Source organism: Mytilus edulis, chromosome 4 (genome assembly GCF_963676685.1).
Source record: "Mytilus edulis chromosome 4, xbMytEdul2.2, whole genome shotgun sequence".
Classification (NCBI taxonomy): domain Eukaryota; kingdom Metazoa; phylum Mollusca; class Bivalvia; order Mytilida; family Mytilidae; genus Mytilus; species Mytilus edulis.
In genome coordinates this window covers 72,706,352-72,777,511 of record NC_092347.1, presented here as the reverse complement: position 1 = coordinate 72,777,511, position 71,160 = coordinate 72,706,352, and the positions used below count along the sequence as shown (strand labels likewise).

At 32.0% G+C, this 71,160-nt stretch overlaps 1 protein-coding gene across 1 annotated transcript; it reads left to right on the top strand.

The window, feature by feature from the left end:
• The first annotated feature begins 16,197 nt into the window (after positions 1 to 16,197).
• Positions 16,198 to 42,357, top strand: LOC139520416 (uncharacterized). Its single transcript, XM_071313010.1, has 13 exons — positions 16,198 to 16,321; positions 16,746 to 16,807; positions 22,949 to 23,060; positions 23,511 to 23,695; positions 28,823 to 29,011; positions 31,298 to 31,429; positions 33,092 to 33,197; positions 34,934 to 35,133; positions 35,776 to 35,934; positions 36,593 to 36,775; positions 37,345 to 37,453; positions 38,141 to 38,208; positions 40,692 to 42,357. The coding sequence occupies exons 1-13, from the start codon at positions 16,236 to 16,238 to the stop codon at positions 41,942 to 41,944; spliced, it is 2,844 nt and encodes a 947-aa protein (XP_071169111.1). The 5' UTR covers positions 16,198 to 16,235; the 3' UTR covers positions 41,945 to 42,357.
• The last annotated feature ends 28,803 nt before the right edge of the window (positions 42,358 to 71,160 follow it).

Genomic DNA, 71,160 nt, shown 5'->3' with positions numbered 1-71,160 from the left:
TATTAAAATTTGCTGTTACAAAATATTAGAAATTATTATAAATTAAGGAATGTATCTCCCTCATGCAAAGCTCTGATTCCTTTCACGGATTTGGCTATACTTTTTGGAACTTTTGGATTATAGCTCTTCATCTTTTATATAAGCTTTGGATTGCAAATATTTTGGCCACGAGCATCACTGAAGAGACATGTATTGTCGAAATGCGCATCTGGTGCAAGAAAATTGGTACCGTTAATTTTATTACTACCACTGGGTCGATGCCTCTGCTGGTGGACTATTAGTCCCCGAGGGTATCACCAGCCCAGTAGCCAGTACTTCGGTACTGGCATGAAAATACGCATTTATTGTGTTATTAAAATTATTAAAAATGATCACATACAAATGTTGTAAGAATAAGTGAAAAATTGAAGATATTACAAATAATCCAAGCTGGTATACAGACAAGATCCATATAAATAAAAAATGATGTACATTTATAGTTTCCAATGTTTTTGAGTTACAAATCTATTTCCAAAGTTGAAAGAATTTAGACTATGAGACATATTGTTCTTCGTCTAATATATTATATATATAATACAGTTCTTATAGTGTGTGGTGGCAATGTTATAAAATATCTAGTATACATGTACTAGTATTCAATAATAAGTGCACCTTCACTGCAATTTAATAAAAGAAGTTCTTGAAATATCCAGTATGATATACCCCAATCGGGGGATATACCCAAGTAATCGTAGTGCTAAACAAGAGTAACATTACAGCAACATGGGAATCAACCTAGCAATTCAAAAGCACTGCCTAATAGTATTCAACCATTTTTTCAATTATTGCAGCGCAAATATTTTCACACAGATTTGGATTTCACGGGAACCATGTATCAGGACTTAATTTACTGTCTCGTAATTATTAAGACGGACCTGTAACTCTGCCGTAGTTTGGCTTTGGGTGGGACGTTTTGGCTGTGAATAATAGAAATGAAGTTTCTATATTTTAATCTGCCGCAACACCGAAGTCATGTATTACAATTAACAATACATAATAATATATATACAAACATAACAAATATAGATAAAGAATAATTGAAGAAGTTTCCATAATATGAATATAAATAAGCGGTTGACCTTATGAGGTTAACATCCTAAATCATGTAAATAAGTTGTCCATTTAAACTTGATAATAGAAAGAGAAATAATGTTCTAGTTTATTTAATTAAATATTGCCTTAATTGTTTATCTGATATTGACACAACTTTGCATAAACATTCAAACCAAGTAATTTAATAATTTGAATTAACTTTGCTTTTGAATAAATAATAATATAAAAATAATTTATCTTTATCGAGTACTCAGTTTACTGCTTAAAACTTAACGAAAAATAGTTCAACTAACCTGTGAATAATAGAAATGAAGTTTCTATATTTTAATCTGCCGCAACACCGAAGTGCCTAGTGTTGGGCGAAACAGGTTTATATAGTACTGTACTTTCGCTAGCAATAAACTGAGGCCCATGTAAGTTATTTGTTTAATACTTTTGCTAATAGCTTACAATAATTTCTTAATAAATTTCCTTCTTTTCTCCTCACATTTTTGTTGTTGGAAACGCCCAACTGACCGCTATTTAATCTACATGGACATCACATATTTTGTTTGATTTATATTTAATAATTCGTAACTGGATAAGGTTCAATCCATATATCAATTGATTTATCTGTGTATTCGATTTGACCGAAGAAAAGTTGCATAACGAACTTGTAAAGTGTTTGACTTAGCTTGAGGCTTCACATGTAATATTGACATTTAACGTGACTAAACCGATAAATCTTGTTAAATGTCATTATAACATGTGAAGCCTCAAGCTAAGTCAAACACTTTACAAGTTCGTTATGCGGTTTAGTCACGTTTCTCCAACATTTGATAATTAGACTAAAACAACATAAGGGATTAGGGGGTCCTCACAAGGACTGGCATCGTGATAATTACCTGTAATTCACCTATATCAGGTCTTAACTAAAACATTGTAAAAAGGGATATTGTTAAAAAAAATATATCAAAACATTAACAAACCATATATGTTTGGTCGAGTATAACCCGAAACTGTTACATAATTATTTTCATCCGTATTTGATTTACAAAATTAAAAAGTTTGTTGAACAAAAAAAAATCTTGTATAGACAATGCAAATCTTAATCAAACTGAAAATTTCATAAAAAAATATCAAGAAATAATCTCGAATTTTTTTTTTTAAAAGATTTTTTTTATTAAAAGTAACATGAAAAATCGAAATGTTCACTGACTGTACCTCATTTTTGTAATTTATTCTATTACTTGATATATTTTTGTATTTGTGTTACATGAAAAAGTTAAAATCTAAACCAATGCAAAACAGCCAAGTTTTATTTATGTAAAAAGTCACCGAAAGCTATTGTCTTCTAGTGCGAAGAACCATACATCTACTTAGTCGTTCTGTCTGTATACCACAAGAGCCGAAGCCAGGTTTCATGGTATGCTTATGTATGTGCTTGTCCCAAGTCAGGAGCCTGTAATTCAGTGGTTGTCGTTTGTTTATGTGTTACACATTTGTTTTTCGTTCATTTTTTTTTACATAAATAAGGACGTTAGTTTTCTCGTTTGTATTGTTTTACATTGTCTTATCGGGACCTTTTATAGCTGACTATGCGGTATGGGCTTTGCTCATTGTTGAAGGCCGTACGGTGACCTATAGTTGTTAATGTTTGTGTCATTTTGGTCTTTTGTCGATAGTTATCTCATTGTCAATCATACCACATCTTCTTTTTTTTATATTAGCAGATGAAAGAGTCAGTCGTATATCTGTCCTCTTTTCCACGAAAACGGAGCTAATACAAATTGGGTACATCACTTCGCGTCGTGATCTATATAGTGTTTAACTGTGGGAACTGGCTTGGTGAATATTGTGCACTACTAGTATTTTCGATGTGTACAATTAGTGCAAGTTGACTGAGAATTTTAAATAAACTGTATCGGTGATAATAAGCTGCGTTTTGTACTTTTATATAAGCTTCATGACTCAAGATAAATAAATTGAAATCTATAATACATTACTACGAAAAATAAACAAAATTATAAAAAAAAAAGCAAAAACATTGCTTCCGGCCGTACGGTAACGGATACTGGATGTGTAGTGATTGATAATTTAGTCTTAAATTATTTGTTGCTTATTTATGTTTTTGTACAGTTCTTTTATTGTTCTGTTGCACCAATGTCTCAAGATAAGGGGGAGTGTTGGTGCCTGTAATTCAGTGGTTGTCGTTACTGTGTAATATATTCGTTTTTCGTTTATTATATTGTACATAAATTAGGCCGTTAGTTTTCTCGTTTGAGTTGTTAAACATTTGTCTTAAGCTTCTCGTGTCCTTTTATAGCTGACTATGCGGTATGACTTTGCTCAGTGTTGAAGGCCGTACGGTGACCTTTATTTGTTTTAATATCTGTGTCATTTGGTCTCTTGTGACTAATTTTCTCATTGGCAATCACTCCACATCTTCATTTTTTATGTATAATTGTTAACTTCAATGTCAGCTGGTCTCTTGTAGATAGTTGTCTTATTGTCTATCATACCATGCACATCTATTTTGATATAAAAGAAAAAAAAAATACATCATTGCCTTAGATTATATCGACTTTTACAATTTTGGGAGACTATGAAAAACATAATTATATATCTTTAAAAAAATATTTACCTTTTTAACAATATTTTGATTAAGAACAGGTGAATTACAGGTAGATATCTAGATCCAGTCCTTAAGAGGACCCCATAATCCCTAATGTTATTTTAGTCTAATTACCAAATGTTGGAGAAACGTGACCACACCGATTTATCTATAGTGACCGCTATAACGTAACTAACTTTATTAAGTATATTTGCAAAATGAATTTATTCAATTCTTTACAACTTTAATTTAAAGTCGCTTTAATGTAAAATATTCTCAAATTATGGATTGTCCATTTTACCAAAAATAAAGTAAAATTTATTTCCTCACAATTACCCTCTTCTTAATAATTTGCTTTGTCCTCAAAGCACACAACAACAATTCTGTAAAAAAAAATGCATGACACAAAATAAGTATATATACATGAGATATTGTTCACTTTCGGTAAAATTATTGTCCAAGTTTCACTATATAAATTGTTCACATATTTAAATGTCCACAATGGTTCGAAGTCACGGCTGAAATGAATATTAAATGTCCGCACATAGGATTATCTGGAATCCGATAATGAAATATCGTAAAATGTTATGTAACATCCTCTTGGCAACGATAACGGTATTTAAACACAAGCAATCAATATAAAACTAGTAGATATTAGACATATATAACAAAAATTTAAACAAACAAAAATATATACATAAGACATGAATAGATACTGTTTATTTTTAAACGTCATGCCTTGCTTGACTGCCTATAAATAAGGTTCTAAATTTGGATACAGATTGTTTTGAAATTCTTGATACTGTGGAATTTTGGGAATTAAAGGTTCTTGATTTTCTTGTAAAGGTGTAGCTTATCCTTGATGTACAATCAATATGTAAGCACAATATGGTTGGTTGATTATTCGCCTTATTTTGAAATAATTAAACAAACCAACTTTGAAACATGTTTTAACTGTTAAGCTTTGTTTTGTCAATTTATTTATAACTTTGAATCCTGGCCACTCAACTGAAAGTTTTCCAAATGGGAAATTACAAATCTGAACGTTTTGAATAGTGACCGGGGGTTGAATATCCCAATAAGAAGGACACAATGGAAATGGTGTAACTGGAATTGTAGCACATGATCCTCCGGAAGTAATTTCTAACATTATAGTTGTGTTATGAGATTTATGTTTGAAAAGGCAAACTAAAACACAGATTAAAAGTATTAAAATTAAAACTCCTACTATTAAAGATCCATGTACCCAAGTAAATTCTTTTAAGATAGCTGAATCTATGTATAAAATAGCGATAAATAATCATATAAATGTTACGTATGGGTTTTTCCATTGTTGAAGGCCAAAGCGAAACAGTTACCAATAACTGCTTAATCTTCGTCGTTTAAACTCTGGTGGATAGTTATTTCATTGACAATCATATAACATCTCTTAATTTTTAATAGTATAACTAACCAATTCCAGAGTTGTGATAACTTATTTTTTCTTTACACATATCACATGGATACATCCTGTGTATATTTCTTGATCTGTTGTCATCTAAAACTGAGAAATATGACCCTAATTTGCCACTGTTTGATATCCTTGGCATTGTCAGTCTTGAAAAAGGTGATTTGCCAGAATAACTGTCTCATATAATTCTTCATTAACATCATCATCTTCATCATTTACAAAGATCTTTTGTAAGCAACTTTCATGAAAATCTGTAATGAAAAAGATGCATCAACTAAAAAGAGTGTGTATTTCATCAGGATGTATACAAAGCGAATAATACTATTAAGATGGGCTCTATTAAGGTGGCTCGGGACTATTCGACTGCGCATAATTTCACGCATGAATTACAAAAGTATTTGTGGTAAATTTGATATACTTTTTTTTAAATATTTTGATTGATTAGAAATGTTAAATCATCATGATCATTGAAGTTATGTGACTGATAAAATATTTTCATTATTATCCGTATTTGTTAAAGGGTCAAATGACATTTTACCCATTTTCACCATTTTCCTACCAAAATTTGGGTTTTAAGGCAAAATTTTATTTCTCCTTATCGGTTACCTATGTTTTTTATTGACTCATTCTTTGAAGTTATATTCCAGCTTTTCATATTACAGTTTTGAACCAATGGTCATAGAAAGTTTTTTTGATATTCCGATAAAAATATGTCAACACCAGTATTTTCCCTATCATTTCATTAAAAAACGGTCCCTTTTACATACCTGTTTAAGGTAGCACTACAGTCAGAATTTTCTGACTCCAATCAACAGTATTTAAAGATCAATTTCTCCAAAATTACTCAATGGATTTTAAAATCTTTGACTCATTCTAAAGCTGAAATATAACTTTTTCTTAATTTGTATGTAAATTTATTTTTGGTTTGATTAGTCTCAAAATATAGTTCATTAATGGCCAAAGAAGTGGTCTTCCAACTTGGATGAAAATGGCACGTTCATGTCAAATGTCAAATGGCAGTTAAAAATTGTTTTCATCCCTGTAATCAACCATATACAATCTCCAAAACCATGTCTCAGATTTTTGATATATGCCTCCAGTAAGAAGATATATTAATTTCACTGCTGGGTTCCAAACCTGATTTCACCTTTCATCTTTGGAAACCCATAAATTCATTTAGAAACAAATTATCCAAAAACTGGGACACAGTATTGTAGAAAATACACCCTTCAATCATATATATCAAAGTCAAGCCAAAGGGGGTACCCATAAAGTTTCTATTGTCATTTTTTCCATACAAAATTGTTCTGAGAAATGACCTAAAAACTGAATTTTCCCCTTAGAACCCCTATAAAGTCAATATAAATACAGACGTTCCACTGGGAACACCCCAGGAGTGTTCTGATACCATTACTATATCAATAGAACCACACACTTTGTGTCTTTGATGCTCTAATGCTGTAAATTTTGCATTATATGTGAACTGTGCAACACTAACTTGGCATTTGGCGGGAGTTTGACGTCACAGATCTGACCAACATCCGTGATGAAGTAATTAAATATAGACAAAGCTCCGCCTCTTTCCAGACAGTCTCAGATAAGAGAAAAACATGATTGACCAGCTGCATTCATCAATGTTTAACATCATTATTCTCTATATACAAAGAATAATTTTCATTTGAATTTTAAAAAAGAAATAAAGTAAAACTATGTCTGAAATTAGCTAATACATTGAAAGTGTACATCAAAAAACATGTTGATAAAAAGATCAACCCACCCTTTTCTTGAAAATACATTTAATATAATGGGACTGAAAAAATACACATTAACTGAAAATAAGTTAAAATTCATAAAACTGTATTTAATAAATGAAGAAGACCAAAGAGAAGAAATTTATACATGCAGTCAGAGTCTTTCAAAACGACTTCCCGACTCTTTTCCATAGTACTTTTTTTCCTTTTTGGTAGATTTTTTCCCTTTAGTTTTTTTGTTCTTTTTTTTGTTCACTTCAATGTTATATAAATAATATTTGTTTCAAAACAATGAGATAAGACTACATTATTTATCTTGTGGTCAGGAAGTAACAGCTGGACACCGGTATCAACAGATGATTGACATATAAGCCCCTCCCAAATGCCTATATATTTAGATTAATTTCCATGTGCTATTATTTGCATTAATTCATTATCAATTTACTCCCTGTTGTGATATAATAATGACTTTGGGATTTTTACAAACTGTGCAGAATAATACTTACTTCAGAATTATGTGATAAAAAAAATATGACCAAAAAATCAATGTTAGACTGTAGTGCTACCTTAAAAGTAAAATTTGAGCTTAAATGGTCCGTGACCCCCTATTTTTTTTCCGACCAATTTGATTCATTTTCTTTAAAGAATAAAATAACCAAAAATACGGCACTTCTGGTAGAAACTTAGAATCGGCCCGAGCCACCTTAACTACATGTGTGATTCAAAATATATATTTATAATTTATTTATTACAAAAGTAAGTCAGTCAGGGGTACAATCTGTACAATTGATTTTGATTTACTTGAAGAAGTACAAAAAAATTACTTCGATAAGTAAATTTGCAGGATACTTATACAATTGATTTTATTTACTTGTATAGGTAAACAAAAAAAGACTTAGTTATGTCCCTTAGACATTCAGATTTTTTACTTATATAAATGAAAAAGTCATCTATAAAACAGAAGATGTGGTATGATTGCCAATGAGACAACTATCCACAAAAGAACAAAATATCACAACTATAGGTCACCCTACGGCCTTCAACAATGAGTAAAGCCCATACCGCACAGTCAGCTATAAATGGCCCCGATAAGACAATGTAAAACAATTCAAACGAGAAAACTAACGGCCTCATTTATGTAAAAATATGAACGAAAAACAAATATGTAACACATAAACAAACGACAACCACTGAATTACAGGCTCCTGACTTGGGACAGGCACATACATAAATAATGTGGCGGGGTTAAACATGTTAGTGGGATCTAGACTTTATTTCTTAAATTCTTAGGATTTCTTTGCTCTTATAGAATTTTAATTTGTCTGCCCATTGCATTTGTCTTTACTTATCATTTTTAGTGTAATTACATGGACAATGAAAATCCCATTTGTCTGTTATCCTCAGAACACTAGTCATTTACAAGCCCCAAAGGGGCAGTTGTTGAAGGCTTTGTGCAAATACTGTAGATCCTTGCACAATCAGTTTCTTTGTTGAATTAATGAAATGAAACATTGAACTCTAAAAAAAAAAATGAGCTAACCAAAAAGGTTATCATTGCTAATTAAAGGCATGATTTTACATCTCAAAACTTGAGAATTTGAATGGTGGGATTGTAAAATAAATTTACTTGTATGAGTAAATTTTTGAGAAAATGAATGGGAGATTATTTAAACATTATAATTTACTTATACATTTTGCTTTAAATAAAAATTACTTGCACAAGTAGTACCCTTGACTGTAAGTGTGTTCAGTATACTAGTATATTAAAAAATATTGACTCCCACTTGTGGTCTTTAACCTATATAAATTGTACAGGTATGGTATGTGTGGTGCTATTTAACCTTTATTCTTTTCAAAGCAATCTGGTGACAGTGGTTTATCTGGTCTGTTGTACTATCAAATTACAAAGTATTTGGTAATTCCTTTAATCTTTTTATGTATCATAAAGATATAATACATAGGTGGATTAAGGGAGGGCCCAGTCCCCCTCCTTTGTGGAAAAAGGGAGGGCTCATCCCCCTCCTTTGTGGAAAATTTTAGTTGATTATAAAGGGAATCACAGCATGACTGTAGCACCATCCCTCTTAAGCCCTCCCTTGTAAACAGTTTGTGATCCAACACTGAATAATTATTAAATGTATCAACAATATGTTATGCTTTATAGTGTGAATTGGTCGTGAAAATTAGGTCTTTCATTTCAAATGTAAAGCACACATGAATCAGTTTTACATTTCTAGAACAGATTAACATGTTGACAAATAAATGAACTGCTAGCATAGGCACTTGTCTTTGGACAAAAAAAATCCACAAACTTTAATATTTGTTATCTGCTTATATTAAGGTTACTATGTATAAAGGATTTTTCCCCCCGGAGACCAAGTGCCTGTGATCATCGTTGCTAGACATACATGTACATGTATAAGTCATCTTAGTAAATGAAAGAAAAATGACATCGTTGAAAAGGCTAATATGAACAAATATTTCAAAATCCTCATGTTTGTTATGGAACAGCTATTTGATACAAGGTAATTGCAACGATCTTTTGGAAAGAATTTATCACTTTTTTTTTATTCATGAATGACAAAATCTTATTTTTTATTAGATGATATGAAAAGTACATGTATTTCATGTATATATGTAACATGTCAATAAAGCACAATGTATTTTCAAAACCATGTGCAATTAAGAAAGTTTTTCTTTAACGCTGTAACTAGTCCAATTTTTTTTTTTAATCCCATGTGGATCCTACGTCAGTCTAACATGGCCGTATTTTCGCCTCAAAATTTACTCTGTGTGAAGACAAACCTGTGCAGCTGGAAAAGTTTCAAGGCATAGCATGCCCTAGATAAATAGAATTCAAAATGTATTGTATGATTAAGAAAATTCATAACTTAACTGGATTTTGGCATGCACTTTTTTTCGTCCCTGCAGAAGATGATGAAACTAACAAACAGTTGAGTTTCCCTTGATATGGTCCATTCAGTCTCATGTACACAGTTTAAATCACCAATTTATATTGTCAGGTATCTATTTTCCATCTAAGGTCCATGTCAATTAAAAACGCTCACTTTAATTATTAACTGTGAGGAAGTTCTCAGACCTGTTTCCCAACTTAGTTTATTTTGGCACCTTCTGAACGAATGAAAAAAGTGCACTGCAAATACTTAGTATTTATAATTATTTTTCTGAAACATAAACATTTTATTTATCTAGGGCATGCTATGCCTGAATTTATTTACAGATGCACAGGTTTGTCTGTACTCAGAGTAAATTTTGAAGTGAAAATACGGCCATTTTTTAAAGGTCCACATTAACCTTAATCATGTTAATATAAATCACCACAAATCACAGTATTCAAGTACATGTACAATTGTGTATTTTATGATTTACACCTAGATCTTGTCGAAATCCAGCTTTCATTGAGTTAAGTCTGCCAATTGATATTTTATCGTATGTTTTTATATGTTGTGATGTTATGCTATTGTTTCAGAAAAAGGGAGAAGGTTTGGGCCCATTAAAACGTTTAATCCCGCTGCAAATGTTTGCACCTGTCCTAAGTCAGGAATCTGATGTACAGTAGTTGTCGTTTGTTTATGTAATATATACGTGTTTCTCGTTTCTCGTTTTGTTTATATAGATTAGACCGTTGGTTTTCCCGTTTGAATGGTTTTACACTAGTAATTTTGGGGCCCTTTATAGCTTGTTGTTCGGTGTGAGCCAAGGCTCCGTGTTGAAGGCCGTACTTTAACCTATAATGGTTTAATTTTTAAATTGTTATTTGGATGGAGAGTTGTCTCATTGGCACTCACACCACATCTTCCTATATCTATTCATGGCTTGTAACACAAAATTAACATCAACATTGCTTGTCATTTTTCCGTCTGTTACATGCTTTTCAAGAGCATCAAACCCATCTCTGTAGATCAATTTCAAATCAATTATTTTAGAGAACACTTCAGTGATGTCACCAACAGTGGGTAGGTCTATCGTTTCACCATTTATATCTGTAATGACTTGCTCTATTTTGACATTGGCATTCGTAACGCTGGAACCTAATGTAAAGGTTTCCATGGGAAAAGGTTCAAACTGAATGTCTTTCATACTCTGCAAGAGATTTGCTGAGTCTTCCAATAACATCTTCTTCCGTCCGACGTCTCAACTTGCTGTATTGTTTTGACGATTCAATAGAAAAACATATAACCTTCTCGATTTTCAGCTGAAGTATGAATCGTGGTTGTACACACTTTGACAGCTGCGACAACATGACTAATTTTAACTTACATATTTTGGTTGTAAGAGGGACATGTAAGGTAGGGAACAGAAACTAATGTTTGACTGTTAAAAAGCTTCTACAATTAGGAGCACCACCAAATGATTGCTGGCTCAGAACATGATGCCTCAACCCAACTCCGCAGCATTGAAAACTGTACCAAAAACGATCGGGTAAAGATAAACAGCAAAAAAACTGAAATTCCAATGATTAACAAGAAGAATAAAGATATAAATCTTTAACTTTTTAATGAAAAAATAGACCAAAAAGCAAACATCAAACATTTAGGAATTGAAAGACAAGAGAAAAATAATCCAAATGTAGAGAAAAGAATCTCTGCTGCAAGAGCTACAATGTATTCACTATTAGGTGCTGGATTACATGGAATAAATGGTATAAATCCTCTATTATCGTATAAACTATGGCGGACTTACGTTATACCAAGAATGCTCTATGGAATTGAAATTCTCAACATTACTAAAACTGATATCCATAAATTAGAAGCTTTTAAAAAAAAAACATTTAAGCAAATTCTATCCTTACCACAAAGAACTGCAGATGCTGCTATCTATATCTTGCTCGGAGCCGAATCTATTGAGCAACTTGTACATAAAGCTGTCATTCCCTATTTCTAAGAATATCAAAAGATCACAACTCAATTGAGTGTAAAATTGGAATTAGACAGCTAGCTACAAAAGATGATAAATCAAATAGTTGGTACATAAATGTGGACAAAACTCTCAAGTCTTATGATCTTCCATCCGCACATGAGATTATATTAAATCAAGAGAAAAATTGGAAAAGATTGACTCATGATGTCATAGACAAAACCTGGAAAATAGATGGACCGAAACTGCTAGAAGCAAATCAACACTCAAATATATGGAAGTAAACAACTGGAACTTTAAAAACACAAACTTCTATTGGAGCAGTGTCAGAGATCATAAAAGAGATGTTAGCAAAGGGATAATAAAATCCAGGATACTTACAGGAACTTACAAAAACCATTGACGAAACAAAATCTGCAGAATGCAAATTGTGCATGGTAGGACCTGAGGATTATAAACATTTCCTAATCAAGCGTGAAAGTCTGAATGGTGTGAGAAAAATTCATCACAATAGACTAAAATCCCTACTAGAGGATAATCAAATCCCCTATTGCAGTATAATTAAATAAATTCTGATGAGGATCTTCTCGAATTCTGGGTTGACTGTTCTAGGAACGACCTTATAACTGTGTCTCAGCAGAGAGATTTCAGAACGAATCTTCAAAGACTGGATCTATGCATTGCATGCTAAAAGAACCCAACTTTTAGAAAGCAAATAACAATCAGTTGACGGTTCTGAGCTTAACTTGCAAGTGGCTGTCAGTCGTGGAAATGTAACATATAACAAGTATTATACTACTATGTCTATATACTTATTTAAATACTGGGTGATATAGCCAAGTACTTCATAGTTAAACCATAACTAGAACATATGAATATTAATTACCCCTGTAAATAATCTAGTAGACCCAAATTGTATTGACAAACTCTATTGATTTACTTTTTTGATTTTTTTTATTCGTATCCTTTACCATTTTAGATTTTAAGTACGTATATATAATTTAATTATGAAACCATACTAGTCCATAAATTTAACCACTTACTGATACGGATTAGTAGTTCCTTTCACTTACCTTTGTTAAGAAAAATTTAAACAACTGATTAGATATTATTTTTATCCATTTCAAAATTTTAAGATGTATAGTGTACATACAAGTTCCTGTTTTTAACTAATTTTTAGTGTTATCCTATTCTAACTCTGTTACTATCATTTTAAATTTTAACTAGTAGATAAGATTTTAAATAACGCAATTTTAAAAATAAACAAAATTTTTAAATGCGTTGACCCTGCAGATAGGGTGGACTTGAAGAAGAAGAAGAAGAAGAAGAAGAAGAAGAAGAAGAAGAAGAAGAAGAAGAAGAAGAAGAAGAAGAAGAAGAAGAAGAAGAAGAAGAAGAAGAAGAAGAAGAAGAAGAAGAAGAAGAAGAAGAAGAAGAAGAAGAAGAAGAAGAAGAAGAAGAAGAAGAAGAAGAAGATTGTCGCGTATAATGATAGACTATGTACAAACTAATCAGTGTGTGCGATTTCCCGTTGTGTAAACTGCTTTTCTCTTGCTTAATTGTGTATGTTTATCCAATGATTAATTTTGTCAATGTTTTCACATCTGAGTAGGCTTTTAATGTTCTTAAACTTGATAGATTTCTTTGATGTAACGTTGTAAAAACAAAAAGACTGTCCTCAATCTTAGATGTTTCAGCAGGTAATTTATACTTTTATATACATTACGTTTATCTAAATTTTTAAAGTTTGTATAATAACAGTTTTCTCGACCAATAATGTTTTTAGACTGTCATCCCAAAATTCATAAATATGTGACATAAAGAAACAACCCGTCCGACTTACATATTATAAGTACAAACGACATTGGTTTTGTAAGAATAAACTATAGATAAAAAAAAATATGCAGGAAAGAACAGCCTTTTTCAGCCGAATTAGTTGAATCGATATGATGGGACAGGAGCATGTCATCGAGCCTCCTGTGCCCAGAATATGCGACAGTCAACGAAAAGGCTGCAATGTTCATGGAGCAAGACATGATTTTTTTTAAAATGCTAGTTTGTTGTTTACTTATACATTCACCGTCTGTATTCCGTATATTGATGAACTGATCTCTGGCATAAATGATAGATTTTATTCTCTTTCTAAAACCTCTGTCATGGCTCTTTTTTCAATCCCGGAGATGACAATCCAGAAACAATTAACACGCTAATGTTATACTTGACATGCCAAGAGATTGCCTCAGTTGAAATTCTTCAAATATCCCATGCCATGGAGCAGAAATTACATGGATGATGGATATTGACCGTTTGGTATATTGTCGTATTTTAAACGACTGTAGCTATTTACCTGTTTACATCCCAGCAGTTCAAGATGAGTAAAAAAACATTTACGCTTCATAAAATCTAGTTCATCACGCCAAACAATCTTTATAATACAGTGGCGGATCCAAAAAGGTTAATAAGTGGGGTCCCACAAACTGGCTAAGAGGGAATCCGCTCATGTCTCATGCTTCAGTGGTTTCCTATATAACCAACCATTTTTTTTTCAGAAAAGGGGAGGGGCGGGCGCTCTGGCCCCTTCTAAATCCAACGACTCTGATATGGGATATCCTTAATGAGCCCGGACACAATGTTTATGTATATTAAATTAACGATGAGTTCGTATTCAGCCGTCCCAGGTTTATGTGTTAAAGTCGTAGATTGTCTTGGGTCCGAATCCAAGCATAGTTACTGGTCTTTTACATACATTTTGAAAGTTAGAATTTTCCGTGTAAATAATTAATAGTTCCAAGTTTTATTGTAGATTGGTCATTCCCGCCAAAATGTTCCAAAGGAAAGCATGCAAAACAAAGAAACTGAAGCTAGGGTGATACGTTAGGGATGATCCGTCTCAGATCACCCCATGTTAAACAAAGGAGATGTGATGTAAGTACTGGATTACGGTGTTGGTATATTCAGGGACAAATGTCTCTGGTACGATGTTGGTATATTCAGAGACAAATGTCTCTGGTACGATCTGGTATATTCGATAACCTCCTCTGGTTCGTGAATCAAGGGTTTGTAATATATAGATGTGTTAATGTCTACAAATCTGTTTTGTATCTTGTAGGCCATGGTTAGGTCGTCTTTGGAGCGACAATCTTAAAGAGGCTCCCATCTGTCTCTCCGTTGGAGAGCTATCCCAACCCGGTGATACACCATGGTATTCATTGTATACGATATGACCTGCTCTCCTGTGTATTGGTTTTAGTTATTTTCTAGTTATTTTTTGTCTTTTTTTGTCTTTGCATTATATCGTTTCGACATTAAACGTTATCATGTTATGTTATAACTCAATATGGAAAAGTCATTAATGAAGGATGTTTCGATATTACATGATATGATTTCGTATTGACTTGATATAGTTTTGCCATTACATAATAGTCTTTTGTCATTACTCGATGTTTTTTCACCATTATTAAATGTGGTTGTGTCATTAAGCACTGAGATTTTAATTTTATAATAACTTGATGTGTATGTGGATTGACGTATAAAATGCAGTTGTTTCGTTTCAAAATGTGACGATTTTACATGATGTGTTCGTTCCAGTTAATATAGATGTGGCACATTACCTGATGGAGTAAAACCACATGACCATTTTGGGGGAAATGATATCTTTGTTTAAATGTGGTCATCAATCCAGGAAAGCTTCAAATTTGAACTTGAGTAATCTTTTGAGGTTTTAATTAGTTCTAGTTAGACCGTTTTGAATTAGGTTTAAGATTTCGAGTTGAAACTCGAGTTATCTATGATATCATTTTTTTTCTGAGATCAAGATAATTCTGTTGGAGCTTGTCCTGGTTTCTTACTACAACCTGAAGCTACATGTGACATATTCTTTTCGTATCGGGTTCGACTAGGAACTTATTTTTGGTATTAATGATATGGAATACATTAAGGAACTAGGATGGTGAAATTGTGTTTCGGGCGTCCCACATCTAAAATAAAGTGTTTATCTGATTACTATTTGCGGGTTGATATACAGTTCATGCATGTACAATACTAGAAAAAGGGGGAAAAATCCCATACCACGAAATCTGCCTATTTTTTGAAATACAAATACAAATACACTAATTTTGGTTAACGATGCCATATTTATAGGGTAACGATTCGCTCCTCTCCTCTCCAGGCTAGCGAAGATAGAACATGTATTGATGATCAACTTTTTGAAAAACGGATGCATTTTGATTTGATGACATGTTTTAACAAATGTTGGGAATTTATTAGAATTCGTGATAATTCAATTCCGGTATGTTTCAACAAATAAGAGAAACAATTACAGGTTAAGTGGACTTTGTTCTATGTAATTATGATTAATACAATTATCATTAAAACCATGTGTCTGTCACCTGGAAATTATTCAATTAAAACTTATTAAAATAAGTAGAATAACTTTCACCTGCGATTTTCTCGATTTTCGATTAGTGTGAGGATGATGTGTGTAATAGTGCTAGCGATATATAGTTTTTTGCAGTTACCGACCAATTCTGGTTCAAATTTAGAGAATGATGAAGATGAGTATGTTTCTATTATCATTTTCTAATACTGCGATCGACTTTCTTAATATAACTTTAAACAAACAAAAATTCTCGCGGTCGATTTCAAGTTTGTAAATTTTATTAAGCAAGCTAAAACACATTTCGCTATAGCTGGTAACGCGACAATGCACCGTGACTATTGAATAATTTGGTTATCAATGTAGAAATTAGGAAATGTGGCACGCTTTCTAATGATACTTTACAGCTGATTTTACCGAACGATTAATAGAACTTAAAAACATAACACTTTTATTTGTTTTCAAGAGTAACCGAAAAAGAAGTAAATTATCTAAAGGATCATAGTGCGCTGCAAATCAACTCCGATAATTCTGAATTGAATTCTTCATTCAAACTTTATTTTGACCAAATTTACTTACCTTTTAATTTTGTCTTTTATGTTTTAGTCAAAGAAGAAACAGTTCATTGAGAGGAGAGACTAGTCCTCAAACCTGCAACAAAAACATACGTAAGTTCATATTATATACGATTCCATATTTAAAAAAAAAATACAATTTAGCCGTCAACAGCAACGTGTATCGATGAACAACTTTTTAAATTACGGAGGGTGCATTTTAATTGGATGAAATGTTGGTATATATTTAGTCTTTGTGGTAATTGAATTCACATGTTCAGATACATTTTTGTCATTAAGGGTTAGCATTATTTGGATAAGTAGATATAGGAATTACTGAGAAAATACTAGAGTTCCAAGTATTAAAAAGAGAAATTTGGTATTTTTAGATTTAAAACATGTTTGAAAGGAAAGCATATTTATTTCAAGTTGATATAAAAAAAAACACCTATATCAATTTTGAGCTAGTGCTCATCAGTTAGTTTTCGAGAAAAGTTGATATTAAAGAATCGATAAAGATTAAATATAATGTGGGCTGACATTTGAGCGGAATAAAGCGCATAGGGTCATTTTAGCGTCGACATGAAATGATATATACTTGTACATGGAACGCCACTATGCTTATGTGGTACTCTGGCATACTGTTATGTGGTCTTACTTTTTCTTGATTATATTTTGCATTACATGGTATGGTTTTGATATCACGTAATCATATTTTGATTTAACTCTATATAAATAGTAATTACTTAATAATATTTCGATATTACACTATATGACTTCGTATTGATATGATAAAAGTTTGTCATTGCTTAATATGATTTTTCACTATTATTTAATGTGGTTCTGTCATTAGTTTTGTGGTTTTATCTTTACTTTATGTGTATTTCGGTTAACGTAATGAATGTATACGTAGTTGTTTCTTTTCATGCTATATGTATTTTTTTATTTATTTTGTAATGATGTTTAGTTTAAACATATTTATCTAAAAGTTATTGCAACTTATTTTAATCCCTTTCAATTTTGCGGGTGCATGCGAGTGGTGACCTGTAGCGGCATTAGCCTGCTCTCTAAATCTTCAAGGTTGACTTTTACGTGTAAGAGATATGGCTCTCTCTTATACCACGGATGATTTGCAGTTTCCTTATATGGCTTTTACATTACAAAATAGTTTTTCACAATTAAACGATTTTAAACTCTATGCATGGTGTTTTCGTTCCAATTATTGATTTGGTTATGTGATTTTTTTTGTGTGGTCTTCACATTGGTCCTTACTTGATGAGGTAAAACTAAGTGACCATTTTGGAACAAAACTAGTTCTATTGTTAACACCAATATCCATGTCCTTTGTTTCATATGACTCGGATAAGAATGGCAATCGACCTTAAATAAAATTAAATTTGGAAATAGCATTGAGTTCGATCGATTTGAGTTTCAGAGTTTGTTTCACATTTTAAGGTAGATTTTGAGTTACAATTCAACTTCAACGTTACATTTGGGTGACCTTTTGAGGAGTTAGAGTTCGAGTTCAAATTACACTTTGAATTCGATTCTTATTTAGAATAAGATTTCGAGTTGAAAATCGAGTTTCTAATATGATATCGTATTAAATTCTTTTATACGGGGACTCGAAAAGAGGGCTGTTTTAAATATAGTAATATTGATCCAAGGATGAAATGACACGTAATCTTAATCCGAAATCTTTTTTTAACACATTTGTCTTTGAGTTGTGTTGTGTCCAGAATATCAGCAATTTTGGCATACTAAAAGCCTTCAAAGTAATATATGTTTTGATAATTGACGATTACGGTTATAGTTCATTTCTGTGTGTGCTACATTTTAATTTTGTGTTTCTGTTGTGTCGTTGTTCTCCTGCTATATTTGATGTGTTTCCCTCAGTTTAAGTTTGTAACCTGGGTTGTTTTTTTCTCAATCGATTTATGAATTCCGAACAGCGGTATACTATTGTTGCCTTTATTTTTTTTTATATCAATATAACTATATTTGAAACAGAATAAACATGATTATATAAGGAAAATAACTAATTTTAAAAACAGGAAATTAGAAATTTGATAAAAAACTAATATTATGTCATAACATTCTCAAAACAGGAAACCGATAAATTTTACAAATTAAGCTTTATTTTAAACATAACAAGCAGGATTTTGTTAATACAATGACAAAATATAATAACGATAATCAAACATTTTGTGTCAAAAACTGTGATTTCTTTTATCATGAAACCTGGAAAATTGTCGAATGTAATGTAAACTATTATTCATTATATTTGAAATTATGTACTGAATAATTTGATACATTTGAATCTCTATTGAAAAATTGTTAATATTACGATTCTGTCCAAGTATAACTATTATCAACTGGTATCGGCAGTTTGCATATTGTTTATTGATATATATCATTTTTATTAAATAAGTATGTAAATATAAATATATTACGATAAACAGTAAATGTAATACTGATTTTTTTATTTGTCTATACATATGTAAAAGTAGTGATAATCAATCATGCAGTTCATTTTTATGCTTTTATTATAAAGCTACTATGTGCACAGGATTTATTTGTTTTAACCCAATTTGATTTGGAAGAAAAAGTAAAATCGCAAAAATATTGAACTCCGAAGAAAATTCAAAACGGAAAGTCACTAATCAAGCGACAAAATCTCAAACGACAAAAAGCTCAACTACATAAAATGAATGGACAACAACTGTCATATTCCTGAGTAGCTGCTGTATGCTTTTGAATACCGAATAAGATAAGAAATCTATATCCCATTTGCAAGTGAAGCTTGTATATTGCTACTAAGGTGGGGGAAATTTATAATGTCAAAGTCAAAATCGTCTCGTTTGTCATATTTGATTTTTTGTACTGAGATGACCGTGTATGTTAAATTAGAGGTAAAAGTTTAAAAATGAGGCGGATGAAGCTCTGTCTGTTTATTTCTTTAATTTCTAGATTTGGGGGATATATTAATGGAACCCAATCAGAAAAGTTTGGATTGTTAATTGAAAGAACATCATCAATATATCTGAATGTGAAATTAAATAACCTGGCTTCTTTGATCTTCTTGTTTATGACATGGGTCTGAAGGAACTCCGATTCATATGAAAATAGTTTGTCCCAATAGGCAGACATAGTTAGATAGTGCAGTAAGTCGCACAATTACTAACACAATTCTCTTTTAATATTCTTGTAATTGTTATAAAATACATCAAATAACAAGATTACAAGCTAAATCTCGATTCATATTTAATTTTTAGAAATACACATGTGACGTCACCTTTGTTGACGTGGCTACATTAGTGACACCCAGTTTGTATTTTTATTATGCTTTTTTGTGTACTGTCCTAAATTGATTTAACATATCCGTTGTAACTCTTATGTCACGGTACTTGTCTATCCCAAATTCATGTATTTGGTTTTGATGTTATATATATATGTTATATTTGTTATTCTCGTGGGATTTTGTCTATATGTGTTACATTTTAGTGTTATGTCGTTGTTCTCCTCTTATATTTAATGCGTTTCCCTCGGTTTTAGTTTGTTATCCCGATTTTGTTTTTTGTCCATGGATTTATGAGTTTTGAACAGCGGTATACTACTGTTGCCTTTATTTATGTAACATTGCCATAAAGCGCGAGGTTTGGCTAGCCACAAAACGAGGTTCAACCCACTTTTTATCTTAAAATGTCCTGTACCAAGTCAGGAAAATGTAAGGTGTTATCTTATAGTTCGTTTCTCTCTGTGTTGCATTGTCGTTTGGTTTTTGTTGTTCTTTAGTGTTTCTGCTGTTTCGTTTCTTTCTTCTTATAGTTCATGTATTTCACTCGGTTTGAGTTTGTAACCCGAATTTGATTTCTCTCAATCGGTTTATGACTTTCGAATAGCGGTATACTACTGGTGCCTTTATTTTTCTATGTTTTGTGTAAAGTAGATGTATGTCGAATAAACGAATACTTCATTTCTCATAAAACTACAGTTACATAGTTATGTTATAGAGAACATACATACATATAACTATAAGGTACCATTTTTACAAGCATGTGTGAACAATACAATGAAATTAATTTGGAGGACTGACTTTCACATTTATAACTTTGATAAATTTAGATAGTTTTTCTAATATTACCATATTACATGAATTAAACAGTTGATCAAATTAATAGATATTAGGGTCAGACCAGCAGTATGTAGGTAAACATTTCTTTCTTTCAAACATAAAAGATCCACAATTATTCATAATATAATGGTACTCGTCACCAATGCCGTTTGGGTCACAGAGACGGCATATCCTGTCTTCTCTCGGCAAACCCTTACACCAGCCAGACTCAATCGGCAAGTAGTGACTATTAGCATAATGTATCAATGAATTTGTAAGGTAAAACAGAAAAACTATTTTTCTAATTGAAAATTATTTTTAAAAATACGATGGCATAAAGCTTTAGGTGATTCTGCAACAAATGCAAAGCATTCTTGTTGAAACTGATCTTTGAGTTTTTGCTCAATACATTTTGACACCCATTTATCAGCAAAATGTGCATTCCATATATTGAACATACCACAATTACCAAAAATATGTTTAATAGACGATATCCACTTAGTGTCTATTCCGTAACCATTATAATATAAAAAAAAAAGTTTATATAATACAGCACAAATTTTACTCTTTTTTTTGTCTTTTTCGGTTTTAGCCATTGCTTTGTCGGTTTATTTCAACCGAAATATTTTAAAAAATCTAAAAATGTCCTGTACCAATATAAAAAAGAAGATGTGGCATGATTGCCAATGAGACAACTATCTACAAAAGATCTAGACCAAAATGACTCGATAAGACAAAGTAAAACAATTCAAACGAGAAAACTAACGGCCTTATTTATATATAAAAAATGAACAAAAAAACAAAAATGTAACACATAAACAAACGACAACCACTAAATTACAGGCTTCTGACTTGGGACAGGCACAAACATAAATAATTTGGCGGGGTTAAACATGTAAGCGGGATCCTAACCCTCCCCCTAATCTGGGTCAGTGGTATAATAGTACAACGTAAAAACGTAATAATCAGTTGAAAAAGGCTTACATTGTAACTCATTAGATGGACAACAAATACAAGTGGACGTGGCAGGGTACTTACTAGTATACATCCCGAATCATCAAGTCAGGAATATGGCCGTTGATATTTATAGTTAGTTTCTATCTATGTATGTTGCATTGTCGTTATTTTTGTTGTACTGTAGTGTTTCTGTTGATTCGTTGTTGTTCTCTTATTGTTGATGTGGTATCCTCGGTTTTAGTTTGTAACTTGGATATATAACTTTTGAAAAGCGAGATACCACTGTTGCTCTTATTTAAACGTAAAGATTAAGGAACAGTTAATAGGGCGTGTCATAGATTTTGGTAAAGCATTGCTTACAATTCTGACTCGTTGACCCACCGCATTACACTTATTACCGTGTTTGTACTTACATGGAAAACCCGACGAGTGCCACACGTGGAGCATGATCTGCATACCCTTCCGGAGTTCCTGAGACCATCCCCAATTTTTTGTTGGGTTCGTGTTTCTTAGTCTTTGTTTTTCTGTGTTGTATCTTGTGGACTGTTGTTTGTCTGTCTTTTTCTTTTAATCATTCGTCCAACTTTTATTATTGGAAAACTAAAACAATAATTCATTTACCTCTTTTATTGTTCGAAATTTTACTGATTCAATTATTCATTGTTGGTAAACATTTGTACATAAAGTTAGCGAAAAACGTTTCTTCATTTGTCTTTAAATCAGCGAATCTGAAATTGGTCTATTTAATTTTGTTAATGGAATGATTGTTTGGTGTACATGTCCAACAGTCAGATTTTATTTGACTTTTGACATAATTTTCATGGTTCAGTGGTTAAGGTTAAGTTTTGGGTTTTTTGGTTACTGTATGCAATGGATGAACTATATTTGGTGTATAGACATATTTTACAATGAACATGTGATCACACGCTAGATTTTATTTGACCGGTACTTCACTTTAAGGTTCATTGCTCAATGTTTACTTTTTTGTGTTTTCGTCTGGTTTTTTTTTAGTCAATAATAAGCAATAAGTCAACTATATTTGATGTATTAATTATTGTAAGGTGTACATTACAGTCTGGCAAAGTTCATCTGAACTTGAACTGAATTTATGGTTAAAAGGTCAATACGAAGTTTTCATGGTTTGTTTTAATCCTTGTATACTATAAGGTATTCATTTATTTCAGATGAGGAGCCACCTCTGATGACAAGTCGTTTTGAAGAATCCTACTACATGAAAGAAGAGGATGATTTAACAAAAACCTTTCAATGTAGATCATCTGGTAATCCAGCACCAACGTAAGTTTGTTCTTACTGTTTTGTACAGTAACATTCAGTTGCCTTACAGTCACATTTAATAACTAATGGAGATGTTAAAAAGTATAATTATGTAATCAATTTGTGGATTTGTCATGTAATATACACAGCTACAAAAACATATAGTTTTTATCATAATAAACTCATCAACATAAATAAATGAACAAATGTATAACTTGATTGATAAATAAAAAAAATAATATGATTGCTGTTCAAAATGATATTCTTTTACACCAGAAAAACGCGTCCTCCAAAAAGGTGGTTCATAATTTTTTTGACTTTCATTATAGTCGTCTCGCATTGTCTTTAAGTATGATTAACGCCGTTTACAATGAAGGTAAATATATAAATGAAGAACAATATGGGCTGTCTATACAGGATAAATCTATGAACGCAAAACATTATATACACAGTCATACATTTATATTACAGATTTGAATGGACCCATGACGGTAGAGTATTATCTAATTATTATAGCCTACATATTTCATTGAATCAAAACACAGGAAAACTGACAATAACCAAACCGTCAATACGTGACTTCGGTACCTATCAGTGTTTTGCCAAAAACAAATATGGAACAGCAGCCTCTGCAGCGTTTAAGATAGAACGAGCAGGTATGTTAAATTTATATGTATATGGGCATTTTGTGAATTCTTTAGATATTTAATCGTTTTAGTTATAATCTTTTAATCTCTATATTTTTGAATGTTTGGTCAATCAACTATCTCATTTTTAAGACATGCCTATCTTATTTAAATCAAAAAAGTGATAAATAATACGTTTGATTATGCTTCAGATTAATTCGGTGGGATTATGTAGTGAACTGTCTGGAAGTGGAAGAGACCGTAAAAGGCAAAACATTTTAATACACATGTTTTTACATCTACATACATTCAACATCTACAAACCACTGATTAATTAGCCTGTACTTGCTTTGTACATGTTGAACATGGTTTATTTTTTATCATGTTTATTTTTTTTATATTTAGTAAAACTGTTTATTTAGTTGATTGATTTTTATTTTTAAACGAGTTGGTTTTTGGTATATTCGCATACGCAATAATTCTTGATCAGTTTCGTTTGGTCCCGTTTAGTTATTTTACGACGTACAGTATTCAAGTTTAAGTATTTATACTTCTTTGGCTTTCGAATGTTTAGATTGAGGCTTTGACTATTATTATATAGTCATAACGAAAGCACAACTTTTTGCGATACCATATATAGATGAAAGGAGACTGGCTTTTCTTCGTACTTTATTTAGCATTTTAAACTGTTTCAATTCTAAGGTTTTTGATCCTGTTGCACACCATTTAATGCGCGTCTGGTAATGGAGTACAAATTTGAAAACTGGCATCTTTTTGCTTAATTATTTCAAGCATATTCCGGACTAGAATCCGTTAAAATCATTTCATTATTATGTTGATTCCTAAAGAAAGGCAAATGGGGTGAAAGATGGGAAATGAAAACTTAGAAAACTAAAAAAGGGCATTTTGAAAATGGGAAAACATTCATCCTGTCAACAAACCACCGAATTCACCGTGTAGAACGCCACATGCGGGGTGTCGGCTATGTTTGACACGGGTTGGCAATTTTGAAGCGACAAAAAAGTAACAAGGTAAGTTCAAGCATCAAAATTCTTATTTAAGAACTCTCAGTAACATAAAATGTATTGCACGGAAGGAACCGCAACGTAATCTGTTTCCTGAAAGCAGAAGCAGTCGTTTTCAGTGCTCAGTTTTCTCAAACACCTCGCCCTAGTTTTCTGTGTTGCAGATTTTGAGGCTTTATATGCAAATTTCGGTATAAAAAACTACTTTACACAACTACCCTCCGTATTATTTATATAGAATTGTATTCCTCTCATGGACTTCTACCAAATACCAGTTTCTTAGTTAAAATATATGGTTTTAAAACTATTATTCATCAAAATGTAAAGTGTCGCTCGGGGTGTCAGATTTTGCATGTCAAGGGGTAGAGGCTTGTCATAAAAAAAAAAGATATGTTTGCATGTAAATTAGTCTTCATATGATACATTTTATTTCAAACACAATTTCTATACTATGAAAAAATAAGGGTACTTCATTTTGTCTGTTTTAGTCTTATAAAAAGTATGCTTTTGATTTCATTCATAGTACAAAATGGCTCAAAATATTTAATTTTAAAGTTGGTAAATGATTTCTTTTACTTTTCAGTTTACCATGGTCAGACAAAAGTCAATGCTATGGCTCAACAAACCCAAACCTGGTGAAAAATCACAAAATAGTCCTCAATATAAGATCTGCCCAAAACCTCCACCAGCGTAACTGCATCATACTTCATCACCAGGTCTATCTAAAAAGCACTCGTGCATGCCGCAAAAATGCATCACTCCAAAAAGAACTAGAATACTCTCTCCAAAGAAACAATAACCGGAAACTTTTTCATCGAATGAAAACACAACTTCAAGTAATCCTGAAGACAATGATACTACAATTTTTTTTTATTATAAATGATTTCAAAACATCGAATAAAAATTTAAAAAAAGTTCATTTGGCTACTGAATTTATCCATTTATCTTAATGGTAAAAGAAAATACATTTCCTCTAGACACTATTTCGCTTAACTTTTTCCTGGAAACAGTCAGCTGAATACTAAAATTTATGATAAAAGGGATGATTTTTCATTTCCTATCGTTATTTATACGTTTTTAGATGGTGACGTTCCCTTGTCACCACCTTACGGTGTTTATATATCTCAACTTATACGATTCGCTCGTGTATGTAACAATGTTTTAGATTTTAACGAGAGAAATTTATGTATTACTGAAAAATTATTACACCAGGGTTTTCGATATCACAAATTAAACTAGTCAAAACATTTACTAAATTTTATCATCGGTATAAAGACATCATTCGTAAATATAGCTCAACATGCAGACTTCTAATACGTTCAGGTATTTCACATCCAATTTTTTATGGAAATATTCTTTATAAAGCACAAAGGTGTCAGTATTCACCTCAGAAACTTACAAAACCTTTGAATAGACTTATTAAGAAGAGATATAATTACGATACTGTTATCAAGTCATTAAAGATTGCATATTTTGGCGTTAATAAAAAGTCACTGATAAGGTCTTTGCATCGGAACTAAACACATTTATTATAAAAACAGTTGTTGGCATGACACGGGTTATGTTCTTTTCATAAATGTTATGATGGTATGATACTAAACCCCTCACGGGAAGGATTGTGCCTGATGTTTATATGATGAAATCATAATCTTTCAGTCAGTTTAATTGAAGTCTGGAGCTGGCATGTCAGTTAACTGCTAGTAGTCTGTTGTTATTTATGTATTATTGTCATTTGTTTATTTTCTTTGGTTACATCTTCTGACATCAGACTCGGACTTCTCTTGAACTGAATTTTAATGTGCGTATTGTTATGCGTTTACTTTTCTACATTTGTTAGAGGTATAGGGGGAGGGTTGAGATCTCACAAACATGTTTAACCCCGCCGCATTTTTGCGCCTGTCTTAAGTCAGGAGCCTCTGGCCTTTGTTGGTCTTGTATTATTTTAATTTTAGTTTCTTGTGTACAATTTGGAAATTAGTATGGCGTTCATTATCACTGGACTAGTATATATTTGTTTAGGGGCCAGCTGAAGGACGCATCCGGGTGCGGGAATTTCTCGCTACATTGAAGACCTGTTGGTGACCTTCTGCTGTTGTTTTTTATTTGGTCGGGTTGTTGTCTCTTTGACACATTCCCCATTTCCATTCTCAATTTTAGATTCACGTTAAATAGAATAACATCAGATTGGTCTGTTCAAATCATTTAATTAATTGTATTCCTATGCAACTTAATTTAAATCAAAATGATTTGATAATAAATCGGGTACAGTCACCCTCCTTCATTCATACGTGTAATTTACATATTCTTACGTGCATTTGTCAATATTTTTATTATTTAAAGGTATAATATAAAACAAATTACATTTCACTTCTATTCATATACAATTATTTTTTCCACTTTGAGGCTCTATTTGCTATGTTTATCAATTAAAATGCACATTACTTAAAAGACTAAAATATGGACCAAATGACATACCTTGAGTTTGTTATTTGTCATCATAACAGTGTAGGTGTGTTTGAATTAAAAAGTAACAGACAGAGACCGATTTATAAGAAAATGTATTCCTTTTTAATGACAAGCCTCTACCCCTTGACATGCAAAATCTGACACCCCGAGCGACACCTCATATTTTGATGAATAATAGTTTTAAAACCAATTAATTTTAACTAAGAAACTGGTATTTGGTAGAAGTCCATGAGAGGAATACAATTCTATATAAATAATACGGAGGGTAGTTGTGTAAAGTAGTTTTTTATACCGAAATTTGCATATAAAGCCTTAAAATCTGCAACACAGAAAACTAGGGCAAGGTGTTTGAGAAAACTGAGCACTGGAAACGACTGCATCTGCTTTCAGAAAATAGATTACGTTGCGGTTCCTTTCGTGCAACACATTTTATAGTACTGAGAGTTCTTAAAATAAGAAATTTTGATGCTTGAACTTACCTTGTTACTTTTTTGTCGCTTCAAAATTGCCACCCCATGTCAAACATAGCCGACACCCCGCATGTGGCGTTCTACACGGTGGAATTACGAAAATAGTTGTTGCAAGTTCACGTGCAGAAAGCGAGACACCCGCCGAATACAAGGAATCGATTTATACACCCGATCCTCCAAATTAGACTTGACCAATTTATACATCTAACTTAGTTAAACATACGACCGACTTTATCTGACTTGTTACCCAAAGGCTTGAGTGCATGCCAAAGTCAGGATTTGAAGTTGCTATCAATAGCATTTCGTTTGAGGTGTTTCAGCTTTTGATTTTTCCGTTTGATAAGGGACTTTCGGTTTGAACTTCCCCGGAGTTCAGTATGTGATTTTACTTTTTCCCAAGGGGAACTGATATTAAGCCAGCTCTTCGTTGGTAAGTATTTACGGATGCATATGGCCTCATGTGAATTACCCTTTGAATAATCAATTAATACAAAAACGCGCTACGGGAATCCTTTTATATTAAGGTCAATCAGAGAAGTAGATCTCTCATTTGTTACCCCGATTTGTGTCCACGGATTTGTGAGATTTTAACAGCGGTATACTACTGTTGCCTTTATTTTACATATTGACTATGCGTGGTGTTGTTTTAAATACACATCTCTTCGCCAATGAAATCTCTAGAAAGAAAGGGTATCAACTTACTTATACTAACCGAATTTTATTTCTGTTGTAGGGAGAGAAATCAACGTATATGAAAGAAATATGTTTTTGAATAAGTCTAAAAGAAATCGATCTTCTTATATAACAAAGGTTATCATTAACACTGATGCTTATAGGGAATTTCTCTTTTCTAGTAAGAATCTCACGAAAAAAACCCGTTTGTATATAATTGTGACCAAATGGAATGTCACTTGTACAATGTAGCCTTCTAACACTTCTGGGAAAAAGTCAGCACTAACATTTATTATGACATTATACAAAGGGATATTCCCGAATCAAAGTGGTCAAATTCATGTAGCCCAGTCAACCATATTCTAAAAAAGATATCAACTCGCAGATTCCTTATCAATAAAACAAAAATTTGACATGCAGTTATATTTCATGTTATACTACAAAACTAAACCACAAGAAAAGCCTTGTTTCAATTTCTTTGATTTTAGCTTTGAACAACCATTTTTTTTTACCATTTTTTATAGTTATTTCAAGTTTTAGAAACTCAGTTGAAAGGACATTACCAATTGCTTACCAGTATAGGAGTTTGTCTATACCATGTGTGGGTAAACGGAGATGTCAACCTGCTGACGAGTGTAGAGTTGAATGGAAGTTAGGGGATGGAACCAGTAATACTATTCGTGAAACTAAACGAATAGCCATCGATAAAGATGGTAAATTCAATTTAGTCATCAGTCCATACAATAAATTCTTAATTTGTTAAACTACCTCGCAGAAATACTTTCATGTGTTTATTTTTCATGATAATATAAACCCTTAATTTAAGGACTTTTGCCACTAGTATAATAATTTTATACAACTCGTTTAAACATAAACCCAACAATGTTAGATTTGTAAATTTGCTTTCGCAAATGTTTTGTTGTTCCTTCGCCGGGATTCGAACCCATGCTTCTGAGATATCGTGACACCAAATCGCCTGCACTGTAGCCGTCCCGCTAGACAACACGACCACCTGGGCTTCTATATATATATATATATAGTTTAAGTAAAAAACACAAAACATCAGATCATAAATCGAACATTGTCTCTGTCTGTCTATATATATATATATCATATGTAGGACTCAAATATATGGTAGGTTCCAAATCTATTGCAGATTCCTAATCTATGGTAAATATGATGTCATGCCATTCCAAATCTATGGTAGATTTATTTAAACCCTAATCTAACCCTAATCTATGGCAAGTTTGGTAATTTTCTAATCTTTGGCGGATTTTTTTCGTTTCAAATCTATGGCAGATTTTGAGCAAATGTATAACAAGGCAGTTCATATACAAAATGTCAATCGCGGACTTGTCTTAAATAAGTTGATATGTACGACAACGGGAGCATGTCTATAAACATTTGTGAAATAAAAATTCCATAATGGTCAACCAAATGGTGATGCCAACAATACAAAAGTGTAGGAGTGATATACTATAATATAGAAATCAGGATTAAAACGATCACCTCTGAAAAAATAGCCACTTCTTAATCTGTGCATGTACCTGTTTAATCCATTAAAAACATATAACAACTAGAAAAAAAACCAAATCCATTAACTAACAAGAAATTGAACATATTTTTTAATGTAATATTTGTTTTAGCGTTAATCAATCTTTTTTTATAACTGGTGACGATTTGAGTCACTTTAATTTCACCTTCTCATCGTAAATTCTTTGCCAGCCGTAAACGCTAAAATATTTACTATAACTCCATTCCCAAAATACTGAGACGGAAAACGGAAAGTGTTTTCCTGAGTATTTTAAACACAGGACGTCATGCCAGAACTTGAAACCCAACAACTTTGCTGAAGTCGGCGACGACTTATATAGCTTGTTGTTCGATGTGAGCCAAGGCTCCGTGTTGAAGGCCGTACTTTAACCTATAATGGTTTACTTTTTAAATTGTTATTTGGATGGAGAGTTGTCTCATTGGCACTCACACCACATCTCCTATATCTATTATCATTATTGTGACTTTATATTATACTCTTTTTCCCCGGAAAATTGAGCAGTTCCTATTTCTGCCATAGATTTGGACACAAAAAAATTTGCCATAGATTTGATTTGTTTGACGTTTGTAACGTCATATTTACCATATATTAGGAATCTGGCATAGATTTCGAACCCGCCATAGATTTGAGTCCTACATATATATCAATTAGAAGATGTGGTATGATTGTCAATGAGACAACTTTCCACAAGAAACTAAATGACACAGACATTAGCTCATCGTACGGCATTCAACAAGGAGTAAAACCATTCCCGCTTAGTAAGTTAAAAAAAGGCTTCAAAATGAGAAATTTTAACCAATTCAAACCAGAAAACTAAATTTTATTTTATATTGATTGCAAAGTTTATTGCTCGTGTTGTGTAGATGTAGTAGAATGTGTCTCTGTGTTTGTGATGTAAGCCATTATATATTACAGGTTTATGATTTATTTTTTCTTGCGTCAGAACTGTTGACCTCTTATGGATTGTTCTCTCATTGGCGATCTTACCATCTCACCTTATTTTAAGCTCACTTGGCCCGAAGGTGAAACAATTATTGCGTCCATTTATTATTGCAATTTTATCAAAATGAAGAAAAATGCGGGATTGATCTTATCTATTTCAGAAAAATCTACATAAAAAAGAAGATGTGGTATGATTGCTAATGCATATTTCTGCATCAGACATTTCAAAGCGAGTTCATATGACTGTGATCATCGCTTAGTATAAAGCTATAAATCAAAACCATTTGATGTACTTTGTAATGATTGTAAAGTGTACATGTTCATATATCAAATTTCATATGACCTTGACCTCAATTTTATGGTTCATTGGACAATGTTTAGTGTTTATGTTGTGTCATCTACAGAGATAGTAATTGTTCACATCATTACCCTTTCCATTTTAAAACTTGAATCAAACTTAAAGGCTAAACAGTTTTTAATTAAAATGTTGTATGTTAATAAGGTACTCTACATTTTGTGTACGTTGACGTAAATGATGGATCTACAGCAGCTACCCCCTACGCATGCGGTATAAACAATGAACTAATGAGAGCATTTTACAAAGGCGGCAATGTAATTATGACAATATTGAGAGGTAATTATTAAAGCTAGACATACTTGTTCACAAGCAGATAAATTACAATTACAATTGCTGCAATGAAAGTAAACTCAATAACTGCACATCAGTTCCTTACACCAAAACAATTAAATTTTAATTGAAAAACCGCTGTCAATTTGCAGAGGGCCTGGTAAATGTTTCTTTACCACAGTGAAGAACCATGAAAATATATTTTATTGCCAAAGAAAACCTTAACAATCCTGAATAAGTGTATCATTTTTGAAAACCGTTTTCATTTCAATAAATACAAGTATGTCCTCTTTTTTCCAAATCCTTGCAACGACACTTGATTCGTTTTACTTTTCTCTTTGCTGCTGTTTGTGCTCTCTCCAAATGAAAACATCACTTTGAAATTTTGGAAAGGCAGACTGGTGAAGCCTGTATATGTTTAAGGGAAATAATTTCGCGACACATTATCAGCTGAGAAATGCATGTCGGTTTCGGCCATCTGAAGCGTTTATGCGCACGAAACACTTTTCTTGATGATTTACTTTTATTTGGAACCCTCAAACCCCAAAATTTGAATAAGGACGCAAAAACATATAAGTAACTAAATACCAAAAGAGTAATCTGACCGAAAAAGACTTTTAATATCCAAAGCAATATTAGATCAACTTTGCCTTATAGAGAGGGAGTCTTCTTTATGTATATTTGTTTGTTAATATACAGATATTTTAAGAAAAGGCAGCTTTAAAGAGTGTCAGTATCGAGTCACTGCATATTGAGCTGATAATACTTACTCTAAATAGGACCAATACTAAGCAAGACGGCGTATTCGCCTTTTAAAAACAGCAAGTTATTATTTTTTATTCAATTTCTATATTTGTATTGTGACAAAGAGTAACAAAACTGAAGAATATTTAAAACGGTTCCGACCCATATTCGTTCATAAACCAACTAAGTTCCTGATGGACATTTCATGACAAATTGATTAAAATATAGGGATCATCCGTACACACTGCCGTTTGAAAATGTACCAATATCGTGTAAATAAATAGGTCTTATACCTGTCTGTTACTTCAAAATTGTAACTCAGGGGGCTTTCTAAACCTTGTATTTGATAATGTTCAAATATCTCATAAATCATTAAGTTCCATTTCTGTGAAATATGCATTTCTTGCTTGATATTTCGATATGAATTAATTGATATATGAGTGAGTTTTGAAGACTTTGAACAAATACTCCGTTACAACCATATCTTGTTTGTAATTATATCTATTTTAGTATTTTGTAACGTTTAAATTAAAAAGTGTAATACTCTTAGTTGCATATCCTACGAATTGCATAGACTTTGAAATAACCATTTGATTATTTCCCCATCTCATAACTCCCGAATTAACTTGTTAGCGCTATAATTCGCCTTCTCTCTAACTGGTTTTTCAATAATCAACCAACAAAAGTTGATAACGCAATTGTTCAATGTGCCAAAGCGACAACAACTCGACCATAGGGCAGAAAACAGCAAATTACCACCATGGATTTTCAACGTAGCAAGAAATTTCCGCACACTGAGTACTAGCAGTGACTGAAAGCTTGTTCCAGATGAAATTAGTTCCATAATCAGTGATATTTTTTTTCTAACCTTTTAAATCTGAGTTGATACGCAAGCGCATACTTATATTAATTTTGTAAATCTAGTTTCAGATTTCAACCCTTCTCTTATTAAACCACAACTTCTTTTCTCACAAGATGTTAAGGGTTTACTTGGAGGAGATGCTGAACTACAGTGCATTTTTTCCGGATAGTAAGTTTTAATTATATACAAAGATGTTGCATAATTGTTAGTGAGATAATTTCTCGCATGAAACCATAGGATGGGAATTTACGTGTGTTATAAAATCTATGAACAGCGCTGACATAACTAATTTAAACGTTAAAAAGTCACCAGCCTATGAGAGGATAAGACAATAAACGATTAAAATAAACCATAAAAGACAGCTACCTACAAAACCCGCTTGATAAAAGGGGTTCTGAATTGGAACAGACACATTTATAAAGAACCGGGTTTCAAATATTGACATGTGCTTAAATCTCCACTTACATAAACGGTGTTGTAACAGCATATCATCAGATCAAAATGTGAAATTCAGTTATTAAAACTTAAAAGAAGTATGAGATCGATACGTACAAATACATATAACTTAAACCGGAAGAACACAAAGTATCAACTTACATGTAAGAGAAAGCTAGTTAAACATAGTAACAAGTAGTCATTGAATCAGGTTTTCAAATATTTTAATAACTGTAACTTCTAATCCAGCAATGTCAAACGCATTTACTGCATAGACAGATTAACAAAAATAACAAAGTTTTTAAAACCTTACCAAAGAAAACACCCTATTTTATCTACCCTTGACACGAATTTAAAACAACTGATATTCCTGACTTAGTTCAAGCACTTTTCTATCATTACTTAATCATAAATGGACTCTAAAAGAGGTCAATGTGTTATGTACGAATTTGTTCATATTATATTAATTGCAGACGAAGTTCAAGATTCAATAAGCTCTAACTTGTCTATATATAACGTATTAACTAATCGAAAGTCCTTAATTTATATATTGATTACGTATATAAAAACTCCATAAATATGAATATAGATAGATAGCGACTATGTGAAGTTAAAATTTTTAAAATCTTTTTGATATCATTTTATACCTTGAATAAAATGAATAAATCATCATTTTAACCAGTATAATAATTGTGTTGTGTAAATCTAATCAGTGAACGAAATGGTTCACCCTTGTTTAACTTTCGATGTTGACATTCTTTTCTTTTTAATAGTTGACCACACCTTATTGTAACCCGGAATTGTTTTTTTTTTCTCTCAATCGATTTATGAGTTACGAACAGCGGTATACTACTGTTGCCTTTGTCTAGTACACGCGCAACCCATATCCAACTAAAGGGTTACACTGCAGTTCTCATGAAAACCGATTCATATAAGGTCGAACTATTCTATTGCAAGCAAATAATACATCAGTGACTTTAATGACCGAATTTTGACAGATTTGAGCCTTACTTTCTGCTTTTAAAATAATATTTCACAATACAGCTTTTATCAATACTTTAAACTTTGATTTTTGTCTAAGTCGTAGCGTTTGCCCCTTTGAAAAAAGAAAAGAAAAAACCTTCAAACAAAGTGGACTAAACGAAAATTTTGAACGCATGTAATTGCTCTGTAAAGGTTCCTATTTTCCTGCCTTTAACATCCAATCAATGTTGATGAACATCAGTATTTACCTTACTGCAATTAAGCAGATTAAATACTAGTACACACATATCAGGCGGATTCTTTCAAAAATCTGAAATGTACATGTTTTACTTGTTTCAACAATTCTTGTTGCTCTCTTGAGTGTCAATAGGATTTGAGTTTTCCTTAGTTTTCTTTTTTCGGATATTTTGATCTATTACTTTGAACAAATGCTCTACATTTTAATTATTATACAGTGATTTACTTATCTGCTTTTTTCACGGTAGTCCCCTTCCAGATATTGAATGGTATTTGCCTGGCATCAATCAACCAATACAACCAAGTAGCAAATATCAATTCACTGATCCTAGTGTCAGGAGAAACCTGAAAATAACACATTTAGACTTAACCGATGAAGGAACTTATATGTGTAAGGGCTTCAACATTGGTGGTTATGTTGAAGCTCGCATGTATGTCAATGTAACATGTAAGTATCCATTAATTTATCAGTGATTGTATTGGGATCTAAATGAGTTCATGGTATTGAAAGTATATTACAGGTAGTTACCGAAAGACATCAGTTACAGAATGAAAAAATACCTGAGAAAAATTATTTACAAGTAAAGGAATACATGTAACAATATAGACAAACAACATTCTTTTACACAGAATTAACGCAAAATAAACCAAGAAAGACTAGTAAGTATCAATAGTAATATATTGGAATGTATCGTTATTGTATTAATCAAGTTGTATGTCGAAGTTGAACAACACACACTATTAAATGAAAGTATCCTTACTGGATTAAGTTTGTGCAAACAGCGTTTTTCATTATCTCAAAGTCGAGATGTAAACATTGAGGTAAATAAATATATGACCAACAGGTATCGCTCATATACTAATACGTACTCGACAAAAAAGTTTCATACGAAAACGACTTTGTTTTTTTAAATAAAAGAATGAAAATAACATGTTATAAATTGCATGTGTCCGAAGCGCTTTTCTGATTAACCTTTATCAGGAACGCTCAACACCGACTGGTTGAAAGACAACGACGTTAAAGAACCGACACCAAATTTCGATCTTGTATAATTCACCTCATTAAAAGAAAATCTTTTATATCAATTAGCCAAACCGATCTTTCAAGAAGGTGAGATACTTAAATCCCAAGTTATCCCGGATGGTCAAAATGCTGTGTTCAGGTGCAAAATGGAATCCCTTCCTGGTGAAAACACTCCTTCAGAACCTATTTGGAGGATAAATAGAAAAGAATTGTCTGATGAACAATGTGAGTTTTTCCTACCTTCTTCATGTATGGATACAAAACGACAAGAAAGGAACAATGCACATATTGCGTATGTAATAGATTCAATTGAATACATGGTCCACCAAAAAAAATGTTTACACTTCAAAATGTAATGGACAAAAATTAAGATACCATGATAAAGAGTGTGAATGTTTTGTATATATTTTAAGTTATGGATAAACATGTAACGATTCCTAATTGTCCTTGGTATTTCTTGGCTAAATTCTTTATTATCAGGGTATAAACTTGTTATTCTTTTTTTTCAAAATATTTTAACAGGAAGCAAAGTTTAATGCATTTTTTGTTTTGCCTAACATTGATGCTGTAAAGTAACAAATGCGAGTTAGATTAGGCAGCATCTTTTCAGTTTTATAATAAAAGAGGGACGAAAGATACCAAAGCGACGATCAAGCTCATAAATCTAAAACAAACTGACAACGCCATGGCTAAAAATGAAAAAGACAAACGAAAACAATAGTACACATGACGCAACATAGAAAACTAAAGAATAAACAACACGAACCCCACCAAAAAAAAGGGGTGATCTCAAGGGATCAGGAAGGGTAAGCAGATCCTGCTGTTGCGCATCTGATATTTTAAATATTAATATGATAATAATTATCAAACTATTTTCTTGCAGATGATAGCAATTTTTCACATAAATATCAGCTCAGCGCAGATAAAGAAATCCTTACAATTAAAAATGTAAAGTATCCAGAAGACTCGAGTAGTATAAGTTGTGAGACGGGAAATATAATATTTGACAGAAATGGTGAAGACAGTTATGCTAAAAGTTATGCCCACGCTTTCCTAAGAGTGATGGGTAGGTCAAATCTTCGTCCCTTTCCAATAACGAAGACGCAAATATCTACTTTATTCATTGCAAACTGTTTTGTAATTTTGATTGATATAATTTTCAAGTGTCACTATTCAAACTTTGAAACCGAGATGTCTTTTGTAGAGTATAGTCGAATACATTTTGCCATGGTTTTATTTCACAATCATTCCAAAACATCTATCCGTTTTTACTATATCAATTGAATCGTATTTATATCCATTTCAATTGTTGCTCATTTTTATCCTTTTTTTCAATGATGGAATTAAACATGGTTTTGATCGGAAGAGTTTTTAGGGAGCTTCATATTTTCTAATATTTTTTTTTTAGATTCAGTTTTATTTCAGAGGTTTAACTTATTCATATTTGTTGTGGAACCTTAGAAGTTTTTCTCCATTGAATAAAAAAAAATACGCTGTTGCATTTTAAAGTCGTGTATTTGCTAATGTATACGGCGATTAGTGATCATCTCTTGGGTTGTAAAATAATAAAGTATATGTGTACACTTTTTGTTATAGTATGAGAGTTTTCAAACAATTTTTAATAATATTTTTCAGCATGTCCATGTGGCTTTATATTGACTAACGGGTCTAACTGTGAGCCATGCACTAAAAACTGGTATGGGAATGATTGCCTTTGTTTTTGTGAATGTAATGATCGTCAAAGGTGATATTTTTAATCTTGATTTCAAATTGTTATCGTAGCATAATTTTAAAATGAAATTTAGAATGGAAATGGGGAATGTGTCAAAGAGACAACAACCCGACCATAGAAAAAACAAGGTCATCAACAGGTCTTCTATGTAGCGAGAAATTCCCGCACCCGGAGGTGTCCTTCAGATGGCCCCTAAACAAATATCTACTAGTTCAGTGATAATGAACGCCATACTAATTTCCAAATTGTACACAAGAAACCAAAATAAAATATTACAAGACTAACAAAGACCAGAGGCTCCTGATTTAGGACAGGCTCAAAAATGCGGCTAGATTAAATATGTTTGTGAGATCTCAACCCTCCCCTATACCTCTAGCAAATGTAGAAAAGTAAAAGTTTTGTGGTTGGTATCTTGTACTTATTAACAGTTACCAAATGTCTCTGGTATTTTATAATCAATTATTATGGGAGACACCCATTCTACTTAAAGGGAACCTGTATTGAATCGGAATATTTTCTTTGTAGTATATCATGCTTGTAGTTTTCGGTTAAAACACTTTCAAAATAAAAGACTACTAATAACCAGAATTATTGGTTTATGTTGTAACTTCGCCATGCATTATCTCATTCTTTAATTAGGCGCGTTAAATTAAACAAATTATTAATAAAAAGTGTATAATGTTTATTGGTTATTTTTAGATGTGATAATGTACATGGTTGCGTTGATTCGTCTTCAAGAGTGACAACTACCCAATCAACGATTCCGAGTAAGTTAATGTAAATATATTCATGGCAAATTAAAAACGGGGGAGTCCATATAATCTAAGATTATGTTATAGATAATGCATATTTTAAGGTTTTTCTTGTCGTAGAACACACCGAGGGGTGTCAGGATTGATCAAATGAAAGACCGACCGGAGGAAGGTCTTTCTTTGAACAATCCTGACATCCCGAGGTGTGTTCTACGACAACAAAAACCTTAAAATATGCATTATCTGACTTATATACCGTAAAAAATTTTTAATTTTATAAAGATTTGTAAAATTTAGTATCCTTTTTTACCGACAACACTAAAGTGGGATATTCCTTTCTAATGCGTTCAGGTTTTAATACGCCCTGCGGCTCATTTAAAATGTGAAATAAAACTCACTAAATAATTAAGATATAAACCTTTTAAAAATTGTTATCCATACACAATAAAGATATTACTGTAACTGCATGAAGTAAGACACAAATGTATTGTTACCATCCGATAACGGTGTATGACAAATACAAGACACATTGTAATGTATTTATTGTATAACTTATCTTATGGAAAAGGGAGAGGGGTATGTTTTTTCGTTTTGTTTTGTTATGTTATTTCTATCGCGGAAAAGTTGTTATTTATTTAACCATTTTACTTGAATCGAATGAAAAATTCAGAAACATCGAATAGCAATACATTTTATTAAAAAATAATCAGGATAAAATTATATCCCCTCCGCACCCGACCCTTTCGTGAGTTATGTTAATGTTATTCAATAGAATATAAGATTATTTTATTAGTTGATCATTTGATAGAGTAAAAGGTATACATAAATTTTTAAAAGTTACGAACTGACACGAAGACGAATATAAATACATGTAGGTCACAGTATGATTTCCTATTCAGTGTGTATCGTTCTGAACATGCATGAAATATTTGCCACTGGACGTTAAGTAATCAACCTATTTAGATTTTCAAAATCTTACACATGTTAAATCTGGATTTATTTATGAAAGTGTACATTAAAATTCATCTGACCTATATGATAATGTTTCTTTATTATAGCGGTAAATCAACAAAACTTCTATTTATTTGTTTCTAAAATTAAATTGCGGGTCTACAATGACGGTTTCTTTTACATCTATCATCGGTTGTACTTTAGAAAATAAATTTCCAAATCGGCAACAAAAAACTATTAGACGAATAAAATTTTGAAGTAAATCATAGATTGCATGTTTATCAAGGAAAATAATGACCCTACACAGGTAACTATTTTATGCCTTGGAGCATATACCATTGAAACATGGTATCGTCCGGGTTGATTCTGGAAAAGAATGACCTGACGTTCTGAAAGAAAATAACTCCATATAGGTATATACCAAAGGAAAGTATTTTTTTTTTTAAAAGATGCCACTTAAACACCGTTATATAAACCAAAAGAATGTGAAAGATTTCCATTCTCAATTCTATATTCGTATTTATGTTTATGATCCTACTTCCTGTCGATAAGTTTACTTCTGATATTGAAGATTTATGACGTATTTACACTGAACCTGTTGGATATGTAAAGATTGATTCACTAATCTGGAATATTCAAATTTATTGATAAGTTGAAAGTGGGTCTGAGATAGCTTTCAGTACCTGTGGGTATCTTGTTTTGGCGATTTGTGACTTACTTGACTTAATCCACTTCGTCCCATGGGGGACATAGGGCGACTTCAGTTGTTTTCCATCTTTTCCTGTCCTTGGCTAGTTTCTTTGCTTCACCCCATGTTTTCCCAATTTTCTGGAGATCAGATGTTAAATCTCTGTGCCAGGTGGATTTTGGTTGCCCCCTTTAACGATGGCCTTGGGGTTTCCAATCTAGTGCATGTTTTGTTATATTTGTGTTGCTTTTACGTAAAGTGTGTCCAATCCATTTCCATCTTCTTGTTGTTATCGTTCTTTCTATTGGTTCTTGTCTTGTCCTTTTGGTGATTTGTGGCTATTGTTTGTTTTTTTTGTGTGACTTGTATCAAATCCACATCATCATTCAGATGTACAGTCTAAACTAAACAGACTAAAAGATCAGTAAAACAAAATAAAAGAAAATATAGAGTTTTTAAAATGAGATCATTTCTTGTATACATTTTTTGTGAGTGTGTTCTGCTTTGCTCAAATAACCTGTTGAGCGACACACGCTCTTTATGGCTTCTAGTTATTTTGTATTGTACTACCAATTTGTATGATTAGATGCGGTTTAAGTTTTTAATAACACAATAAATCGAAGTCCGGGTTCTATAGTTTAGATGATGTCTTGTTTCATGTAATGTTTGTATTAAATTGTATTCTCTCCCCTTAATAAAACTAAAATAATCTTTAACATAAAAACCAGAAAAACAACAAAATAAACCATAGAAAAGCAAACAAAAACCCATTAAACAAAATGAAAAAAGATACGAAGAAATTTTTTTCTTGATTTATCTCATGATCAAATGATGATAACAAATATCTTCATGATTTCAGGATTTGTTGATCGGAACTTAGTCGTATACATTCTGGGAATTGTCTGTGGTATGATATTGGTGCTAGGTCTTTGCGGTTGCAAGAACATATGGAAAACGAGGGATAGCAGACAAATTCAATCTATCAAGGAAGATAATAGAAATATGCGAGTCACTTCATATAACGGTATATATGATGAAGTTGAAGCGTTGGAACTGGTAGACAATTCTAATATAAACCCCATTCAGATGAAGAATATAACTAATGCAAAGGAACAAGCAGGAAGTTCAGACGATACTTATCCCGCCTGTCATTTAGCTTTAGAAGATAATATCCGTATCTCCGAGCACTATACTTGCATCTGTCCTTTATATTCAGAAAATAATGACAGAACCACTGTCGCCACTTCATTTGCTCTCCATGAAAGTTGTCGTTGCATTCATACATCTGATCAAAGTAATTTTGCTTTCGAAAATAATGATGACACGCATAACAGTAATGTGTATGAGCAAATATATGATTTGACGAATGAACCATGCGGGTATACAAACGATTCACCGCAATTCATTAAAAAAGACAACGCGAAGGTTGAATATCTAAAGCCATATCAACCTCTGCAAGGAAATTGTAACCAAGCACCGCAAACTGATGCGGACACTTTTCCTCTTCAAACCTGGACTATGAAATCAAAATCTTCTTCGGAAAAAATAGAAGAAAACGATGAACAAGAACATTATATAAACGGGAACATAAAGTTTTCTTATGTAGATGAACAACATTATGAAAATCAGGACGACATTACCCATTCTAGGACTGTGAAATCAACATCTTCGACGGACAAGGAGGAAAGTAACAATGATCAAGAAAATGATATACACGCGAATACGAAGTTTGTATGTGCAGATGAACATCTGTATAAAAATCAGGACAAGATCACCCATTCTTGGACTTCGAAAAAAGCATCTTCGTCACACGGACAGGAAGAAACAAATGACCAAGAAATATATATAAATGGGAACATAAAATTCTCATGTACAGATGAACATCAATATCAAAATGAGGACAGCACCCCTAATTCTTGGACTGTGAAAACCGCATCTTCATTGGACAATAAGGAAGAAAATAATGATCAAGAAATTTATATAAACGAGAACATGAATTTCTTTGATGAAGACGAACGACTTTATGAAAATCCGAACAACATCACACATTTTCATATGCAACTCTTATCAGCTGAAGAAAATTCTACAAATAAAGATGAAACAATCTGCTAACAGAAAATCTAATAAAGGTGCTGAAAAAAAAAGAAATTAAAGGTGGAAACGTTACCATTGACTTCATGATCATCCATACTCATCATAACGTTGCTTTCATTCAAATATTTATACTAGTTCTGACGTAGAAATCTTTTTTATTATGTATACATATATATACATGCTTACTGTTGATATGATGGTTATGGTTTTTCGTTGTAATGACATTTTTCATACACTTTTTGTTTATTCACACTCATTCAGTCTTGTTTTTGTCACGTTTTTACATTTCAAAGCTGAAGACTTTTGGACATTTATTATTGAGACATTTGGTGGTTCTTTGTGTGTATTTTTACAGTACTATTTTTTAAATATTTTTAAATTAATTGTACAGAATTGATTTTTTGATATTAAAGTATACAATTTGATATGTATGTTTTTGTTTTGTTCATTCTTCTCTGATGGATTCTGATTTTGTTACCATAAAGATGCTTTATCTCTTTTTTGTATTTGTATTCTGACTCAATTTATATTTTTGTGAATTTCTCGATTCTTAATTGACCTGCATTTTTTTTAAATTTCATGTAATCTATCGTCTCATTCTAGCTTAACCGTTTCCAAAAAAAATGCAATCGTTTCTAGAGTCTATTCATCCGTTTGTCATCAAAGCATCGACCAGTGCCCTTTATTACCTTTTACCATTTTCATCTAAGTTGATGTCATTTAAGGTGGTACCTAACACTTTAACTAAAATTAATTTGACTTGTTTAATTTTTTTAAAATTGTGACAAAGTATTTACTTTGACCCTTTGACAAAGATATAAAAATTTCAAAAAATTTGAACCAACCGTTTTATCAGAAAAATTAGACTGGTTATATAGCAGTTTGACAAATACTTATTTTGTTCATTGAGAAGCTTAGTAATCCCTTATGAACACAACGTCATTAAAACATTCTGCTGATTTTACAGAGTTATCTCCCTGTAGTCTTAAGTACCACCTTTAGTTAAGAATAAATTTGGCTAAGATTTAAAAGACAAGCGAAAGATAACAAAGCTATATTTAAACGTCAAAAACAATTTCACAACGTCGTTGAAAAAAACGAAATATAAACTAACGACACACAATAGTTCACTAACTCAAAATAAATAAACCAACTTATAAGCAGCTATAATCCCATATAAACTGGTTTTGTTTGGTACATAAACTTTCAAATAAAGCATGCGAGTTAAACCGAAATCCGTATTAACCTCAAACTGTCGACTGTTTCAGTTCAAGTTATGTATCTTGGAGTGACTGTTCTAATGACATGACTTGTGCGTTGTTTTTAAGAATTTAGCCCCAACCATATATCATGTGAACACATCACACCTGTTCTCTTCAAAAAGTATCCATTCAGTTCTCTAATGGTAGTAGCAGCAGTAAGGACACAATAGGTCATAAAGAATATCAAGTAGTAATATTATTTATGTATTCAATAAGGGTTTCCGCTGGCGAAAAATAATAATTATGGCGATTAAAATACGTCATTGACGAAAGAATTTGGCGAAAGAAATAAACATAACGATTAATTTTCAGCCATCTTGTTTATCTTCTTTTGTTCGGGTTTCTCTGACTTTACCAGTACTCGGAATTCACCTTAAACTCGTTAAGATTTTGACAGAAAATCAACTAATCAATAATCAACTGTTTGCATTTATGGCTATCGACATCAAAGGACTAATTAGTAGAGGTGTTGATTACATTGTATTATACAAAATGATATGGTTAAATGGCGTCCGTCACATGTCACAAAAGAGATCTATTAACCACCTTGCGACAAATGTGTTTGAAGCATAATTTTTACCCTCCCTCTCCTTTTTAGCTCACCTGGCCTAAAAGGCCAAGTGAGTTTTTCTCATCACTTGGCGTTCGTCGCCCGTTGTCCGTCGTCTGTCGTCGTCCGTCTTCCGTCGTCGTCCGTCGTCTGTCGTCCGTCGTCGTTAACTTTTACAAAACTCTGAAACTACTGGGCCAAATTAAACCAAACTTGGCCACAATCATCATTGATGTATCTAGTTAAAAATTTGTGTTTTTTGACCCGGCCAACCAACCAAGATGGTCGCCATGGCTAAAGATAGAACATAGGTGTAAAATGCAGTTTTTGGCTTATAACTCAAAAACCGAAGCATTTAGAGCAAATCTAATAGGGGGTTGATATTGTTTATCAGGTCAAGATCTATCTGGCCTGAAATTTTCAGATGAATCAGACAACCCATTGTTGGGTTGCTGCCCCTAAATTGGTAATTTTAAGGAAATTTTACTGTTTTTGGTTATTATCTTGAATATTATTATAGATGGAGATAAACTGTAAACAGCAATAATGTTCCGCAAAGTAAGATTTACAAATAAGTCAACAGGACCAAAATGGTCAGTAGACCTCTTTAGGAGTTATTGCCCTTTATAGTCAATTTTTAACCATTTTTCGTATATCTCCATAATCTTTTACAAAAATCTTCTCCTCTGAAACTACTGGGCCAAATTAAACCAAACTTGGCCATAATCATCATTTATGTATCTTGTTTGAAATTTGTGGTTTTTGACCTAGCCAACCAACCAAGATGGCCGCCATTGCTAAAAATAGAACATAGGGGTAAAATGCAGTTTTTGGCTTATAACTCAAAAACCAAAGCATTTAGAGCAAATCTGACTAGGTAAAATTGTTTATCAGGTCAAGATCTATCTGCCCTGAAATTTTAAGATGAATGGGACAACCCGTTATTGGGTTGCTACCCCTGAATTGGTAATTTTAAGGAAATTTTGCTGTTTTTTGATATTATCTTGAATATTATTATAGATAGAGATAAACTGTAAACAGCAAAAATGTTCAACAAAGTAAGATTTACAAATAAGTCAACAGGACCAAAATAATCAGTTGACCCCTTTAGGAGTTATTGCCCTTTATAGTCAATTTTTAACCATTTTTCGTAAATCTCCATGATCTTTTACCAAAAACTTCTCCTCTGAAACTACTGGGCTAAATTAAATCAAACTTGGCCATAATCATCATTTATGTATCTAGTTTGAAATTTGTGGTTTTTGACCTAGCCAACCAACCAAGATGGCCGCCATTTCTAAAAATAGAACATAGGGGTAAAATGCAGTTTTTGGCTTATTACTCAAAATCAAAGCATTTAGAGCAAATCTGACTAGGTAAAATTGTTTATCAGGTCAAGATCTATCTGCCTTGAAATTTTAAGATGAATGGGACAATCCGTTGTTGGGTTGCAGCCCCTGAATTTGTAATTTTAAGGAAATTTTGCTGTTTTTGGATATTATCTTGAATATTATTATAGATAGAGAAAAACTGTAAACAGCAAAAATGTTCAGCAAAGTAAGATTTACAAATAAGTCAACAGGACCAAAATGATCAGTTGATCCCTTTAGGAGTTATTGCGCTTCATAGTAAATTTTTAACCATTTTTCGTAAATCTTAGTTAACTTTTACAAAAATCTTCTCCTCTGAAACAACTGGGCCAAATTTTACCAAACATAGCCAGAATCATTATTAGGCTATCTAGTTTAAAAATTGTGTTTTGTGACTGGGCAAACCAACCAAGATGGCTGCTACGGCTAAAAATAGAACAAAGGGGTAAAATGCAGTTTTTGGCTTATAACTCAGAAACCAAAGCATTTAGAGCAAATCTGACAAGGGGTAAAATTGTTTATCTGGTCAAGATCTATCTGCCCTGAAATTTGTAGATGAATCGGACAACTGATTGTTAGATTGCTGCCCCTAAATTGGTAATTTTAAGGATATTTTGCTGTTTTGGGTTATTATCTTGAATATTATTATAGATAGAGATAAACTGTAAACAGCAATAATGAACAGCAATTTAAGACTCAAAAATAAGTCAAAATGACCAAAATGGTCAATTGACCTCCTAAGAAGTTATTGTCCTTTATAATCAATTTTAAAAAATTTTCATAAAATTTGTAAATTTTTACTAACATTTTCCACTGAAACTACTTGGACAAGTTCATTATAGATAGAGATAATTGTAAGCAGCAAGAATGTTCAGTAAAGTAAGATGAACAAACACACCACAATCACCTAAACACAATTTTGTCATGAACTGTCTGCCTCCTTTGTTTAATTCACATATACCAAGGTGAGCGACACAGGCTCTTTAGAGCCTCTAGCTTTATTGATAGCCCCGAAAAGAAAACTGTTCTTAAGACGAAAAATGTTAAAAAGCAAAAAAGGTCTCTAAATTGAAAACCTTATTATTAAATTAACTTGGATATAGATAATTGATTTGAGTGGGTACTTTAAAGTCGTTTTAGTAACACACGTGTTTCAAGCATTATCAAAGTTTTACTTATTAACGATGATGTAGAAAAGAAAACTGTCGTTATGAAGAAATCTATTCAAAGGGTTATTGTTTTGGCGAAAGAGGTGGCGAAAAAAATTATTGACTCAGGGGAAACCCTGACCAATGATAATCGATTAAATAGTTATCAAAGGTACCGGAATTATACTACTGTATAATGATTCGCCAGACGCGCGTTTCGTCTACATAAGACTTGGTGTTGACATGAATATAAAAAATGTGGTCATTTTTATAAATTTCCTGTTTACTAAACTTTGAATTTTTCGAAAAACTAAAGATTTTCTTATTTCAGGCATAGATTACCTTAGCCGTATTTGGCACAATTTTTGGAATTTTGGATCCCCAATGCTCTTCAATTTTGTACTTTTTGGTTTTGGTTTGGCTCTATAAATCTTTTGATATGAGCGTCACTGATGAGTCATATTTAGACGAAACGCGCGTCTGTCGTACTAAATTATAATCCTGGTACCTGATAACTATCACCAGTGACGCTGAGAATAAAATAGTTATAAAGCCAAACAAAAGCTTGTGCCAAATACGGCTTAGGTAATCTAGTCCTGGGATACGAAAATCCTTATTTTTACAAATTGATTAAAGTTTTGACAACAGGAACATTTATCAAAATGATCATATGATTGATATTCATGTCAACACCGAAGTGCTGACTACTGGGCTGGTGATACCCCGGGGACGCAACGCCCACCAGCAGTAACATTAACCCTATGGTGTAAATAGTTATCACAGGTAACAGGATTATAATTGGATACGCCATATGCGCGTTTTATCTACTTAAGACTCATAAGTGACGTTCAGATAAAAAAACAAGTTGTACAGCCAAACAAATACATGGTTAAAGAGCATTGAGGACCTAAATTAGTTTTTTGACAAAAACCCAGTTTCGACAACAAGAAATATATCAAAATGACCATATAATTGATATTTATGTCAAAAACGAAGTGAATCAATGGACAACTGAACACAGGGATAGAAATTAAAATATTACACACATACAAATACGATACATTCAATATTTATTCTTTCTAGATTTGATTTTAACTTATCCATACAGTATGAAATGGAAAACGAACGATAAATAAAGCCAACAGTAGTATTCCGGTAATCAAAAGAATCATATCAACTGAAAAAAAATCCAAATCCGGGTTATAAACCAAAACCGAGGGAACCAACACTAACTGTAAGAGAAAACCACAGGAACAAAAGGAACACCGAAATGCAACAAAAATACTACTTATAATTGGTGTAAAACTAACAAAATGGAAGACACTCAATTTGGTTGATTTACACTTTAAAAATGAAAAGAATAAATATCCCCAAAACAACTCATAGCAGTTTGTTTTAAAAATCATATATTGCTAAAAAATACATTTCTTTTTAAATTTTAATTCATCCCAATCTAACTTATAGATACAGTTCCATCAAAACTGGAGTCGAACCAAACACAACAGAGCAAACAGTTGGGACTTTTCCTTCTTTACTAGGCTGATATTTCCGTGAGGGACTGATTCCAAAATTAATAATAACGAAAACGGAATCGTTAAAAATGCAACAGTATTGAACGAGTGCAGCTGACTAGGAAACATACTCCAGTGTCATGGATGCGTGTTCTTTTATGTATTATTTATGATATGTTCTGTTCCAACTGTTGTGACCGCAATTTCTCCCTCCTTTTCTTCGAACGAACCCACCGTGTACTTACTTTAACATCTATACAGGTGCCATATGCAAAATTTGCTTACTCCGGAACATCTGAGTTCAACCTCGCTGTTTGTTGGGGTCATTAGTTTTCTTTGTTGCGTTTAGTATTTTGTTGCTGTCTTTTTTTTAGCCGCGGTGTTGTCAGTTTATTATCTACTTTAAAGTTTAAAAATCTAATTGGTGTATTTCGTCTATTTTTTCCTATCAATGTTTCAATAAGTCATCTGTGAATTTTTTGGCGTTGACTGGTTTTCTGTGAAAGGAGTAGGTCCGGTAAGGACCGATTTTGGCCTCAATTTTCAAGTTCATCTTACGAAAGATTTTAGACACTTTTTAAACACCAAAGTGTCTATTTCAACTGATTAGATTTGTTGATGTGATATATTTTAACTGATTAAGTCATTTAAAACGACCCGATTCAAGCTTAAATATGAAAAATCTATCAAACATGCCAAAAAACGTCACTTTTCAGATGGTTTTTGTCAAAAATGAAAGTGGTCGCATCCGTGTTCATCCTCAACCTTTATATATATTATGTATTATCATCAAATACAAATTACATTTCAATATTATGAATGAACACGAAACCGTCTAAAATTTAACTAAAATGCTAAAATTTTGAAGATTTCAGTAATTTAGCATGACTTGTTGATACTACCCGATATATGTGCATTGTATTGTCGAAAAACAGCCCATATTTGTGAAGCAGAAACATTTTTCTTTCCAATAAATAGCTTAAAGATTACGTTTCACAATTTTGTAAAACTGTCATATTTTGGGGCCAAAAAGGGGTCTTATTGAACCTACTCCTTTTGTATTTTATTTTAGCTAAAATAGTATTTGTCAGTTCATGTTCTATTTTGATCACACAGTGTATTGTTTTTTTGTTTAAAAATTTGGAAATTTTTCTACTATGACTGTTTTTTTGTATCTGTTTCTGGTTAGACTAATTATAGTTGCTAGTGCTAGAAATACTTGTATCATCAAAACTAGTTTATAAAAGAACTTGCAGGCATGTCATGTTACCAGTGAGTTTAAAAGAAAGAGGACGAAAATATAATCCAATACTTGGTATCCCAGACACTCTCAGGTAAGAATTGAGGATTTTAACCCTCCTCGCTATACATGCTATACAAACTAAAGATTGTGAATTTTGATACCTAGGACTAAATGAGATATCGAGATCCTGCTCTTTTATCGATGATGATAACTTTCTCCATTTGAAGGAAACACCGTCTTCAATTTAAAGCTCTTTCCTTTTCCATTTCAATGTGGGTTTTTTCTGAGAACACATTTTTTTTTTATAATATGCCAAGCAAGCAGGGGAATAGAACAAAGTTAAATCACAAAAATACTGAACTTAGAGGAAAATCCATTATGAAAGTCCATAATCATATGGCAAAATCATATAACAATACGCATCAAAAACGAATGGACAAGAACTGTCATATTCCTGACTTGGTACAGGCATTTTCATATGTAGAAAATGGTGGATTAAACCTAAATGTTTTAAGAATAAAAGAGTTCAGAAGTAACTGAAATGTACAGACTCTTTGCATTATTAATTAAAAACTTTATAATTATTTGGCAGTTGTTCAGTTATTTTCTTTGAGTTGGCATTCGATTTTTCTTTGATTTTATTCAAACACTTTACAAAATATGAACTATCAGAAAATATGACTTTGACGTGTTACCAATTGACCTTATTATCATGACAAGACACATACAATTTGTACCCACCGCTTTATCACTTGGGTGCAAAAAAAATCACTGCAGTCCGTTTATCTGACCATTCGTTCGTATCCGGTCCCATTTAGAAGTGAAAGTGATAAGAGTATCATTGCAGAGATTGGCGTCCTGTATCTCTAGTTCATTTTATATTGAATCTCTTAAAAAGATTTGTGTTCAATTAACCATTTAGTGAAAATTACTGACAACACAAAACTAAGGAAATCTAAAGATATTACAATCAATCTTCATCAGTGGATGGATGATTGATTGATGGTATTTTAAGGACCATTGACTACTATTATGTAATTGTCACATTTAATTACTGAAGAAAGCTTGAATACCATGTGAGAAATTCAACAGGAAAACTATCAAGCCTTTGCACTTCAGATCGGAGTCGTGCAAGGTCTGGGTTCAAACGATCACATGCTAGTGAGAACTTTAGACCACCTAGGTCTTCAATCCATACGAAAAACAGTGGGAAATTACTCTCTTTATTATAGATTCGAAAATCAATCATGAAATAGTGCCGGTGACGATACTGATAAGAAATTATTACCAAATATCAATTGTACATTTTAATGAAATTATTTTTAAAATGTGTTATTAGAAATGTTCATGGAAACACACTATGTTTTATGTTCGATATTCATCGATATAATTGTTTAATCTCCTAAACTGAAATTAAAAAGAAAAAATGATTTTTTTGGCATATTGAAGGTACGTAGTGTTCCAAAAAGTCCGTATCAAGTATTCTAAAATTTCCCAAAATATATGTATATTCACATCAAACCTTTGTGGGTGCATGGTTATGCTCTTGTCAAATGAATATTCAATACAAATCATTTCGTAAATATAACAGTTTAAAAACTGATTGCGGAGATTAAAAATTTATTAAAAGAGTCTTTTTACCGTTTTTCACACACTTTTGAGAAGATGTCGTCTCGAATAGAACATGTATGTGCGGCCTTTTCGAATAAAACACATTCAATGTTAACATGGTAATAAGGTCCGCTTAAATTTGCTCAGTAACTTAATTTCAAAAGTCCTACTCATTGATTTATATAATTTGATTCTTTTGGAATATTTTCCCTGACCTTCTCTGGTCAAAATGCAAATATATACTGATGATTAGTGTTTATAAGAGACACCCAGGTAAAAAATAAATTGATGTCAGTTCTCCAGGAATTTTGTTTGCATAGTCACATATCAAAACAATTTCTATCAAGATCCTATAGCCCTGTGCACTTGTCGTTATTTGCTATTAGTATAGGGAAATTATAATTGATTGAAAGATTTGTTTTTATTTCATCATATTTCCATTTAAAACACTTAAGAAGTCAAGACTTCGAAGTTGACATGAATATCAATAATGTGGTCATTTTTATAAATTTCCTATTCACAAAACTAAGAATTGTTAAATCCCAGGCAAAGATTACCTTAGCCATAATTGGCACAACTTTTTGGAATTTTGAAACCTCAATGCTCTCCAACTTTGTACTTGTTTGGCTTTATAAATATTTTGATATGAGCGTCACTGATGAGTATTATGTAGACAAAACGCGCGTCTGTCGTACGTACTAAATTATAATAATCCTGGTATCTTTGATAATTATTCACACCGCTGGGTCGATGCCACTGCTGGTGGACGTTTCGTCCCCGAGCTTACTAAACTATAATCCTGGTACCTTTTCAAGATAACTATTTACACCATTGGATCGATGCCACTGCCTGTGGACGTTTTGTCCCCAGGCCTACTTAATTATAATCTTGGTACCTTTGATAACTATTTACACCACTGGGTCGATGCCACAGCTGGTGGACGTTTCGTTCCCAAGCGTACCAAATTATAACCCTGGTACCTTTGATTTATTATTTACCAGAACGCTTTCCCCTGAAAGTTTAATTAAGAGCGTCCTTGATGAAACGGAAAAAAACATGGAAAAGATCTTGTTTTCAGTGATTACAGGAAGTTAATATTTTTGTCAAAATAGTAAAAATCAAAATTGCATTTAAGTCTTAAATGACAAATCGAGATAATAAACGCACGCAATAATTTCTGAGCAACAAGATTTTCCATGGCATGCATGTTGATTGGCGTAATAAATCAAACGGGCGGATTTGCTAAAAAAAATCGAATACAATTTTTACAATGAAGTTTGAAGAAATTGTATGAACAGCGTGTTTTAAAAATCTAACATCGAGTAGTGACGAGGAAGGGGCCTATTTGTTTTTGTTTATGACTGTTATCTAAAAAGGCATAAGAAAAGAAAAGAAAGCTAATCTGAAAGCTATACATTTAATACTAACTAATTTAAAGTGTATATTAAAATAACTAATTGTTTACAGAGATAACAAGAAATAAAATCACAAAATTTTGAACTCCGAGGAAAATTCGAAACGGAAAGTCCCTAACCAAATGGCATAATCAAAAGCATTAACAATATACTAACTTAAAATATGACTGTTTAAAACAAGGCATTATCCCTTAACTTCACCTTCCGCTACATAGAAGATGTCCTATCACGGTTTAATTCAAAGTGTTGTGACTACTACTATATTGAAGGTATTCATCCGTCCGAACTTGAAATTAAGGATATTACAGATAAGTTAATAGATGCATGTAAAGGAAGAAATTAAGTCATAAAAATACTGAACTCCGAGGAAAAATCAAAACGGAAAGTTCTTAATCGAATGGCAAATCAAATGATAAAACACATCAAAAGAATGGACAATAACTGTCATATTCCTGACTTGGTAAAGGCATTTTCAAATGCAGAAGATGTGGTATGAGTGTCAACGAGACTGCATCTTAATAAGTCTGCCTCCTATTTTGACTTGCATAAAGAGATTAACGATAAAGGTCAATTGAGAAAAAACTACGACAAAAGATAGCTTTTCAATTGGGAACTTTTTTTTTGTAAAAAAAATCTTAGCGGCGCCTGCATATGGAGTATTTGATATTTGATACATTTAATATTTAAGGGCTTGCAATTTCTTGCGCGATTTCCCTTATTGGGATGCTGCTTACAAAGACGCTTAATAATCTAGAATACCAAGTTATGAAGTTGAGAGTATCCATTCGGAAATATTGCAGACACATTACGAGATTTTTGACAGTTTTTGAATATCTGTTACACAAATTACAAAAGGAAAAGGAAATGTTGAAACTTTTGTAACCACAATCCCGTACTCTTTTATGAATATGACTAACCGAGTTAACCGGGTTGGTACTTACACAAACAGTATGTTAGGTAGCAGGATCATCTTCCCCTTTCGGAGCACCTGTTTTCATAGGGTTCGTGCTGCTCAGTTTTTAGATTATGTTGTGTTTTGTATCCTGTTGTTTGTCGTTTGGTCCTTTGTATTTGTCATGGCGAGGTTTGTTTGTTTCGAATTATGAGATTGTTTTGTCCCTTTTTGAGCTTTTGCTTTCTTTTATTTCTAAGAAAAAACTTATTCTCAACCCCTATATACACAAACAAAAGAATGAGGGAATTGATAGGAGCTTATAACGGATATGTAGACTTAAAAAAAGCTTACATTTTCTAAAGAAACAGTTACACTGGAATGAAAAGAAAGGTTGAATAAAAAAATAAAGCATACAATATGAATATAACGAAATGACAAAAAACATCAAAATACAATATTCAAATATAACACTTATTGTTAACACAATTTGAATAGATGCGATAAAATTCACGGTGGGTATGGTTGTCCTACGAGAGAACGTTCTCTGCTGGTGATTTGGTCCTGACGGGTGCTGGTGATCAATGAAAAAATGTAAACAAAGACGAAAATTATGATTTTTTTGACGTTTTCACTCATAAAAATGGAAGAAAACAGTTGAGATTTTTCAATTTTGTTTCTTATGGGTTCATATGTAAACCATTAAAAGTTGACCCTCTAAACTGTTTCAGTAAGCGTAACACAAAAATGCTCATTTTCAGAAAATTTCGAACTGAAAAAATAAAACAAAAATGCTCATAGAGTCCGCTTTCTATACCGCAATCCACACGACAAAACTATTTTGTGAAAAAATCAGTGCAATTTATTAAAATTTAGCATTTTCTCAATTTATGCATGTCCTGATACTGTGCTGGTAGGTCCTGTCATTGTGCTGGTGTGTCCTGATACGGTGCTGGTGATTTTGGATAAGAAGTTTGTCATATTTGAAACAAATGTTACAAAATGAATAAAATTGGGCAGATAATTGTTGTCAATAGGATCTATGACTTCTATTTTTGCTCTTGTGCATCCATTTGGCTGTTTAATATGTGTTTTCAAATGATTGTAAGTTGTATTACATAATTACATAAAAGGGCAACATCTTTCGTCCAATATCAGATAACAAGATATAGTATCTAAAATAAGAATAGTTTTATTAAGATATTAAATGTCCCTTACATTGACGCTTCAACAATGATCAAAGCCCATGCCGCAAAGACATGTTTGTTAGCGCTCCGCATACCCCTCCCCACTTCCATCCAACCAATCCTCCTCATTTCCTCCTTCATTGTTACAGTGGTGTACCAACACAACAATTTATCACATAAAATAATAACACAAAGACACACATTATTGAATAACGAATGCTCGCAGGTACTGAAAGCTAGTTCAAAGACGCATTTTCAACTAATAGATAAACCATGTTCTCATATACAAAAATCCCAATCGTGTCGATTAAAAAAGTCTCAAAACTTAATTCACATTTTAATGTTTGATGAAGCAGAACTTTAAAAGTGTGCAGTCAATATTGTGCTCACAACAGTTATTGTCATAATTGTGTTTACATAAGACTTATAAAGGAATTAAGACGGTACCAAGAAATATTCTACAGATCAATTTAATGATCTGAATGGAAGAAAATGGTACGGAAGTTTACATAGGACAAAAAGAAATTGATGTTATTTTTTGGCGAAAGACTTAAACGCTTCTTTGCATTATATAGTACAGCTCTTCTATAAAAACATGCAAAACAAAAACTTTGATTGACTTGCTTGCTATGTTTGCTTGGATGATTGTCAACAATAGGTAGGCGGAGCTTCAATACATCTTTCTGTCTGCAGGACCAGGCTTCTTCGAAAGGAGGGAAGTATACCTTACCTAACAATGACTTTACGGTATAGCTAAAAAGCAAGCTAAACAAATATATTACCTTTGCCTACATACTCAATGGAATCGGCTGTAACTCAAAACTCGAATACTTTTTATCAGACGGTGGTCATGTTTGTTGATGAATATTGTTTTTCCTAGATTCACCCTTGAAAAATCATTTGGTAACATTTGGACAAGTAATTTCAGAAAAAATCTTTTTTGTAATTGCGGACGCCAAGACAATTAATGAACCTCACACGACCCCTCGACACAGGTGAGCTTATATATGATCTTATAGCGATTCGGGTTAATAACCAGTTGAAATTAAGCCAGTTTTTTGTGTGTGTAAATTTGTATTGTTTTAAAGTGTTATGAACTTTTAAAGTAAAATGTAGGTGTTTAATCTAAGAATTTCTTTTTTAAACTTATATACTTGTTTTATACTCAATTGGTAGTATGAAGCTACGAGATATTTTAATTTTTGAAATTGAAGGCACAATTAACAAAGCAAACGTTAGTTTCAAATACTTTTAAATAAATAGATTTTTAAGGATAATGTACCCTTGTGTTGATCCCATGCTAAACATAACAAAAATCTCTGTACAAAGGTCTGTGAATTATCTACAAAAATAGAGATTTTATTTTCATCAAATTCCCTTTTTCTACTAAATACAATAATGAACTTTAAATCATAATGCTTCGCAAGAAGTTTCCCCTTGATACATGTATATGCACAAAATTATATCTCTATTATTCATTGTCTGCTGTTTTGATACTGTTGCAGTTTGCACATTTCGTAATTCACAGGCCACAGGAGGGGGTCATAAACCATACACGAAAAGATAAAATATTGATCTAAGTATGTAATTTGCATCTCTGAACCCCCATTCCGGCTTGTTTTTTTAGGAGGTGTCTAAAAATGGTCGATTACAGACAGCCGAGTACGCATTTTACTTTCCAGGCGTGTTTACGTTGATTGTTAAAGTTCTGAAAACGGATAGATGGAAACAAAAATGGATGAAGTGAAATATCTTAGTAAGGAGTCATGACTACAGAGATGGTGTGTTTGACACACAAAACTTAAAAGCTTAGTGATATTACCAATATTAAAATAAAAGTGTATTCTAGTTGGGTATTTTTTCCATTTACTCATTTTCAATTATAATTAAGGCACATCTGATTTTTATTCATAAAAACATTTAAATATAGAAAAGTAGGACACATTGTTCACTTCCTCCCCCGTAATTCTTTATCAAAAATATTTATTGATTTTGGAATTTTGAAATGAAAAAGTAAGAAATCTTAGTTTTGTTAGTGTTCTCTAGGTTATCTCGTCTTCATTCTCTGACATATTCTAGTCTGCCCTTTCATAAAATAGTGAATTGTTTTTTTAGTGTTCTATCGAACTTTCGAAAAAAAAAATCCTGATAACGGTTCAGACAAAAAAATTATGTTGAAAAAATCTTACAGATACAGCAAGTGATTCTAAATAGCTATAAGATACATTTTTCTTTTAAAATACAACTTTTAAATCTTACGGGAAACTAGTTCAAGCTTAAAACTTTCACTGTAACCTCTCTCTAACTTACCCCTCCCCCCCCAAAAAAAAAACCCCAAACAAACAAACCCGCAATACTATTGTCATTCTTATAGTCAGCACTCAATTATTCACAAACAAATGAGTTTTAAGCTGCTAAAGACATATAATTCAAACGCTCCGAAAGTCCTTTGTTCTATATTTTTGCTCTCCATTTTTATGCAAAACCTTTTACATTTTTATTTTATGGGTTATTGTTGAAGGTCGTACAATGACGTATGGTTGTTAACACATACTTCCTTTGGTTTATTATGGAAATTTGTCCATTGACAACAAACATACCATATCATCTACTTTATAAAAAGTATTGTACAAATTACAACGTATTTTGGTGATCTTGCAAAATAATCGTTATCCCGAAAATCGTAAACATATTTTCTTATCTTAAAAGGGGACAAGAAGGGTTCCATTAACAGGCCAATAAATAAGATTACAGTTAATTTAAAAAAAAAATTAAAGATTGGGGTACTTTTTCTCTCATAATAACAGTAAAACAGATTCACAACAATGTCAATTTCAAGAAAGCAGACAACAGTTAATTGCTAGTAGTCAATAACAGTACAGCATCAATGATCTTGAATATATGCCACTTTTAACTAAAATATAAAGGCACAGAACCAGGTCATAGGAGCACAGAACCAGGACCTTTTTTTCTTATCACCAGCACAGCGTCGAACTTGAACGACTTTTGCAATATAATATTGTTGTAATATACTTTGCATGGTACTTATGACGCATCAGAGAAAAGTTAAGCAACAAAACAGTCGTTTTATTGCCGTTCTGATACAATGTAAACAAACCCACCAGCACAGAATTAGGACCCTCCAGTACCTGACAGGACCAAATCACCAGCACAGAACGTTCTCTCGCAGGACAACCATACCCACCGTGAAATTTTTGAATACAAAACAAAAATTAGAAATAAATTTGAAGTAACAATTGTATAGTTCACTATCGATTCAGTACCATAATTCTAAAAAAATATCAATAAAAAAAGGCATGTCAAAATATTAGCATAGACAAACAATATCTAAATTACAAATATACAAATATTTAACTTTAGAAACATAAAAAAAATGAACTAAATTGTGGGCTTAAAAATGTTAAATATAAAGAGAAAAAACAAATCTAAATGAATGTGAATAAACTAAAAGCAGCATCAAGGGAACGAATATATTATAATTTCCAGTCATAACGAAGAAAACACATGAACAAAATATTATCAATAAAAAAGTGTAAAAAAATCTAGATAAATTCTATTTAGTTTACTGCATAAGATTGGTTTTGTGGATTTATCGTCTGGGGAAAAGGTGTACCAGCTGAAATGTTCTGTACAAATAAAGTTAAACAGCGATTTACAACGGCGATAAATTCTAACGTTGAAATAACATGCATGAGTTGGTTTCACCAAAATACTTAGGACTAAGATTGGTCGTAAGCATACTAAATTGCTTAGGATTGAAGATGAATCTTAGTCGTTATTTTTTTTGTGTGAAACTGACTCCATGTGTATTCAACCAAAACAGGTAAATAAAAATACTTTAACTGCATCAAATTGACACAGAAAACTTGACATTCAATCACTAGCATTTTAAATTGTGCTTGTTTTGCTTTGTACAACAAAGGATGGATACGAACTGTCATAGTCATGACTTGGTACCTGGTTTCAAAGCTAGATAAAACTACCAACTTGTATGAGAGTTGTTTAGGTCCGTAATATTAACAAACTGGACGAGTAACCTAAACAGAAATAAATAGTTAATGTGACATGAATGGGTTCCAGCTGTCAAAACTGTGTGAACATAAATCACAGACAAACAACACAACTGAATAAAGAAAAGTTCAAACAAAGATATAAATAAATCTGACAATGATGTTTTAAGTTGATTGTACATACAGTAAAATAAAATGTATTGTGCTGGCCTTATAAACAAACGCGATGCAGCAGTGTAATAGTTTATTCAATCAAAATGTTTTATGATATGAATTCTTTGAATGTGATTATACTGTAATCTGAAATTACAAATGAAATGGATAAGTTTAACAATGTCAATCAAATTTATGTTTCAAGATTGTCTTTGATGTTTAATACCAAAATATTATATCAGTTTTGACCTTTCATTATGCCATACAGTCCCTTGGTTATTATTAAAGACCCTATTTTAATTATGTGTATATAACTGTTAAGTTATAATCCTTTGGAAATTATAAAAATCCCATAGAGTTCTACAGTTAGCCACGCCTTTCTTTTGGTCACTCATAGTATCCCTTCATAAACACCACTTCACAAAACAAAACCATGCACCACTGGACCTGTTATTATTGCATATTGTGGAATCCTAATCTAGCAAACTAGTTGTTTCTGAAAACGGATGCGGGCAGGTTCAAATTTTAAAGTTTCGGATTTGAAAGAGGAGTAAGAGGACTGCTTTTGCAAGCAAATCGGATGTCAGCCTTATTTAGAAAAATATTAATTTTACTGCATTACTATACTATAAGCAATCGATTAACATATAAACTTTGAAAGATAGAAAACATAATTAATTTTAATAATCAAATTAACGGTACCAATTTTCTTGCACCAGATGCGCATTTCGACAATACATGTCTTTTCAGTGATGCTCGTGGCCAAAATATTTGAAATCCAATGCTCATATAAAAGATGAAGAGCTATTATCCAAACGGTCCACTTGACTTAGATATATAGCGATTTCGATCAGTCTAAAATATTATTTGAACATGAATTGGCATTATGTTATGAAGTCATGTTATCTTATGTATGTTTTATTGTGTGTTTATATCTATTTCATTGCTTACTGCTATAAGTATGCATATGACGTTCAATCAATAATGTCATTGCTAAATAAATATTTCGGGTTGAAAATTCCTTTCAGAAATGTAGTGTGAACAAAAAGTTTAAATTTTATTTGAGTCTAGTTCCTTGTCATAAGCAATAAAGAAAGTTTTAAATGAAGCTTTTAACCTGGTGATGCATTATAACTCTACTTTGATCAAACTTAAATCTTCGAATGACGCATACTAATCTAATTCAATAGTTATTATCGAATTTTGTGATTTTAATTGATGTTTAAAGTCGCCATGAATTTGTTTGTATTTGTCTATCTATTTCTTTTACGTTTAGTATCAAATATGCCATCAGATCAAAAGAAGACCAGGCTTTACTCTTTGAAGAGGGTACACGCATAATAATTGAAAGAAGTTGCTTTCTTAATATGTAACTAAATTTAGCATTGTGATATATCTAACGACGACAAAATATTACTGTTGACCTTTGTATGGCTATTTCAAAATACACCGAAAATTAAATTGTAAGCCAGTAAAAAGTAAAATCACAAAAATACTGAACTCATAGGAAAATCAATACGGAAAGTCCATAATCACATGGCAAAATCAAATAACAAAACGCATCAAAACGAATAGACAAGAACTGTCATATTCCTGACATGGTACAGGCATTTTCAAATGTAGTAAACGCTTTAACAAAACAAATTACAAAATTTCGAACGACCGTCACTCGTATGAAATGTTTCGAAATGCTCTGACTGTCATATGCAGAAATATTTTTATAATTCAAATTTATTATGAAGTTTATCAAAATGAATTGTAACTGTAACGACTATACTCCCGTTTAGAGGCAATTAATGCTATTCATATTTCCAGGGCCCTTTCGTCATTAACAAAAGAGTTTCAAATCGATCTATCTATATTTCGTGTTTTGTTCCACTTACTGATATACCCACTTACAAAGTAATAATAATAGTTTTATTGAAAAAAGTATCTTTCGGGTAAATAATTCTTTACAAAAAAGTAGGGTAAGACCGAGGTTATATATCGTTGTTTAACCTTTAAAATCATAGATTGGACAGATAATTCAGTGTAAGATCATAAAAGTATTATTAATAGTGTAAGAAATTCAAACGCGACCCATTTAATTTTAACCTCATGAAAAATATGTTTTAGTGTCATAAGTCCTCTAGAAAATTGAGTGGTAAGAGATATAAAATAAAGTAATCACAAACAAAAAACCCATGATTCAGTCAAATTTTGAAACCAGGAAAAAAATTACAAAGTATAGTAACACAATAGTAGATTGATTTAGTTTTATAGATAAATTACCTCTTTAAAATTATATTTATCGTTTTGTGAAGACATATTGGTATTCGAAAATGCTATACAAATTTAACAACTCGTCTTGAAGTAGGAAGATTACCAATAGTCCACTATTATGAAAAAGTCCATTCTTAACTAGTTTTGTTTAGTATAAATACTTTAAGTCATAAGAAACCTCAAATTAAAAAAAATAATATGCATATGTTTTTTATAACTAAATGGATAGTTGTCATTTAACAACTTATGTACATATACTTTTTTCTGAGGAAAATTCTTTAATTTGTCCACATTAAGAAAAAGTTTACTTATTTTTAATTGCTTGCTTCCAGAAAGCAATTCGCCGACATATTTTCCGTATGCATAGTGACCCGAGCGTAACCCTCCTCGTAAAAATCCGGTGACCAAAATACGCCTTGATCTATCATTGAAATAAACAAATATCTGATTATACATGTTAATCACGTGCTCAATACCCATGCTTTTTGTAATTTGTTTACTATAAGGTGACAATCGGTATAACTCGGTTTCAAAACACGGCATTTAATAAGCAGCCATATTTGTTAAATCGTAACAAACAGAGAGAGAAAAAAATGCCGATTATATCATATATTTGCAAAAATAATGATAAAATCGTGCACAGAGGACTAAGTTTATGATGTATCCATGCATTGGTTCAAGAATTGGACAAACATTGTTTTTCACCTCTCACTCGTTTCATATGACTTTAAGATAATAATTCCGTATAAACTGAAGCATTTGAAATATGTTAGATGCAAAAGAAATGTCACAGATATCAATATCCCCAAAATTGACTGATAATTATAACAAAAAATGTGTGCCTGTGAAATAAAGAACGTCAAATCTCAAGAATTGTCATTATAAAACTATTCTTTTATTCTTCGTGAACCTGAAAAAAGATACTGCACCTATTATAATCAACGTTAATCTTTGAATTTAATAAACTGAATACACAATTTAAAATATGTGATTATAATCTGATGATATGTTCCCTTCGGTTTTGGTTTGTGAACCGGATTTGTTTCAGTTAAATCGATTTATGACTATTGAACAGCGATATACTTCTGTTGCCTTTATTGATCAGAATCCGCAACTTGAATTAGGTAAATATGAAAATATACCTAGAAATCTTAGACTATGAATTTTTGCTCTATTAATTAAAATGTTGAAACAGTTTCATCTCTGAAATTGTTTCTCAAAATATTGACTTTATGAGTTACACTTATAAAAAGGCTACAAATTTTAACATGAACAAAGTCTTGGTTTCTTAAAAAACAAAAGCTCGATGGAACTGATTACAATGGGCTCTTGTTTTAACTGTTCTAACAAAGGGGGTACCAACAAAGTCCACTATGCAGGTGCTTCGACTTTTTAGTGACAATGCTCTGAGGAAGACATCCAAAAACAAGATATAAGAATATCTTAAGCATAACCTTGTCTTGACATTTCGCTTTTTGTCTTTCTGTTTTTGGTTTTTTTGTAAATAAATTTCATACTTTCTCCCAACAAAAAGTATAAATACTTTAAGTCATAAGAAACCTCAAATTAAAAAAAATAATATGCATATGTTTTTTATAACTAAATGGATAGTTGTCATTTAACAACTTATGTACATGTATGATATTTTTTTATATTTTGCTTATATATACTGTCCAACATGAAATCAAATATTTGAACACCATGGAAACTCCATTTGCCCGTTTATCCGGAATAATAAATCAACCAATCATTCCCTCCTCTTTCTTTCATTGGATACGGTTTGTTTCAGTCAGTAGCAAAAATCACTGAAACAAAACAATCAAAAAGTGTATATTTGAAAAAATATATTTTATTTTGTAATAAAAACAATCTTAACACACTTTTTTTTATATTGCAACTTATGTTTCCAAAGGAAATGATAATAAGCGAAATATAAAAAAAATATCATACATGTACATAAGTTGTTAAATGACAACTATCCATTTAGTTATAAAAAAACATATGCATATTATTTTTTTTTAATTTGAGGTTTCTTATGACTTAAAGTATTTATACTTTTTTTTGGGAGAAAGTATGAAATTTATTTACAAAAAAACCAAAAACAGAAAGACAAAAAGCGAAATGTCAAGACAAGGTTATGCTTAAGATATTCTTATATCTTGTTTTTGGATGTCTTCCTCAGAGCATTGTCACTAAAAAGTCGAAGCACCTGCATAGTGGACTTTGTTGGTACCCCCTTTGTTAGAACAGTTAAAACAAGAGCCCATTGTAATCAGTTCCATCGAGCTTTTGTTTTTTAAGAAACCAAGACTTTGTTCATGTTAAAATTTGTAGCCTTTTTATAAGTGTAACTCATAAAGTCAATATTTTGAGAAACAATTTCAGAGATGAAACTGTTTCAACATTTTAATTAATAGAGCAAAAATTCATAGTCTAAGATTTCTAGGTATATTTTCATATTTACCTAATTCAAGTTGCGGATTCTGATCAATAAAGGCAACAGAAGTATATCGCTGTTCAATAGTCATAAATCGATTTAACTGAAACAAATCCGGTTCATAAACTAAAACCGAAGGGAACATATCATCAGATTATAATCACAGGTTGTCGTTTGTTTATGTGTTACATATTTGTTTTTCGTTCATTTTTTGTAAATAAATAAGGCCGTTAGTTTTCTCGTTTGAATTGTTTTACGTTGTCATTTCGTGGTCTTTTATAGCTAACTATGCGGTATGTGCTTTGCTCATTGTTGAAGGCCGTACGGTGACCTAAAGTTGTTAATTTCTGTGTCATTGGGCTCTATTGTGGAGAGTTGTCTTATTGGCAATTATACCACATCTTCTTTTTTTATATTCTTTAACCACGCATTGGCATTTGAATTGTTCTTTTCTTTCTTAATCAGGTTTGTGATCTTATTTCCATGATTATCGTTGAATTTGAATTCATGGTAAAGTATTAATAGATTTGTTGCTCACATATATTACTGTTCCTTTGTCTTCAGTTGACGCATGCACGAATAAGCCCTGTGGAGACGAAGGACAATGCACAGTAGAAAGACCCGGAGAAGCAAAATGTGTATGTGGAGAAGGTACTGCTGGGGATTTTTGCGAAAGTAAGCAACATTCACTTCAATATTGGTCAATGTTTGCGGAAGAATTATTTTCGTATTTTGTTTTTCAGTGATTTGCTTAATTAAAAAAAATACTACACTAATGACGTTAAATGTGTCATAACAATAGTAATTCACTGTATAAACTAAATATGTTTTTAATCTGTTCCTATCGAGAGTATAAAGTCACACAATGTGTAGTAAAAAAAAAATACAAAAGTCATTTGAGATCTGAACTACAGGACTGATTAAATCTAGTAATACGTTTATTGAGTGGTATGTTAAACTGTTCTTGAAAAAACAATGTATCTTGCGTCACTCAGTTTGGGATTGAATAACCTAGACTTTCTCCATTTTGAAACGAATAAAATACGGTTCTGTCATTAAACATGTATTTTTAAAGTTGTTATTCTATTTCACACTGATTTATATTCCGATAAATACATTTCATTTCAAAGAAATCGTCACGACATTTTAGAAACTCAATTACAAGATTGTTTTGAAATTGAAAAAAATTGCCAGTTTTGCATGTACCAAATTCAACGTATATGGCCCAAACTTGAGTTCCCCCTTTCATTGAGGCATACTAGATGGTTATATTAACAAATACATATTTGTTCATAATTTTCTATAAATTTGGTAAAGTTTTAACGGTCGTTATTCTTGTAATTTGAAAAAATACATCGCTTTAAACTGAAAACTACCCCCCTTTTTGTGAAGTTGCATAAGTGTACTCGAAAATTAATCAGTTAATGATAGGTTTCCAATTTTTTTGGTAAAAAAATTAATAATGAAGAAAATGAATTCAAGTTTTCAATCATTCTACTATAAAGTGTATTCAAATTAAAATTGAATATTCAATGTGTTTTTTTCTTCTAGAAAACGCCATGTGACCTTTGATCTTGATTTCTGAAAAACTGCACCATATTTTCTTTTGACGACCAAAATAATCTCAAAGTACAAATATTTTCGAAACGAATGATATATGAAACAGCCGTATACAATTTTGAAGATTAAAATTTCATAATACCGATTTTGGTCACCGGCCTATATGTGAATAGACTGATTTTAGAATAGTTAATGGTGATACCATCTTTTTTCCGACGTAGTCGGTATAGTTTCGGTTTGTGCACTTTGAACTTAATGACGCTTCACTATGGCAACAGACTACGCATGCTCGAAAATCCTTTCTGTGATTGGACAAAATGCTGTCATGGTGGGTGATTTGGTTGTATTTGAAAAAACGTCTCGAAAATTATATCGTGATGGAAAGCAAGTGAAAAACTATAAATATTTGAACTATATCTTACACAGATTTCTATTTTTATTAAAATAATTGTTTCTCCAAAAGCTCTTTGCATCCATGACAGCTGTTTATTCGGGACAATTATATAATTTTTAATGTAAACTTTGTTGTACGAGCTTCAATGACTTTTAGAACGCACCTACGCATGTGAGATTTCCGCGGGGTTTTGGTGAATGTAAACAGAAAGATACTGCTTATACTACCAATAGTTTCTAGCTTTGTTAATCATGAATTAAGTTTAATGTAAACAGTAGTAAATATATATTTGTTTCTTTTTATTTCCACTAGACTTTTTAACAAATAAAAAATTTAGGTGTCATCACAATATTCTTATATATTATTGCCTTAATATAACCAGACTTAGTAAATAATTTCTTGTAGTTACATTCAGATGGAGATTTTATTAAAGAGGTCCTGCATCGTTAAGTCATTGTGCTTCTGAAGGTTAACGAAATGATAGTTTTGAATATATACTCAAATTTAAATACGTCGGACATCTTTTTTTTAAATAGTTCTTGTTTAAAAATGACGTCATCAGTCAAAGTCGTATTTGTTTTGAAATTGTCATTACTTACATATGCCATTGAGTTTAGAACCAAATGTAAATATTAAAAAAACGAATGAAAAATACGTTATTTTTAAGAATAAAGTTCAGTTCAGACATGATTGATATATTATCAAGGAATTAAAACACTTTAGTTCGAGCAAGAATTTGGTGAAATGAATAATATGACAATTAATTGTTTCTTAAATTACAGTTGACTGTACTTCATCATTCCCATGTCAAGAGGGGTTCGTGTCTGTCGGGAGTGGTTGTTATTTTGTTTCTACTGAACCGGCAAAGTCGTGGGTTGATGCTGTCGTAAGTACAAAATTAAAATTCACATTTAAAATTTTCAAGAAATAGCTTTCAAAATAGTACGCCTTTCACGCCAAAAAAACTCATTTGGCTATGATATGGGTACTTTGAAATATCGCGACATGTTCCAGGTGTATACAATAGTTTCTCATGTTCTTACTGAACAACACATAAACATGACTAAATTGTTTGGTTGTACAATTTCAGGAAAAATGTAAGAAGAAAGATGCCTTTTTATGGGAACCAAACACTGATAGTGAAGCTGAGGCCATTACAAAATATATAGATGGCATTGGAGGTTTGTTTACCGGATTATCAATTTCAACCGTTCTGTTATAAGTATTGATGCAACAATTTTTCTTGCAATTTTCAAAACATTTTTCATTCGACAATAACTAAAATGGGTACTTTGGGGCCTCAGATTGTGAAATGGCCTCTGGATATCAATTTGCAGAAATCTCTTTGTTTTTTTTTTTGTTTCCGCCGAAGCGCCCTGGAGTTTTGAGTACACGGCTTTATCCTCTATAATAACAGTTATCTGGTTTCAGACACTCGTTTTGGTATTAGTTTGAGGAGCATGAGTGGTGGAGGGTTGTATGTACAATCGTATCACTCTATGGATGCCTCACGAAATTAACGTACACAGATGCTTTAAAGAGGTGTGGCCGGACCTTTTTCGGGACGTCGGGATCGGGTGTTTTTAAGCTGGGGATATCGAAATTGATCCTTTCGGGATCCCAGAATTTTTTTGGTAGAATTTCGGGATGTCGTGATTTAAATTTCATTAAATTCGTGACATCGGGATTTCGTAGTTTTAAGCCCGGGATTTCGGGATCAGGACCCCTCCGACTCCCCTTCTGAGAATGTATTTATAATAATGGTAAGCAAAAAAAAAGACCAATGATTTTTAAGTAGCTATTTTCTTACCATCTGCTAACCCTTTGCTAAAATATCGAACTCCTAAAAAACTTAAAAACGAAATGTCCCTAATCAAAATGAATGGTAAAAACATATCAAACTAAGGGATACCAGTTGTGATATTATTGACTTGGTAACCAAGTGCATCTCTTATGACAGTATTGAAGAGTCGTATTTGTCGTTAACTTGAAATACTATTCTACATAGCAATACAGTTTCTGACATTTGAAACTTTATAAAATATAACTTCAAACAAAATTTGCCGAAACGAAGTATTGTTAGGGTTGTTGTTGCTTAAATTATAGAACAAATAACCGTTGATAGCCACCCCAGCTGAGGACAAATTTTAATAACTGTGAGTAATAATAAAGTTCTAAAAATTAATATATAATCGATAATAGTAGTAATATAAATGTTGGTATTTTAGGAGTACATATGTTTTGGACCGGTGCTACAGAATTGCTCACTGGAGATAGAAATCCTGTGTTCATCAGAACCGAGGAAGATTTCACACTTACTGTTGGTGGGTTTTAATGTTGTTTAATAGTTATTTTCAAAATATGTTTCTTAAAGATGCAATCAATGGCATAGGAAGACAACAATCATGGTGGCAGACAACAATCATGGTGTATTTTAAATGTTAAACATTTTATGATATAATTAAACAACTGCATGCGCTCGCCATGACTGCGTTAAATTACAATAATAATATAGGAATAATCAAAAAGAGTCTGCATCACTAACCAGGATATATGCGTATGTTTAATAAAGGCAACAGTAGTATACCGCTGTTCGAAATTCATAAATCGATAGAGAAAATACAAATCCGAGTTACAAACGAAAACTGAGGGAAACGTATCAAATATAAAAGAACTACGACACAACAGAAACACAACACCGAAATGTAAAACACGTCGAAACGAACTATAATGTAACAATTGCCTGACTTGGTACGGGGCATTTAAAAGCTACTATTAGTTTTGCCAAAAAAACACAGAAATGGATCAATAAAGAACAGTAATCCCAAAACAAGTTTACTACCAGTTCCTTGTTCGCCTAATTGGAAATGTTGCTTTGCTGAATGTTGTCTTTGTATACTATCATGTAAGAAAATCGATTAATCGTTGATAATGATTTTTGAAGGTTAAGTTTTTCTGAATCTATTATAGTTTTCAAAATGATAGAAAACTAAAATTTACAGTACTTAGATTCACAAAATAATTTTGAATTAAATTGATAAGACAGTTCATATGCCTTTCAGGAATCTCCATTTTCAAACGTTACATTCACCTTTGCATAAAAATGATAGAAAATTAAAATTACGGTAAAAATAATTTGTCGTACAATGTGGTAATAAACTTTTGCATAACCTAACTGTGCAAAATTACCTGATATGAAGTCAATCGGGGAAATTATATGAAACGGTTTCAAACAAGAGGTAATTACTGATGCACTCCTCAGGTAAATTTAATTGTTGTCGGCTAAGGAAATTGAAAGAGCACAAAAATGCTTAGTACAAACATTGTTGTGATTTTGAATGTATTACTAAATGTAGTCTATTACCAATTTCTTTTAACTTTTTGTATCAAAATAAATACATATGTATATTTATTTACAGTAAACACTCCTGCAAACAATGACGATAGAGAATGTGTTAGTATATTCAGAACTAATTCAAATGTTTGGCAATTCAGAACTAACAACTGTGTCCGAAGCAATAGAAACTATGTGTGTGAAAAACAGGTAACTATTTAGCTTGACACATATTGTGTTATTTATAAATGATATTTTCAATATACATACCAAAACTTATTTCCATCTATTCACATTTGAAGAGGGAGATACTTAAGCGACGAAACAAAACGAGTGAAAGGGAACAAAATTACAATGCAATGTAACTTGAGTTGTTACAATATTCACCAGTTTGATGGATTTTCCTGAATATAAACAAAGAAATGTTCACATTATTTTGAAAACACCTGCAGGTACCCAAAGAACAAGTTGGCATGTGTTTTGAGTAAAACTCATATTTACATATAAATACAAATTGGCATTCGTTTTTGTGCATCGAGTAATCTCCTTTTCATGTTTATCGTAGTATATCACGTGGAAACTTATACTAACACCATAATTCAAATTGTATAACATTTCTCGAGATGAAAAACTCATTACTTTTAATGAGTGTTTACATCTCAGATATCCAATTTTACTTGATATTACGGATACTACTGCTAGTTGGAGGTCTGCCTCATATCTTGTTTTTTTCGTCGATATTGACACAGACGGATAATTTTAAACGAGAATCTATAGCAAAATGGATGATTGCAACTTTCTAATTGTCAACACCACATTCTTCGGTAGTTAAATACTCTCTACTATGTCTTATGGAGTTTAAACAACGTTTTTATGTGCACGCTAGTAAAGTCTGCAATATGCAGACTTCGCTAACAAGGGTCGCCACTTGCATAAAAACGCGAACCAGGCTCATGAGGAAAGGACAAAAAAAAATTGAAATTGACACTACATTAGATCAGAGACATATGTCTGATTAGATGTACCGTCACCATCAACAATTGGTTGACCTGTACATAGTGTAGGGGGTCTCAAATCAATAGCGACATGTAATCACTGTCTTATAACAACACTGTCTTGTATCCGATTGTGTCTTATTTTAGATTAGGATTATCGTGGCCGGTGATACATGATTAGCAAGAGTCGCTAACCTGGTAAACGCATCCGGTCTCGCTCCTTTTGGATTATCTCATTTTTTTTCGATTAGCATATGATATATATTGAACGATTTGGTATACCAAAGTCTAAAATAAAATGAGAGTTTTGTATACACGATGATTGATAAACCATAAAAATAAGATGCATGTTAGGTGACGCTTGGCAACTTCCAAAAATATCTTACATGTACAGTAACTTTATAGGAACTGATTTAAAAAACGATATTGAACTGCTCAATGGTATTATGCTTTAGTTTACACATATTATTATTTAGGATATAATACAGTGTTTTGTTTAATTTCAGAATCCATGTCAATCACCAGAATAACTGAAAAACAATTGCTTAATTCTGAAAAAGGAGCTCATATTTCCTTCCATGTATTATTCAGTTCGATTCATACTAAATATATATAAGTATATCTATATACATGTATACACTTTATGTTTTGTTAAGATTAACGTCTTATTTCTGTGTAAATATTATAAAAATCAATTTAAATCAATATGTTATTAATTGTATGTAGTTAAATATAAATGACAATAAAAGCGTTTTATTGAATTGCATTTTGAAACTCAATTGAACTACATGCAATACAATGATAAAATACAAAAAGAAATTCGGATTTGTGTGTTTGAATGCACAAAAAAACAAATAAGGGGACACGAATTTTATTTTTGGGGAAAGGGGTGTATAACTTGATCTGGTAAGACCTTTAAAGAAATATTGCCCAAGAGATGATAAAAATGAATATTCGATCCAATAAAACGAAATATTTGTACGTGGGCAGACCTGGCAAAAGGTAAAAATTAAAATATTCCGTAAACAAACTAGATGGTCGTCCGAATATGTTTTTATATATATTTACTTGCACAATGAGTGTTGTACAAGGCCAAACTATCGGCATACCGATAATGACTGCATCAACTTTGCTTACACAGTAAAACTTCCATAGCAAAGTTTAACAAGTGTTTTTAGGTATTATAAGTGATTGTGACTTTATTAATGATAATTCTTGTCAACACAGAAGTCCATTGGGCTGGTGATACCGTGGGGGGAAAAAAAATCAACAAGCAGTGTCATCGCCCCACTGTTGTGATTAAATTGATCATATATACTAGGCTATTCATTGTATACGCCGTATGAGCATTTCGTTCAAAAAGACTCATCAATGAGTAAAGCTCCCATTGAAAAAAACTTGAAAAGGCAAACGACCGAACGAAATTAAAGAGCATTGCGTACCCAAATTATGAAAGGTTTTGCCAAATTTATCTAAGGTAATCTGCACCTGGGGTAAAATATCCTAGATAATTGTAATTCGAAAAATTAAAAGAGACCAAAACACAAAAACTTAATTCTGATCAGTGAACAGTGACAATAAGGTCATGGTCAAATAAAACCTTCGAGACTGACATGCACATCATAAAATATTTAAATACACAATGTATAGTTGACCTATTGGATATAGTAATAGAACAAAAGAACAAAACTTAACTTTGAAACCTAAACCATGAAAATGAGTTCAATGTCATATGACACCTGTCAGTTGAACACGTACAACTTACATTCCTTCCATACACCGAATACTAGACCTATTGATTATAGTATCAGAAATATGGAATTATCCACCAAAATTTAACCGTGTTCATTGATCCATGAAATTAGGTCGAGGTCAAGTG

Bases quoted from the DNA above. Each gene is read 5' to 3' on its own strand.
- LOC139520416 (XM_071313010.1), top strand. From the start codon at position 16,236: ATGATGTGTGTAATAGTGCTAGCGATATATAGTTTTTTGCAGTTACCG. The intron at 35,134-35,775 runs GTAAGTATCCAT...TATATCAATTAG, and splicing joins CATGTATGTCAATGTAACAT to CCAAACCGATCTTTCAAGAA. The intron at 35,935-36,592 runs GTGAGTTTTTCC...ATTTTCTTGCAG, and splicing joins AGAATTGTCTGATGAACAAT to ATGATAGCAATTTTTCACAT.